The following is a 60,239-nucleotide window of genomic DNA, read 5'->3' as shown; positions in this document are numbered from 1 at the left end:
CTCTCTCTCTCTCTGTCTCACACACTAAATATTTATTACACAGCACTTTGGAATGCTTGATTCTGATTGATCAATGGTGACTTTCCGAGGTCTGTTATTCCGAAGTAACAACTAATAACACACTGATTACAAATAACTTCATTCATAATTAATAACATGTGAGACTATATTTACAAATGATTAAACCAAATGAAGAGTTTGGTTCCAAAACGCAATAAATCCACTTTGGCTAATTTGGGTAAAAATGTGTTTTCTATAACAAGAAAGTGACAAGATGAAAGCCACAATTTTCTGTTACTTTCCCATAGCATCTTTAGGTTATAAAAACATAAAAAATTCAAATCCATAATTTTACTTTTGAAGATTTATTATAAAAACTGATTATTTTATCCGTTTTTTTCCCAAAAAAAGCTATATTGAATCAATATATAAATGTGCATTCATCTTTGCCATGTTATATTAATTTAGTTGACTAGTGGTATACACTGATTAAAAAAAATAAACATTCATGCCATTAATCAAAACACTTACTTCATCATATTAAGAACACTGTCATTGCTGCTGTCATTCTTGGGACGTTGTCGCTAAACTTTTTTGACAGCGATTAGCTGTAAAATGTTTTGGTCCTGCTCGATTTTCGTTGACTGAGTAAAATAATGGAAAGTTTTTTAAAAGATCCCCTGAGGTCAATGTGTTAGCACGACAGAAGCTTAATGCTTTCAAGCAAGTCTCCCAAGTGCCTCTCGCATAAATTATTTGATTTTGATGGCTTACGTTTCTTCCCCGCCACCCCAGGTTTATCAATGCCATCAAAATTACTATTTTGTTTTTGTTAGTTTGTTGATCACGAAGTACAAAGTAGATGAGGAAAACTAGGATTCTGTGCAAATTTCCACCAGATGTAGCAATCAAGCCAAATATTGAGTTCATACAAAGAAATCAAAACATTTAAGTATACAAGTTGAGTCATAATAAAAGTGAAATGACACAGGGAATAAGTATTGAACACACTTTATTTAATACTTTGTTGAAAGCGCCACCATTGTTGTTTACAATGCGTGGAATGGTGCGCTGTGATTAGTTGAGCGGATTTATTGCATTCTGCAGAGAAGGAGGACTGGCGGTGTCACGGTTTGGGAAAAAATTGAGAAAAGATGACAGAATAACAAGGCGGATATCGGATTTTGCTTAAAATGAAGAAATTAATTTTTAATACTGACCTGATACTATACTGATTTTGGCGGCAACTAATTTTTTGTAAAAATGGCGTTTATTGCGTTTTGGAACCAAACTCTTCAAATGCATGCTCATCTTGTTTGAACGCATTTTGACTTAAAGGCGAAAGGAAGCATTTTTCCTTGTGGAATTTTTACATTTGTTACAAATGAGCTAATAGAATATATCAAATCAATGTTTGTGTTTAATAATTTATTTATTCTGTGATATCATAGGCCGGCTGTACATCATCCTGACATATTTCTCTTGGATGCACTTGACCAATCAGATTAGTGCACTAAATCTAACTGTAAATAATCCCAGTTAATAAATAAATAACGGAAACCTGCTAGCAAAATCTTTTGTGTTAATTATAAATTACAGAACACAATATATATAGCTGTCTCTGTGTATACTCATATATCAACTACCGTGACTTTACTATGACTCTACATCTGGGATTGTTTGGGTGCTGTGAAACATGTCCAGACCCGAATCCTGACTGATATGGAAAGTTGAGCTCATTGAATCTTTTATTGGCTGAACATTTCAGACTCCTCAACTAAACTAACATATCACAAGTTCTTGTTTATCAACATCCAACAAAATGTTTCAATGAAGCATTTCATGGAAGCTGTTTTGAGGAATTGTGATTGTCAATAATATTAAATTCATCAGTCCCTTTATCTCTTCATCTCCACAAGCTTGCCCTCCGGAGATCAACCCAAGACAGGTGTTCGATTATCATGCATAGGTGTCAGCTTCCATTAGATATGTCTGTTAAAACTAAAGCAGAGGAAACCATTTCTTTTATGATTACATGAAAAATAGAAAAGCCCTGCTGTAAATCAAATCTGCTTTCAGATATTTAACCCACACAACACAATTTCAGGTTTCTAACATTCAAAAATGTACAGTTGGTATTGTCTGCTTCAGTTTTGTACAAAGGGCCTCAATGTCAAATTCAATATTATAATAGCTGGGGGGATAAATATTAAAAACATTCAACAATCATTCCTGTTCATTTGGTCTAAAATCAAGATTTGCATCACAGAAATGTGTGATCTCAGACTTTTGGACCCCACTGTCTTGCTGTGTTTCTTGCCAATAAGTATTTATTTATAGCATTGTTACGTTTGACATAAACAAATTCTTCAGCATTTTTTTATCAATATTTTCAATACTCTCTGCTTATGCATAATGTGACAATTAACAGATGTAAGAAAATAATTTAGATGAACTAAATCTGATATAAGATTCAAGGAGTTCAGATGCAAAACCCTGACATGTTTTCTTATAAGTGAACATCAGGCTCGTAAGTTTTGGTTCAGTAATTTCACTTTAATTGCAATAAAAAGGTTATTAGTCAGTAATTGAAATGCTTTATTTTCACAAACTCACTTTAGTCATTGTATTAATATTTAACAAATTTGACTATCTTTCGCTGCAAAACCCTCTAAGTGCATCCAAGCTTTTTAGGCAGAGCCACTTAAAAAAAATCCACTTCTTTGGACAAGGAATAGTAAACTATTGCAAAATCACTTAAAGGATAATTCTGGTATTTAACACTTTGAGTCTGATTTCTGGTTTGTTTTGGATGAACTACAGTGATGGACACTGAAATTTTGACAATGGGTCATGTCTTGACTTTTTGACTCGTTTAGAAGCGTCTCTTGACTGCTTCAGAATGGAAGTCAATGACCATGCACAAACATGTCATTAAAACAACACTTAACGTTCATTTTCAAAACTGTGCTACTCACAGAGTGGTTTGTGGTGTTCGTTGATGATTAAAAACAAATATATTGGCGCAATGTATGATTTCAATCCGTGTTATTTGCTATAGTGGAACTATTTTTTCAGATACCTCACAACCGCGTATATACTTCCGCTCTATATTTGAAGCGTTAGCACACTCCCGACCACTTGATGGCGACAACCACTTTGCCATACAAATAGGTTCGGTGTCTAGTGTATAGACAGTCACAATCGAGCTCAAATTCAAACCTAAGGCTGGTCACGACACTGAGCCATCAAATATGGGAAAAATTTATTTAAACCGAGCGAAAAAACTACAACCACATGTAAACAGACCCCTTTTCCGTTTCCAGCGGCGGAGTGAAATTTCAGTGTCCATCATTGTATTTCATCCAAAACAAACCAGAAATGAGACTCAAAGTGTTAAATACCAGAATTATCCTTTAACCCTAATAAGTCCCTTGGGGTTAATCTTACTCCATGCCACTTTTCTTTAGTTTAAAAACATGGTTCCCTTCATCTCAGTGGAATAAGATTTTGTGACTTTCCAGATTATCTGTCAAGATTCCTATAAAAAACTGGGCTTGATTTGGTCGTTCTAAAGAGGTGTAAAATTCACCAAAAGAGGCCCTTTGGAGGTAAAAATTACCCCAATTGAAATTAATGGAAAATGCAAAAAAAAATCAATGCATCCAGAATAAATCTGAAAATTTTAACATAGAAAGGCTTATGAGGGGCTTATGAGAGGTGGCGTTTCATGGCTTTTGAGCTCATCATTTGCTTTGTTCATCCACTGCTCTGAAGAATGAAGCTGGGTTTAATGCCTTTTGCATGCTCTTTGCTCAACACCCCAGCCAACTAAAACCTAAAATCTGCAACACCTACAATGTAAATTGGCTTAGGCAGTGTTTAGCAGGAATTGTACCTGTGAGTTCAGGAGTTCACAAACTGCTCCAACTGCGCCAACCCTTTTAAAACAACTGTTGTGGGTCATTTAGGATATGTTGCATAATAACAGCTGGTTCACATTTTGTTCTCACTCACAGTTTATGGTCTCAGAACTGGACTGGCTCTGCGACTCCGGATCTTCATCATTAACCTTGACACCAAACTGGCAGAGGTACATAATATCTGAACCCTTTAGGATGACTCATTTCTCATTTTAGGTCTAGGGCACAGATCTGAATTTTGTCCCCTAAGTGCAGCGTGAGGTGTCTGGCTCTCAGGATTTGGTTTTGGGAGGTGCTGGGAAGTGGGAATAGTTGAGGAGGATGTATTAGCCTGTGCTTGGCAGAGTCTTGGGGAGACTGTTGTCTTTCTCTTGGGATACAAGATTTTGCGCTCAATCAGACAAAACGGAGAAATAAAAGTTGAACTAGAGGACATGCAGCTGCAAATATCTTTGCATCAACACTGAGACATAACTGAAGTCCTCATGCTATTAATTAAAGAGCAGCTGGGTGGATCTTTAAGTCTGTTTATGGATGGGGCTCCTCTGAATTGAAGTTTTTATACACAAGAGGGTAAAAGACAAAGTCAATGTTGAACATTTCTTGCATGTCTTTGCATCATATAACTATTTTGTTGCACAAGGCAATCTGGATTGTGTACCTTGTTCATGCTGATGTGATTAATGATATATGTGAGGCATTGAAAAAAAAAGTTTTGTGACTTGGATACAGTTAAGATGTCACATGATGAAGCACATATTTTAGGTTACCTAACACATTTACAGTGTATAAAGAAACTCCTCACTTCAGCTGTGAAATACTGGAAGATCCTAATTCCCAAAGTTTCTTTTTGTAAGTGTATCGATTACATTCTCTCCATCCTTTATGTTGTGAATAAAACACAGAGCTGCGGTCAAATATGTTCTGATTAGATTAAGACAGAGATGAGTGTTTGGTTTTGTTGCTGATACAGACCTGCTGTCAATAACAGTTCTTTTATAGTACAGTTGCTGTGTTTTTGTAATCTCAGATAGATTCCTGCTGTCATAGACAGAAATTATGTTTTTCCCTAATGTTATTTTTGGCCAGATACTAAATGTTTGAGACTGTACACTTTCTTCTGGTATGCTGACATGTATTCACAGTTATGATGAGCCTGGTCTTGCTGGTGCTAATGCCCCAAAGGTGTGATGCTTGCTGTACAGCAATGGAATCCACATCAGAGATAAACATAGGAATAAAAATTCATGTCAGGACAGTGATCTGTTAGACTTAATGAAATATCGAATGTGACTTTTTTTAGAAATCTTTGCATAATGAAGATATTTGTAGCATCAAAGTTTGATTCACATTTATTTCAATTTTTGACACGACCTTACACAGTCAATATTAAAGGGGACATATAATGAAAATCTGACTTTTTCCATGTTTAAGTGCTATAATTGGGTCCCCATTGCTTCTATCAACTAGCTTAGTTTTGGTTAACCATTCTCTGCAAGCATGTGAAAAATATATCTTATTTAAATTTTTCCCTTGTAATGTCAGAAGGGGATCTTATTATAATAATACCGCCCCTTTATCTGCACTATCCAACCACTGCACTGCCATTTAGTGCAGAGATAAACTCATTTGCATTTAAAAGGACACACCCAAAAACTACACATTTTTGCTAACACTTACAAAGTGTCAATTTTAACATGTTATAATAAATTATCTATATGATAATTTGAGCTAGAACTTCACATACGTACTCTGGAGACACCAAAGATTTATTTGACATCTTAAAAAAGTCTTGTTAAATGTACCCTTTAAATATATCAAGGTTATATTTTTGGAGAATGTTCTTCATATAGAATGATTTATTAGTGAGTAATCACGAAAAAGACTTTAGCTGTTTTCTTCCCGGCAGAGTTACATTTTGGGGTGAAATATTTTATTGAATGGTGCTGTTTTTCACTTGATTCTCATTGTTTAAGAGCCTCTATGTTTTTATGCTTCGTAATCTCATGAGAATACGTGTGCATTTTTACGTAAAGTGTGGTTGTACCACAAGTACATTTGCTTACAATGCAAAAAATGACTTTCTAACTTAGTATTTTTGTCTTGCTTTCAGTAGAAATATTTAAAAATTCTTAAATCAAGATGTGCTTTCTCAATGAACAAAATTGCCTAAGAAAATAAGTCTAGTTTTTTAGACCAAAAAAATACACTCACCTAAAGGATTATTAGGAACACCTGTTCAATTTCTCATTAATGCAATGGTGTAATGGTGTGGTGGATGTTTTCTTGGCACACGTTAGGCACCTTAGTGCCATTTGGGTATCGTTTAAATGTCATGGCCTACTTGAGCGTTGTTTCTGACCATGTCCATCCCTTTATGACCACCATGTACCCATCCTCTAATGGCTACTTCTAGCAGGATAATGCACCATGTCACAAAGCTCGAATCATTTTAAATTGGTTTCTTGAACATGACAATGAGTTCACTGTACTAAAATGCCCCCCACAGTCACAAGATCTCAACCCAATAGAGCATCTTTGGGATCTGGTGGAACGGGAGCTTCGTGCCCTGGATGTGCATCCCACAAATCTCCATCAACTGCAAGATGCTATCCTATCAATATGGGCCAACATTTCTAAATAATTCTTTCAGCACCTTGTTGAATCAATGCAACATAGAATTAAGGCAGTTCTAAAGGCGAAAGGGGGTCAAACACAGTATTAGTATGGTGTTCCTAATAATCCTTTAGGTGAGTGTACAATAAAAGTTGTGCTTGAAACAAGCAAAAATATATGCCAATGGGGTGAGAAAATTTTGCTTGAATTAAGTGTTTTTTTTTTCTAACCCCAATTGCTTGTTTTAAGCACAAATTCACTTAAATTGTATATTTTTTGTCTAAAAACTAGACTTATTATTTTCTTAGGTCATGAAAAAGCATCTTGAATTAAGACTTTTTAGATATTTCCACTGAAAACATCTCCTATGCAAAAGTAATTACACCAAAACACAACATAAATTCACAAAAGATGTAAATTGTATTAATTCACTGTAATCCACATCTTTTAAATTCATACGCTTGTGAGGAACAGATCCAAATTCTTTTTTTTTAAGCGATCTTGATCCCAGTTCTCATCAGTGACCGTTAACATTAAATATCACGTTTGTTATGAATTTAAATATTGTTCCTCAAGAAGCTTTACAAAACATTGCTTTATGGCACGGATATCAAACGCTCATCGGCTTTTGCATGCTATAATAATCAACTTTTACAAGGTGTTAGGACTTAAACGTGTGTTGGCAGTGTGTGAAAGCAAAAACCCTACAATGAAAAAAATCCACCCTTTCCTTCTTTATTAATACCCAATAAACCAAAGCAGGATCATTAGACATGCTGTTTTGATTCTCTTGTTAATGTGACATCACACTGATAAAGCCCCACCCACGCCCACTGACTGACTGCTTAAATTGACCCAAAAGCTTTTCTAAATGTGTAGCATGTTATTGATGCGGCTAAACATACTATTGTCTCAGACTGTATTCACAGGAATCAGATATATTTTTAACCAAAAGCGCTCACTGTCTGTTGGTAAGGGAGTGAGGGCACTAGCTCATTTGCATACAGACATGAAAACAGTTTTTGCTCCCACCCAAATAGTAGTATTTTTGACATGCTATGATAAATAATCTTTGGGGTATTTTGAGCTGAAACATCACAGGCACACCTGAAACTTATATTACATCTTGTAAAAATGGGCATATGTGTCCTTTAATAACCTACTAAATACTAAATATTACTGCAATTTTTTAAAAAAGATATTTAGTTGTTTTTAGTTTATTGTAGCGTATGAGAGTATCTATAGAGTATCTTAAGTACAGTTTATTTTTATGTGTGTATTGCAGTTTGACATGCAGTGGTCTCAAAGTAGCTTCCCAAACACTAGAGATTAATAAAACATAATCTTCAAAATGCAATCTGTGATACAAGAATATAATTAATGACCTATTTTTAATCATCAGTTTTGTGACCCAGTCTGGTTGTTATTTATTCACTATAACTTATGGTAGTTTGGTTGAGATTCGCTGGAGGTTATAAGATGATTTAGTGCTCAGTGTCCTGCACTCTCGTGGTCTTTAAAGTCTGTCCTCCTCAAGTGAAGGAGATATAATGCAGTAATAAGAGTACTCTGCCAAAACCTCAGTGAATTCCAGATCAAGGAAAGAATTCAGCAGGAAGAGAAGCCATATTTTCCTCTCTTTTTCTACTCAACATTTTTTCCCTCTCTCTCTCCCAAAATAAAAAAACATGGAAAATATCCTGTCCGTTCCATGATTCTCTTTTTTCCCCCTATATCACAGTTTGGGCAAAAATGAGTGATTCAAATGCTTCAGACTGGAGGAAAACATCACAGTAGTAAATTGTTTCGTGCTTATCTCTGCTAGCCAGTAAAAGTGAATTGAATTAAGTATAAACGCTTACGTATAACGTTTTTTAATCTGTTTGAAAAGCACTGTCATTACAACCGTACGGAAATGCTTTGTTTTGATATAATTTGTCAAAGGGGAAATGTCTCTTTATCAGAAACATAATGCAGACCGCTGTTTGTTTGGCTTGTGAAATATGTCTGATAATTAGTTTAAGCTGTGCTGAAGGAGAACTATAGATGTGCAGATGACTGACATGCACCGGGAGACTCAAATGTCTGTGTTGGATCAGAAATCACATTTTGAAACACAAAAGACGAAGGGCTCTTTGTACTGGGCTCGCTAATGTCTGAGCTCATATTTCTATTCAGTTTATCATTCTGAATCATTCCGGCAGCTTAGGAAATAATAAGGAATACATTCTGGTATTTACAAAAATTGTGGTCAATTACTCGGTACTTTCGAATTTCAGGCAGACTTCTCTAATCATAAACAGGGGTTTATTGTTAATATAGACCCATTTTCTGCATTAGAATGGGCATTAGTCATTCTAGGCCAATTCAATTGTGGAGTCTGGAATCTGCATGCGTTTGCTTGCTATTGTCATTCTTATCAGACCCAAACACAACTGTTTGCAATTCGGTTTAGTTTTGTCTTAAGAATGTGGGGGAAATGAAATTCAGCATTATATAAGCAACCGCCTCGACACAAATTTAATAAAGTGAGTAGCCATGTTTATCTTCCAAAGATAGAGTCATCCTGGCAACCCAACGTCTAAAGCTCACCTGTGCTTACAAAGCGAATACGCATGGGAGAGCCAAAGAAACTCTGAGGGGTTCACAGCCGTAAATATTTGGGATTGTTTATAGTGAGGCTTACAGCAGACTCTTCACTGTTTTTTCACTTGTGTGTGTTTCTGCTGTGATTTATTTATCTGTCATAACTGGACACAAGTTGAGACAGCTTTTCTTTCTTCCTTATTGTGACCATTGGAGTGTTGTATATTAAACGCAATAAACTCAATTAAATACTTTATATATAAGTAACCCTGGATCACAAAACTAGTCGCTAAAAAAATTCCGTAGAAATTGCAGCTGGGTTGCCGGTAACTTACCGTAGATTTAAATTTATGTTTTTTACTGGCAACATTTTGTTCAAAGTTAAATGAGCATTAAACATTTATAAGTCTTTGTCTTTACAGAGTAAAACTAAAAAAAACAGCATCAAGCAAAACATTCTGGGAAACAAAATCTGAAGCAAAAAACAAAAAAAGGTTGATGATGATTTCTGGTTCCCAGAATGCTTTGACTGAGGCTGTTTTTGTATAGTTTTATTCTGTAAAGATAAAGACTTGTTAATATTTAAAATTTATTCAACTTTGAACAAACTCTTGCCAGTAAATAACATAAATTTAAATCTACGGTAAATTACTGGCAACCCAGCTGCAATAACATTGAAATTTCTACTGAATTTTTTACAGTTTATATTTGTAGCAAAAGCCAAAAATACATTGTATGGATGGATCAAAATTATTGATATTTCTTTTATGCCAAAAATCATTAGGATAACCTTAAGCAAAAATACCACGGTTTCACTGTGTTGCGGTATTGCCATTGCAACACTAAAATGTGCTATTTTTAAATGTCTGCATATACAAACAACAATTTTTCAACTGGACACAATACATTTTATTTTTAAGCAACATACAACATGTATGCCAGGCAAAAATAATGCCTTAAATTATAAAATTCTTTAAAAAAAATACAAATTATACAATTAAAATTTATTAATATTAATAATATTAAATGTAAACATCAAATCAATTACATTACTTAATTACTTAACTTAATTTTGTGTAAACACAGCTTATACCTTGAAAACGGTATCACATAAAATTTGAGTGGTTTTGAAACCTTGACTCTTTAAAATCTCGGTATACCTTGAAACCGGTAACCGGCACATGCCTAGTCCTATCCAAACCATAAATCAATAGTAAGTTTAATTATTTAGTATTTCACAATTGACCCTTATGACTGGTTTTGTGGTCAGGGGTCACATATTATCATCAGATCATTTTGAAGGTATATGTGATAAAGTGAGAAATCATTTATAATAGAGACCTGGGATGTTTGATAATTTTGTGAGGTTTGAACATGTATTTTCACATACTTAATACGTTTTTATACAGGTGTTTTTTAGTTATTTTACAAAGATAAACTGTATTTTAAAATTTTAAAATATTACTGTATAAATACAGAGCAATTTAATAAAATAACTAATAAAAGTATATTTACAGGGATTGACCTGAAAAGTTGTATTTCATGTATTTTCACATAATTTATCTGTTTGTCTACAGTTTTATAACAATTATTTACAGTTATATTCTGTAATTTAATGAAGTAGGACTGTAAAAGATTCTCTGTATTTTTACGGTTTTTGTATGTAATTTTGAAAAACATTTTTTACCGTAATTTGACGGAATTTCTCTGGCGACTTTGCTGCCAGAGATTTACCGTTTTTTTTTACGGATTTTTTTTACAGTGCACCTTTTAAAAAAATACAAATGTAAGTAACATAATTTTGCATTTTATTACTCTACTGTCTGTCACCTATTTATTATATTTTATATTTAAGTTGTGGAAAATAAGGGAGATATAATGTACATTTTGCATGAATGATTGATCTCTTAAGATGCTCTGGGCATTGAAATCTGTGACCTCAAGAAGTAACCAAGTGCAAGACTATTATCCCAAATCTGTGCATTAATCTGCCATCATTATAAATTCTGTTTGCTCAGCTGTTCTGGCAGCCCTTTCCCCCGATCCTCCCCGAAACCTCATTGTTCTGACATAAAACCTCTCAGTGTTGCAATGCAGCATTAATGTTCAAGCTCAAGATGACTTGAAAACACCAAGCCTCAGTTCAATGGCTGACGTGGAGCTCTTTCAAATGGCCATTACTTTCAGTATGGTGGTCAGGCATGCAGATGAGTGTTGGACTGTGTCTGTGGTAACATCTGCAGCGCAGTCACATTATATTCTCACAACAGCAGCTGTGTCTGTCTGCTAGTCCTGACAGTACACGCAGACCATTGCTCTGACCCTGCAACATGGCCAACTCATCTACTTAACTCCCTTCAGATGCAAATCCAGCTTGATTTTCATCTGGAGTGATTTCTTGTACATAGGAGTATAGAGCTAGCAAACGTGTAGGTGATGGGAATAATTCCCATGGGATATAGGGATTGATAAAATGTACACTCCAAATTTAAAGAATTATTGTAATCAAACTTTGATGCTTCTAATCTTATAATTAGATTATGACAATTTAGTTTCACCGACAGGGTCACACAAAAACACATTTGTTGTTTTCTGTTTTCTTTAAGAAACCTTTTAAATGTTTTTCACTCTTGAGCGTGGTAAGACAAGCAAAGACAACCAAGATGATCATGAGTTTAATAAATTGTGTACTAAATTTATTTTTCTTTATATAAAACATACATGGTGTAAGGCAGATTCTCCATGCCTTCTAAAATCATGTGATCACTTAATGAGAAGCAGACCAAAATGTCTGTATCAAGTGACCAAATGTGACATGGCAAGTATAAATATGCTCAACTGTAAATGAGACGTAAGACCTTTAGCAGAACCTTACGCAACAAATTAAAATGTGGTTTGTTCATTACACAGAGCCACCATTTACATTTGGTAGAGGAAATAAAATCATGTGGGCCTGGAATGACTTGGGATGAACGAATGATGACAAAATTGGTATTTTTAGCTAACCCAGTCCTTTAGCCACTTAAAATGTGTTTTTGTTTCTACAGCTACTGTAATGGGAAAAATACAAATTTATGTAGGATGGCATAAAACATTTTCTACAGCAGGTTAGTGAGTAAAACAGTTGGCTTCCCAACTCACAATAATTTTTTCCAACTTGGTAATTTTGTAAATATCCAGCCTGTGAGCACAGTAAATGTGGTTTTGTTAATCTTCCCTTGCTTTTGTCTCTAACTGAACAAATTGAAACACATCATTCCTATTTTTCCTTTGTAATATAAAAGGCTGGACTTCATTGCAAGACATATGAGCTAAGATGGTCATTATCTTAAATAGTCATCTTGAACTGCAACTGCACACATATTAGTCTCTCTGAGGAGCAAAACTAAATTCAAAGCAAATTTTGTTTTCTTTTATCTTGAAAACTGAGCTCTGAATAGTAGCTTATTATTACAGTGTTCTATAAGGAACAGCATAACACTTTATTTCAACTAACCAGAGCAACCCGGTACTTGGAGCCAGTTTCTTGGTCCGGTTTTACTGCGATAAGAATATTTGCTCTGCGTTCCTCAACGTGTTTTGGCAAACTGTGTTTTTTATTTAAATTTTTTCGCTCAGTCCTCCGTGCTGCCAAGTTTATAATGATCTCATACTGTGAGGGAAACAGCTGTATTTAGACCTTACTGTAGCTCCTGGGGTGTACAGACAGGCGAGAAAAGGAAGGAGAATAAATAATGAGATAAAAGAAAGTTTATGTAATGAAAAAGCGGTGACATAATAGTGATTGATGTTAAGGTGGACAGTTGTATAGGAGCTAAGTGAAGCTGTAGCCTATAACAGTATTTAGTCTACAACTGTAGACGAAACAGAAATGACCAGAAGTGCATTTGGTGCAATAAGGTCAAAATAATAATGTTAAAACAGCAAAAATGTACATTTGGTAAAGGTTTATATTAGTTTTGGTCTCATATAACTCTAAAAAATACTGGGTTATTTCTACCATTGGACCCTAAAGGGAAAAACCCAGCCATTGGCTTAAAGGGACACTTTACCCATTTGCATTAAGCTTTGTATAGTTCAAACCCAGTCATGTTTTTGAATGGTTGTGCATTATTCCCTCGGTCTCCCCTGAGACAGGAGAAATATGGATTACAGTGTTGCACTTCCTTCTTTCATTATTGAAAGAAGGAAATAATCCTATATCTTTGTGGAAGGGGTGAGACTACAAACACTCCTTTTCTCGGTCAAATAGGCACCAAAATCGAAATTTATGTTACATTTCGACTACAAATATGATCGACTTTTAATAAAGATTAATTTGTCCACGGGTGAAATGCTCCTTTAAAGGTATAGCGGAAGATTTTCACGAATTTTTTAAAAAATGTACATGCGCACCACTTAAATGACTGGTTAAAACCGTAGCCCACCAAACATATACACCTGAAAGTGCGAATGCGCAGAAAGTGAACCTAGGGGCGAGCACGTACGACGGCCTTACGTAAACATATCATCAGAATGATTGACAACTGGGATGACCAATAGTCTTAATGATCCACCCGGAAAAAGAAAATCTCTCGCTATACCTTTAAAGTAACCCAGAAAATGTTTGTGTTTGACTCAATACTGAGCTGAAAATAACCCAGTATTTTTGTGTAGTGTAGCTAATGGAGGTACTATGTTCTTGCATGTTTCATGCAAAACATTTGAGCCTTTTACTAATTCTAATATAAACACTATACTGCACACTCAAAATTCATATACACACTAAAAAATGTGGGGTTAATTTCCAACCCAGTGCCGGGTCAAAAAGGGACGAACCCAACCCATTGGGTTGTAATTTAAAGGAACAGTATGTAAGAAATGTATATCAATTAATCATAAAAGGGCCCTGATATGTCACTAGACATTAAGAAATCATTTTCATGTCAAATACTTATATCACTGACAACAGTTGTCTGGCCAGGATATTGTCATTTCAAAAGTGGAGTTGCAGCCCTCAACTGATGTTTATGTTGTCATTTTGTGTATTGGCCACCAGTTGTGAGATTGCAGTACCAGTTTTAGCCACAAGTTTTGTGATTGCAATACCAGTTTTGGCCACAATCCTACATACTGTTCCTTTAAAGCAGTGCTTCTCAAATAGTGGGGCGGGACCCCCAGGGGGGGCTGGAAGCGACACCAGGGGGGGCGTGCGAGACCCTGGGGAAAATACTTTTTCAGGAAGTGATTTTTTTTGCACCGTCACTTAAAGACATTACACCCCAATCACGCTGATAAGCCGCTTGTGTTTTTTATTTTTATTTATTGGTTATATTTAATGTAATTTTTCAGTATCAAATGGTCAAAAAATATTATACTTTAAATAAGAATTGATTTTTTTATTTCAGGCAAATTGATGCATTTTAAGTCTTTTCTGTTACAGACTAAACAACTATGTTAATAAAGTTATTCTTTCTTTTTTGTGTTTTCTTTTTGTGTTTTCTCAATGTTAATAAGGATACAATGTTTTGCAGATGTGTAATTTTATAGACAAATTATACTATTTACAGTTGCGGCGGAGAGTTGGGGGGGGGCGAAATGTTTACCTCTTCCTGGGGGGGGGGGGGGGGGGGCGTGACAGAAAATAATTGAGAAGCACTGCTTTAAAGCAACACTAAAGAGTTTTTGCTCTTTGCTCCCCCTACAGGTTAGAAGTGGAATTGTCCATAACCACTGTCGTAAATAATTTAGCCTACTGCAGCAAAGCTGGCTCTGATTGGATTGTAGGTCTGCTATAAAGCAAATTTTTGTAGTTTTCACTCGAACAGGACCGCGACCCGACGGTTGGAAACTTCTTTAGTGGAGTTTTGGCCAATAGAGGGCTGCAAAGTGAATGTGAAAGTGTCGTTCACCCAGTTTCGAACGTTATTTTAAGGTAAAAAAAAACTCTTTGGTGTTGCTTTAACCTATGCTGGGTTCAATCAAATATAAACATTTTGTGGGCTAATTTAATAATTTTAATTTAATAATTTTAATTGTTTCTCTTTGACCCAATGCTGGTTTAAAAATTACCCCACATTTTTAGAGTACATTTTGGCAAATAAACGCTTTGTGAATGCTGTGGAAATCAATCAAGCACAATAGCCATTGTTATGAAAAGCTTTTACACTGTTGTGGGTCCAAATCACCGAGTCGAACCGGGGGCCAATTAATGGATTAAAGATTACACAGGGACAGCTCTGATCTTGTTAACAATGCTTATTTGCTTGGTTGGCTAATGTACGCTGAGCCTGACTGTAATGTGATTTAGGGGCTTGGAGAGAGCTGAACTTCTGTGCTGTGCGCTGCAATGGATTTTATGTATGAACCACACCTGTGTATGTAAGACAAAGTTCATACATGCATTCACGGTTCATTTAGAAAAAAGGAGTGCATTGAATAGGTCTGGGTCTTTATGGGAAGAAAGCATGACCCACTAAAAGAGTATGTTATTGAATACTCTTCAAGCTATTGTGTCTTCTCAGCTTACAGTCAAGGACAAAAAGTCTGCTATCATCTGTCATGCCGTACACATTATCTGCTAACGCTGGGTCACTTATTATAGGTGGAAATGTCAGTTTTGCTCTGCCTCGCTTTGACTCAAGCGTTTCAATGGAAATTTAACATGCTAGTCCAGCACCAACTCACCCGTGCCACAATATCCTCCTGCATCTGTTTGAATCGAAGCATTGTATCGTAACAGCAGCATACTGTATATGTGTGAAAAACATGCACATTTTTAAGTATCTGGACAGATGTTGGCTGCTGTAGTGTTTTTCGTAGGTGAAACTGTTTTAGTTCTTCTCCAAAAACAAGAGTCTCAAAGTCTCTCCAATGGCAAATTTTCTAGTGTTGATGTAAAAAGAGGCTCCAAAGAAGAGAAGACAGGAATCGGTTGTTCTGAAAACAGACACCCTTGTGAATAAAGACAAGGCCAAAGAGTCACAGGACCTGAGCTGGAGCAGGAGGTGATAAAAGATCTGCTCTAGAGGAATGGGCACTTTCAAGGCCCTTCTCATGGTGAAGCCCCGACCATAAGGCATGAAGCCAGGACAGGTCAAGAACAAGAGTCGTACTGTACAGAGATCTGGGGATTGTCCAAAGTAGCAGATTCCTGTCGAGTGAATGATCTTTTTATGATGAATTTAGACCGTCCTGACTCCCTTATCACTAACTGTGAAGGAGGAACATTGCAATTATCATTGACTTGTGAGTTAGAAACAATATCCACTCTAGTCTCTGGTGGCTTGCGATGTTAAATAAGATATATGTCTGAAACCGTCTGAAAGAAAGGAGGCCAGAAACTGACAATGAGTTCAGCATGTCTTTGCCAACACACATCAACAGAATCTCGCTTACCCACCGTGACACCGCATGTAGTAAATTATACTATCACTGGACTGCGGACATTTACACTCCTACAAGACAAAATATATCATATTAAAATGAGGGGTCGGTTCACATCCCTATAGGGATTTATGGGAATTGATTTGCATTCAGTTATTTTGGAAATGAAGCAGTTGTACTAAACCAATTGATGAATATAAACTCTTTGTCAGGCACTTTGCGCATTTTGTTCGCGTGATTTGCAAAAGTGATTTGATAGGCTTGTTATTTTATACTAACAACAAGCAACAGAAAATCGTTTTGAATTAACAAAAAATCACATTCGTAAGCTGTACACATGTGTATATCAAAATGTATTGTTTTATGTAAATCCTTCGAGTGAGAGACGAAAGGAAAGTGTGAAAGTGTTCTGGGCAGGTTTGGGCAAGTGGTTTGAGCGTCTGAGAAAGATCAAGGTCAGAAGGTCATATTCAAGCCCACACTATAGTTCAAGATGCCGTCACAATTGCAACACACCCAAGTATGTCTGGAATGTGTCCTGCCATAAGACCAACCTAGAAACAATCGGTCATCTTAACCCATTACAAGTACGTTCAGTCACGCCTAAAGGTAGATTTGCAGAGTCTAAATATTGCACAGGTAAAGACAAATAGGTTTACAAGCTAAAAACGGGTTAGCAAAACATGTATACAAGTGTTTTACTTATTTAAGTGCCATAATACGTCTAGTGTAATTTAACTGTATTGGAAAGGAATCTATATCCTCGGGACGTGTTTGCATTGACGCGCGCCACTTTTTTGACAGTTTAAAAGCATCTGCATAGCATTAAGTGTGTGCCAGGACATGCCCAAAGAAAAGCTGTTGGCAAACTGATTTGTCTGTTGAAGTTGGAAGAAAGAAGGCAGTACTGTACTGATGCCAGACTGTACATATATAGAGTTGCCTGTGGATACACCATCCACTAATCGTGCAGCACTAGGACCACGCGGAAAGGAGCAACGTTTCCCTTCGCCTTTTTGTCATTGGCGACCCTCAGTTTGCACTAAAGGAGTCATCGTTCAGCTGAGAGTAAAGGATGCTGTCTCATGTTGTGATATAGTTGAAGGAGAGTTTAAATTAACGCCTATTGGCTTATAAGAATTGTGTCGACTTTTTGAGGTGGACCTGTCACGCGCTCTTCACCAAAGACCTTCGCGGACGAGATGGGAGATACTGGGATGCCCGGCGAAGGAGAGGAAACTGTGATTTGTATTTAAAGAAACCTTCTTCATTTTTAACACATCTTTAAGTTAAGTATACCACACTGATTTATTCGGTTTGTAGATGTAGTTTGGCGTTTTGATTACGGGAACGCGTGCGTAACTGTGGCGCACGTGTCAATCACATTTATTAGGATAATGTTTATCATAATGTCGATTTTAACGCTTTCATACATTATAAGGCAAAAATACTGAAACTATGTATGAATACCATTCTTAAAGGAATACTATCCCCTAGTTGCCATTTGCGCAAGTGCTGTTGGTTTTGTATAGTCGCAATGGTTTAAGTGAGGGAAAGTAAACATGGTTTGTTTTCCCTGTGTTAAACAACTACGAAAGGCGTGAGTAGGGTTGGTTGGACATCCATTCATGATGTTAAAGACAAATGCAGAAGACAAAACCTGTGCTGGGGGTTTGCAGGATTGGTTTCAATAGGCTGCGCGCAGGGAATTCCCCAGGTGTTACGCATGGATGTCCAGATGATAACAGCAGTCTATTACTTGCACTACTGGAGGTAACTTACCTGTGAATTAATTAAATAAAAAAATAGGATAGTTTTTATTAAAGACTTTTCCTGCCATCTCCAAAGCACATAACTGAAATCTTTAATAGACATACTGTATATAAACTTTACAAGTTAAATAACTTGTAGATTGTTAGTATCAGTTATTCATTTTTGTCTGTCAGTGGTCGTCCTGAACACGCACAGCACGTATAGCAGGTACACAGCAGATGCACACTATACAAAAAATGTTTATTACAAAGCTAATCAAGGATGTGTTTTTTATTGTGTTGACAATATGTTAAACTAACCAACTAAACCACACTGGTTACTTATGCAGTATTTGTTATTAAACTTGTCTCATGTAAACCCTTTGTAAATGGACCAAATTTGGATTAAATTCAAGACCTATTAAAATAACTGAGTCATTGACTGAAAATGCACTACAGCTCAAACGTTATGGGTTACTTATTGTTCAAAAATATATTTTTTTTCTAATTTTAAAATATTAGTAAACTCATCAAAACTATGGAGTGATATAATTTGGGAATTAGAGGATTCAAAGAGCATTCGAAATAAATCAAACGGTGTTATTTTATCATCTTTAAAATAGGCCCCCTTTTCTGAGATTTGTAAAGATGTAACCTTGGCATTTTATCAAGTAGCTTCTAGAGATCTCACCATGAAAAAATATTAAAGTTCTGAGCTCTTATTGGCTACTTCATTTTAAGTCATGCGGGGCGTTGCTAGACATAAAGCTCTACTGGGGCACAAGCCAAGCCCCCCATTTTTCGCTGACTTTTTTTGAAAGCCTGCTGTGTGCAAGAAGTGTGTCCTTTGCCCAACCCACTATTCTACAGTGCAACAGTACTGCGAAAGATACATATGCATTTAAAAATATTTAAGTATCATCTTCATCATACCTATTATAAGTAACATGTTTGGATGCATAAATGGCATAAAATGTTTGGAAATAATGACAGCAGAGAAATATTTTCTTCATTATACAATGATAACAATGATTCATAACTTATTTTTACAATAATATTTTACAATATTTTAAGAAACCAGTCATTTAATGACTGTTATACTACAATAATCTCAGTCATATGATATATAGTTACTGCTAACTGTTTATGTAGTGTCCTAGTTCAATAACAGTAAACTAAATATACATTTCTTAATATTATTAGTAAACTAAATATTAATTTCATATTTGAAAATACAGAACAGTATAACACAAACATGTGTTGATTTTTTAAGCAACAATGCAATTTTATAGACTTGACAAAAGGTTTTCCTGATTGAGACCTGACTGGGTGAGAATGTAAGTTAGTTTGTCTTACCTCACTTAAACTCATAATCAATCTCTCCTTTCTGCTTCCCTTTTCCTGCTTTGCACAAAACATTTGTGAACATGATGTCCATCTACAGAAGCCAAGTGATCGAGTCAAAATAAGATTATGATTATTATTTAGAAACTTACTCATTTGCTAACTCAATCGCGTAGCGTCACCTGGACTTTTGAATGCGGTTGTGCGAGGATGAACGCAAAGACGCATGGACATGGATTTGTGCGTATATGCGTCAGTGCGACTGCTGCATTGCTTTTACAAGCGTAAATTGTGTAACTAAATTGCATATAGATCAGTTTTTGCCGCTATTGTCTTTGTAAAGGAATACACTAAATGATACAGTTTAAACTTGAGATTTACATCGGGGCACAAAAGATTTACACTGGGGCATGAAAATTTGTTAAAAAAAATTATTTGTGTTCATCAGAACATTGAAATGTATACAGGTTGTATAAGAGTAAGTAAATGATGACAGAATTTTCATTTTTGGGTGAACTGTCCCTTTAAGATCACGAGGAACATTTCTGTTAGATGACTGTAAACATTTGAACTGTGGTGTATTTACGTAAAGTACAAGCCAGTTTAATTTCATATTTACATGTTTTTTGTTTTAAGGTAGTGCACATCTCAGCCATGGTGCCTAATCGGAGATTGGGTCTGGCCCATCCTTGTTGCAATAGCCTGCTTTTCTTACTTCTGCTGCCCAGCTCAGTTTCAGTAAGAGAACCTCCTCACCATCCTCACGCCCATCTTCCCTCGGTGATACCTCACGCCACCCTACCGCTGTCGCCCTCCCACTTCAGCGCCAAAGCTCAGCTGGATCTCACAACTCACTGCAATGAGAGCTGCTACCATAAAAGAGAAGACACAGATAAAGAGCAACTAACCGAGCAACTAGCCTTCGAAACGCTTTATGCGGACGGCTCCCGTACCTTAACCACTGTTGACTTGGCTGAAAGTGAAAATGACAGCCCTGTTAGCGCTGAACTTCCTTTTGGGCCACCCAAAGTTACAGGCCCACGACGTAAGCGGCTAAAACGGCAGATCTATGGTTCCGATGGACGCTTTAATATTCGCGGTGACCACTTCCTGCTGGACTATCCGTTCTCCACGGCCGTTCGCATCTCGACCGGTTGCACCGGAGTTCTGGTTTCTCGGCAGCACGTCCTAACTGCGGCCCACTGCGTGCATGATGGGAAGGATTATGTTAAAGGAGCAAGAAAACTAAGGGTGGGCTTTTTGATCCCTCCTTTCTTAAACAGCACGAGGTCAGGTCAGGCTCCTGCGAAGAAACCTTTGGTGCGCTGGGTAAGAGTGAAACGGACCCGGGTGCCTAAAGGTTGGATTCAAGGCCCACCAGAGGTCAGCATGGATTTTGACTATGCGCTTCTAGAGTTGCGTTGGCCTCACAAGCGGCCTTTCATGCGATTGGCTGTGGCACCCTCCTCAGACGATTTGGCTGGTAAACGCATCCACTTCTCCGGATTTGATAGCGACCGGCCCGGAGAGCTTGTATACCGCTTTTGTCCAGTGGAGGATGAGTCCAACGATCTAATCTACCAGCACTGTGACGCTCGACCGGGTGCAAGTGGATCTGGCGTTTACGGTCGCTTGTGGGATAACACTTTAGATCGGTGGGAGCGCAAAGTCATCGGCGTCTTCTCCGGACACCAGTGGCTGGAAATCAATGGCGAGAATCGGGACTACAATGTGGCTGTTCGCTTTACGCCACTTAAGTTTGCCCAGATCTGCTACTGGGTTCATGGAAATAAGGTTGATTGTAGTCAGGACTGAATGATTCAGATGAGGATAGAAAGACTGAGAACGGTACATGAATGGACAAAATATGACGTACCTGATTTTTGTAACCTGCACTTTATGGTCAATCTTTGTATTGGGTGTGGCTACTGAATTTGATTCGAGTGCATTGCTTGTAGATCACTACCCACAGGTTTTTATTTCACATGGGCTGAGCTGGAACTATTTAACCACTATCTTTGTACTTTTCATCAGTATGCTGCCAATGATACACACAGTTTTAAACTCCAGGCCAACAAACAGTAGATTTATCTCAACAGCCTTGCTTTGCTTTAGTTACACATTACTGCCTCTTACTGTTTGCACTTTTAAAGCTTAGATCTAGTATGGAGCTAGGTTACATAAATCTGGGATACTTACCATCTCATCTCATCATGACTAATCCTTTGGTCTTTGTTTTTGTTAACACAAGAGTAACATACAAAAGAGTCAAAAGGGGATAAGCTTCCTTCCTGTCTTCTCCTGAACATCTGTTTGGTCTCTTGAATATATATTATGTTTAAGGCATGGATGCAAAATAACATTAGATGATCGACTTCAATACAAACAATGTCATCGGTAATCGATCCATGACTATATTTCAGTCTTTGACAGTAGCAAAATCAACTCCAAGACATCACAAATGTAAAATTACGATATCTACTGGGAAATCTCCACCCCTTTTCTTTCTTTTGACTGCACGTTTACTAAGAAAAAGGTTGTGGGGTAAATGTTAAATATATTTCTATTTTAAAGAAGCTTTTATTTTAATAAACTAAACGTGTCTGTTGTTTTAGTGTTTTTTTTAGAGATCACCTGAAGCAGATATGGAGTAATATAGTTGCAGGAATTATGGCATAGTATATTATAGTAAATATCCTTTATATACTGATATACCCAGGTAAAATAAATAATACTTGGATGTATTAAAAATATACTTCAATCATTTTAGTACTTTTTACCCGGGCAGGGCTTATCCTAGTCCCAGACTACAATGCATGTTTGAGCTGCCTTATTTGAAGCCATCTTGCCCTGACATATCTTAAAGGTGCAATGTGTAATTTTTAGAAGGATCTCTTGACAGAAATGCAAAATAATATAAAAACTATATTATCAGTGGTGTATAAAGACCTTTTTATAATGAACAGTTATGTTTTTATTATCTTAGAATGAAACGTTTTTCTCTACATACACAGAGGGTCCCCTTATGTGGAAGTCGCCATTTTGTGCCGCCATATTTCTACAGAAACCCTTAATGGACAAACTTTTTTTTACTAAGTTGTCTACGTCAATTACATGTTTTTCCGGTGGCGGCTACCGTAGCTTCTCACAGTGCTATTCAAAAGTGAGGGGTGAGCAGTGGACTGAGCCATTGGTTGTGATTCACAACCTCACCACTAGATGCTGCTAAAATTTACACACTGCACCTTTAACATATATCAGTGCTTTTGTTTTATCTCAAGATGCACACTAGTAGTGATTTTTGTAAGTTAAGTTTGTAAAAACAGCTAAAACGTCCTAGTTTAACTAGGGCCTAGTCCTGTCTTAATCTAAACCCTGTGGGGAAACCGCCCTCTTGAGTTTATCTAAAGTACTTTTAGCGTCTTTTGTAAGTAAGTACAAAATTAGGACATTTAATAAGTGTACTAAAAGTGTATTTTAGTGCAGTTTTTCACCTGGGGGCTGTGATTTAAAATTTGACACCGCAAAGATCTCTGATACCAGTTTGCGGTAAGTGCAACTTCACTAAAGTGTATTTTAAAATAAGGTAAAAATCCTAGTTATACACATTTACAACCATCAACTACTTCTAAAACCACACAACCAATTTAATATTGAGCTTCCCTGGTGCTTATTGTACACTAGTCAACATTTAAAGTAGTACATTTACTACAAAGATGTCCCAACTTAGTTTGTTGTTGTCAGCTGCAACAGCTATTGACTCCTTTAAACGTATGGGGGTCTGCTAAATTACAATCTGTCAAATAAAGTAGTAAATACTAAACAGGTTGCCAAATGTCCAAAGACAACTTGTTCCTCGGGTTTTATGCATGAATCTCTACTGCCATCAGCTGGTCGTCAACAGACAGTACAGCTTTCATTGACTATTACACAACATGGCCGTTTCTTACCTTTCATCAGTGCTTGACACACGACCCACGTCAAAGAAATGTACAATTTATACCTCTTGTATAATATTAATATAACTATGCGCTACAAAATATTTCACTAGTCCAGTTACTCAGTCTACTCTGACTTTAACCTAAGCACATTTTGACAAGCGTTCACCATCATCATCGACTGAAACCAAACGCTGCATCCACCACACTACAATGTTCATGACGTGTCTAACGTGACGACATTTGAAGTCGTAAACTTTGATACAAACATTTCGCTTACTCATTGTGTGTGTTGTTCCTAGTGGACGCCGATATATTTAAGGAAAGAGGTGCTTTCTTGTAAAATAGCATTTTTATCACTGTTTATGTTCAGTAATTTCAATTTGAAAAGGTTATCAGTCCTTAATTAAAATGCCTTATTTTTACAAATGTGATTTAATTGGTATTTAAATCTGTCTTTTGCTGCAAAAAAATCTCCACTTCAGTCACTCTTCACTCTCCTTTCTGAATAAAGGTAAAAGGCTCAACAAACATTTGGTTTGGATTTATATAAAATGAATATTGCGAACAATCAAAGGGATAGTTCAGCCAAACATGAAAATTCTGTCCATTTTCTCTCTCACACATGTTGTTACAAACCTGTATACATTTCTTTATTCTGATGAACATGAATGAAGATGTTTTAAGGATGTTTGTAACCATCATGAGCCCCATTCACTTCCATAGTAGGAAAAATGAATACTATGGAAGTGAATGTGGCTCATGAACAGTTTGGTTCCAAACATTCATCAAAATATATTTCTTTGTGTTCATCAGAACAAAGAAATGTATACAGGTTTGTAACACTATGAAAGTGAGTAAATTACAATTTTCATTTTTGGGTGAACTATGTCTTGAATCAGGGTTCCCGCACCTTTGTTAACTTCAAATTCAAGGACCTTTCAAGGACTTTCCTGGTCCAATACCCTCAAATTCAAGGACTAAATGTGGGGACACATTTCAAGTGAGAGCAAGGTTACATTGTGTTACCTTTAAAGATACATTGTTATAGTTCCCTTTTGAGGACACCTCCAGGGCTAAGTGCGTCTGAATGTGTACATCAAATTCAACCAATGGTGAGGCTTATGACAAATACAGAGTGACGTGTTAGCAAGGAAGTATATCGCTATCTGAAATATTGCCAAAGATGGCGTTACAGGGACGCAGGAAGTATGGCAAGGGAGACGCAGCGTCTCGTTCCCTTTTCAGGAAACAAGTGTTACATACGTAACCAAAGACATTTTCATGTGTCAAACACAACTATGCAAAAAAGCATTTTGGTACGAATCAACTTTCGCATACAGAAGATGCATTTAAAGCAGATAGTTAGCACGTGCGCTTAAAAAGTCTTGAATTTTTATGATATCATCCTACACTACATAGGGAATATGGATTTTTTCCCAGAAAACTTCTTGCATAAAATAGATTCAAGCACTTTCATGGCCTGTACCCATGCATGTATATTTTTCAAAAACTTCCCAGGGCCATGAATTTTTTCCCCCCAGGTTCACAAACTTTCAAGTACCCGTGAGAACCCTGCTTAAAGGAGTATCCCACTTTAAAGATGGGGCCATTTACTTACCATAGTAGGAAAAACATTACTATGGTAAGTCAATGGACTCCATCTTTAAAGTGGACTACTCCTTTAAATGCATTTAACCATGCCGTACCCTTACAACAGCAGCAAATGCAGAGTATCCACACAATTTTGAGAAATTAAAATATTTAAAGCATCAGTATACATGTGGATCAGAAACAAAAAGGCCAATTTTGATCTAAAGCCAAACACACAAAAAACGAATCACACAGTAAACACGGCAGAGTTGTTTAGTGCTTTTTTATTAGAGATAAGGAGACGATACAAAACATCCACTGACCAATATCCATCAAAGCTCTGTACACAGGCTGCACAAATATATCGCTCCCCATCTAACCTCATCCATGACTCACTCAATCCAATTCATCCACAGACTGCTTACCCTCTAGGTCCCAGATTTTACAGGTTTCAAGGAATGTTTTTTATTTTGACACCAGTGCCATGGTTTTGAATTACATTTGGTAATATATTAACTGGATGGAATTTAATTAAAACAACTTGTGATCTCAAAATAAAACAGGGGGGGTAACTGCCTTCCAAGAATGGTCCAATACATTGTGATTTTTGAAGTCAATTGTTTTGTACTACACCTAGACTCAACGACAGACACATACTTAGAAAAGTCAACTGTAAGTTTGGCAAAAAAAAAAAACTGTAATTGCAGAACAAACAGTATGTTGCAGGAACAAATAGCTGAATTGTAACGAAAGCCGTCTTACTCCTTTCTTTCAACAATCTAATGGAATTCATACAGAACGAAAACCTGTCCATACACATTTACAGTTATATTACTTTATGTTTTTTAATAATCATCCTTCACTTATGTCTTAAGATCTTTATTCACTTTTGTTCATTTTACGTGTGAACTGGAATGACAGCCTACATATCCTTCAGTATGCATGGAGTTTGGATACTGTCACTTTTGCCCAACCCTCCCCACCCACGTTAACCCACCCTGTGGCCCCACAACAGTCGTGCTGACCCATCTGCCCCACCCATGTCGGAATGAACAGCTAACCCCTGAAATGTGTAGCCCTCAATCGCACAGAGGCACCCCCTCGAGAGAAACCACTGACGAGCCGCCAAGCTTTTCGGCAAGGGTCTTTCGGTCCTTGATATCTTCCAAACCGTTCACTTGCCACTCGTGCTTGATGCCTACGAAAAACAAACAAAAATGTTACAACTAAACCTTCCCTGCAATTAGATAAGGCAAAAAAAACATTGATGAACAACATTACCTGTGAACTTCTTCTTGATGGCATCCTTGGAACTGGCGTAGATCATCTTGCTTTTTAGTGGGGCATTTTCTGGGGCCCAGAACAACATAAGAAAGGACAAGTCAATGCAGTACTATACTTTTCTAGCAGTACAAACTGAAGTGAACAAACTAATCAATAATTTACCAGAAAATAAAAACCAGGTCTTCCTTCTTGGTCTCTTTAGTCTCATATGTGGCATCATACAGAGCATAGCGGCAGTCATTTGGAGGAAGCATTTTGACAAACTTGAGGTAGGGATCTCCTTCATCACCCTGCAGGATCTCGTTGCCCTCCTCCATGACGATCTTCTTTTTGTCGTCGCTCAGGCAGAAGAGAACAGCCTTCTTCCTATTCCTCTTCTCCTCCTCGCAGGCATTAGCCTTGCGGACCTTCATCTCATTGAAGATCGTCAACACACTCTCTTCCACTGTAACTCCGGAGGCCTGCAAGTGCAAAATTGCAAACAAAATAAGGGTCACGTGGACTAATAGTGGTTCCTTTTGAAAATAGGAAAGTGAGTGAATATGAATAGGGTTCTGCAACAAATTCTTTTCTGTTCTTGTTACAACGACTGCCATTTTGACAAAAGTAGACTGAACTCAAAACTAGAGAGACGGGGGGTTTTGCAATGTAAGAGCTACCGGCAATAAGCCACCAGAAACCATGACACAGGAGAAACAGGCCTATATCTTTTAAGTATAGAAGACAGGGAATCGAAACTGAATAGAATTGAAGAATTGAAACTATTATGGACGGGAAATGATTATTACAGGGACTGTTTTTTTAATAACAAAAGCAGTAGCCAAATAGGGCCTAAAATGCTCACCAAACTTGAATAAAATTGGCACTGTGTCAATCGCAAGTTGGCTGGTGACATTTTAAAAATTCTAGGCACAGCCCTAACGGATGTTGTCGACTTCATGCAATGCTGCACAAAACCATCAGTGATTACTACATCAAGGCATAAGGAAAACAAGTCGAGAATTGTGCTTATGAATCGCTCTCGTGGTACTTCAATGTCATAATTTGGTTGCTCTGTGCAGCTCCACAGGAAGTTGAACTCCACCAAAACGGAAAATGACGCACCAACGTTACAAACTCACTGCAGGGCTTGGGGTTTGAATTGATAAATTATGAAAGACTGGCTTGTATGTAAATACAGACACATGAGGATGAAATGAACCGTATGAATAGGTGTAAAAAAAGATTAACGAAAAGGCCTATCAACATAGCTAGCATAATTTTACAACTACCAATAAATATTTTACAGCATTTATTACTCGTTAGATGATATAAATGTTAGTTAATCATTGTCTGTTCAAATTAGTTTATGGGCATCAACTAATGTTTGAATATCAAAATTAAGATTAATATAATCTGTAAAAAAGCATTATTTATCAGTTCATGTTAACTAACGTAGCTAACTAATGCTAACACAATAGCTTATTGCATAATGTTACTTAATATATGTTTAGGTAGTGCAGCAGATTAACTCATGGTCAGTAAAAAATATTTATAAATCAAGTCACCTGCCACAGGTGTGGCAAAAAGTAACCAAAGACAAGATAAGCTGGACAAGGCACAATATTTCCTTTTCAAAGCACCTCATACAAATTGAAGGAAAGTTGGACACTTCCTCATTAGGCCTGTGATGAAATCTGCTTTACTGAGGGAACGCTGTACATTTACATAGACTGAAGAGGTATAACAATATTCACTGAACGTAAGCAGATAACAAAAGCTAGCTTCTCCACATAAAACAGGTCAAGTCGAAGACCATTTGAGCCATAGACAGTATATAATTAGTAAAAGGCAGGCATCTACTACACCGATCCAGTTACTTTCGATCATGGGCAAGGGACACAATGATTCTTTTGTGAATATCAAACAGTCTGTCACAACAGCACCAGAAGTCTATTCAGGTCCTCTGATTATCATTATAATACACAGACTTCACATTTCTCTATGGAAAATTACCCTAGTGTCAATACACAGTATATATTATAACATGCAATGTAAAACAAAGAATTCCACTCTAAAAGAAAGAAAAGTTACATTTACATTTTTCTACATTAAATAATAAAGAGCATTTTGTAAAGACAACCTTCATAGCTTTAAAGGGACAGTACACCCAAAAATGAAAAATCTGTCATCATTTACTCTCCTTCATGCTCTTCTAAACCTGTAAAAGTTTCTTTATTGTGTTGAAGACACAAGATGATATTTTGATAAATGACAACAACCACACAGTTGATGGTACCCATTGACTTCCATAGTATGTGTTTTTCTAAAGTGAAATGATGACAAATCAACTTTTGATGCACAGGCACGTTCCCAATTAATTAGATACTGCCCATCCAGCTCCCAAATGATCAGAGAATATTATCAAGACACACGTAAGCTATAAGTGGACACAAAATGCAGCATCATACCCGCATAACTACTACAGGTTGTAAGAGGTGAAAAGAATCACCGACACACAAAAATGTAAGCGTGTATGTATGCGATGAAGGGTGGAAACAGGTATACTTCTGGTGTGAATGACATTCCAGACGGGAACAGGAATACGTCAGACCACTCTTTACATAACATGGACAAATATGGAGAAAATGGGCCCAAGAGGAAGGATTTTTACTTGTGCATTGAGCTAATAAACATTGCGACAGATTTTTAAAATCTAAATTCAAGTCCACTATAGGTAGCTAAATTTAAAAACAGCCATTTATTCAAATAACTGCAAATTCTGACGTCTGTAAGTATGTTAACACATGTGTTAATCCACAATCTCATGTCATAAAAATACCAAAGGACGAAATAAAGTCCAAAGTGTAAATACAAAGGCACTAACACAACGAGTGAATCATCCACGTTCACAGTGAACAGACGAGTGAAACCAGACAGACGCACAAAAGTATAGGGATACCGGAAATGAAACTTCTTAGCCCTCGGATGTGGTTTTTAAAAAGCTGTTAAAAAACCGTGCCTCACACAAAAGATGTTAACTACACTTGTTGCTTATGACGCTCCATTTTGTTCTCGCCTACTGACGATTAAAATCCTGAGACTGTTCATACCGGAACCGGCATTTCCTTCAGCCTACATGCATGTGGTATGACCGAGCTGAACAGCATTTTTCTCCTACAACTTGTCTACAGACATACGTTTGTAAAAATAGCAGGGTCCAAGATAAAAAACAAAACAGCAGAGCCCAGTCTCTTCTACGCAACATCTACATGCGCTAACTTACCTGCAATAACAAAGGCACGAGAAAAGTCGTGCGTATATACACACACCCAAAAAAACTGTATTGATCAAAATGGTCATAATACCAACACTATGAATGTATCAATTTAAAAAGTACGTTAAGAAAACAACGTTAAAACGCACTACGTGACGATTCGTTAGCTAGGTCTAACCAGGAAGAGTCGGCTCGTGCACACACTGCCTGACACGCAAATGCTTAGATAACGGTTTTAAAAAGGTTCCTCCTTTCATTGCGCTTTTAATTAAAACGTCACTTCTGAAATCGAGGGCCAAACGATACATATCAATCTAATAAATGTTTTTAGCGAATTTCCAAATTTTTAAATAACCAAGGCCATCTGTGCATCAAGAATTAGGGTGGGGCCACGATTGCAGTGTCCATGCATGTGTCCTGCCGAACCGCGAAGTTAATACGTTTTCACTGAATTAAGAAATTAATATCGAATCCTTTGGTATTAAGAGGGCACGGTATTTTTTACACGTGCCCGCAGCCTCACTATTGCGGCAGATGTGAGCGATGCTATTTTCATGATGCCGCGAATCAGACAAAGGGCAGAGACGGACAAGCAATTCATCCGGACGCAAAAACATCGTTTAATACACACACACGGCCAGCGGTCAAAATTTTGTTCCCGTCTTTCTTCATTCTCAATCCGATTTAGTAGATTTATGAAGCGATGGGGCCTGCGGTCAGTATGTGACCACAGCACAGAAAGGCCCTTCCTGGGCCTGAGATCACGGAAATAAAGGGGCTGAGCGGCGAAATGGCGCCAGTTGTTTTAGGGCTAAATCTCGATGCATCCGTAAAACTTTAAGCGACGCACACAGATCAAATAATCAAGAATAATTTCGAGAACAATTACATCCATTAAAAAGTACGCCACATTATCCCTGGCATCCGAGCAATTTTTCATTTATTGCAACGACCCGTTCCACTTGGGTCTGCAGGTTTGGTCAACAGAGCCGCCCTTTACATTCAAGAAAGACGTCAGTCGACTACCGGCGATTTTATCATATTTATTCACATAAAAACGAAAAAAAAACTCACAGTCTCGTCACAAAAATGTAACACATGTTGAAATTATGGGCAAATTCTGTAAATATTTAATTATAGACATACCATGGTTGTATCTCTGTGCTAGTCGGCGTCTGGATAGGAATTGAATGAGCTGTGATGCAGTCCTCCGGTCTCGCACACTTGATACAACGCACGGACGCGCCCTTTTTGCGCGTGGCCGTGAGACGGATGGGAGCGAGCGCCTTATGTCACGCGCTTGTTGGGGTGTTATGGGAAATGGAGTTTTGAAATCTACATAACGGTGCACCTAATATAGTAACATAAATTTAATGATGGCATATACAGTGTACAAGGTGATGGTCCCTAAAATGCCCTTTTAGCGAGTAATTTCAGGTTGCACTTACGTCAAAAGACTTTATAGTATATATTTTTCATTACATTTACAGGCACAATATTGTTTTTAATAAACATTTCTAAGAATTTAACAGTATACTTTTCATATTTTATACTTATTATAAAAATAAAACGTATGTTTACAAACACACATATTTTAAAAATCGAGTGACTACTTCAATGCCATGTGCGAATAAATAGGTTGAGGAAATTATTGTAGGGTAACATTAAAATGATAAATCTTTGTAATAACAAACCTGTTCATAATTTTATTAAAAATATATCACCCCGGGTGCAATATTAGTGATTCTCAAGGCACGCTGCTCTCCATACTCTCTAACCCTTTTGTGTGGTCTCTGCCCCTTTTTAAGGTTCGCTTAACTCGCTTCCAAATATGGAAGCAAATGGTGACATTCGTGAGCGCGCATCAGGCGAAGCCGCGCACATCAGGCGGTTCGCGACTCCGATCGCCATATAAGGAAACAAGGACATTTCAATTCAAAAGGAGAAATTCGTACATCACGCGCTAGAGGGAGTGTTGCTCAGCAGTGAGGAATGAAACAACAAAAGAGGAAAAAACTCCCGCTGACCAAATGGTATACAATACAGTCTTTATTTTCAACCTGAAGGCATTTAACTTCATTCAATATATATATGTAGTTTTTTGTGATAGAAGGCCACAATATGGCCATGAAAGCGAACGGGCCTCAAATACACAGACAAACATCATATATAAATGCTGACATCTAGTGTGCAAACGTTGACATTTTAAAACATGACAAACTGTTTATTTATCTGTATCCACTAAGACCCAACAGTTGCATGCTTAAAGCTTTAATTTTCTGAATATATAAATTGTATATAACAATAAAATTACATATAAAGGTAACAAGTTTTCCTCGTAGGTCAGTTTTGGCAAAGTCCATTGAATTGAAAATGTGAACAGACCACAGTACACATTCAAAGCCTCAAACTGAGACGCCGGTGTTGTGGAATGCAACAAAAAACAAAGACGCATTACAAACATGCCTTTGTGGCTAAAATATGCATTTTTCATGGTAAATTCTTTCTTTAAAGACTGGGTGTAGACTGTCAGTTACTCAACATACACCTTGGTAGTACCATGGTACTTTTTGTAACCATTATATTTTTCCATTTTTTATTTTTTTGACATGGCACAAAACAACTGCGAACTTTTAGATGTACCATGTTTTTTTTTAGGAAGTACTTTGGTGTATCACGTAAAAACCCTGGTATTACCCATCATATGCCACTAATGTAACCAAAGTACCACCACAGAGCTTTTTTTGAAAGGGAAGTTCACCATTATATTACACATTTGGAGTATATTAAATAATAACAAATAAAATGGAATGTTACTGTGACCATTAAAGACCACTACTAAAGCTGACTGCAAGACTACTTTAAATACAAAAAAATCAGGTGTTTACCAAAATGAAAAGGAAATATCAAACAATGGACAAACCTTTCAGGATAAGAAGACAGAGTACAATGGGTTTTCCACTGTTAAAACAGTTTGCTTTGGCTTTTCTATCAATACGTTCATAAATGTTCAGCACTAAAGGATTTTTGGATTGAATAGTATGAATGAAATCAAAGTGCAAAGACTTTATAAATTATTTACAAGATTTATCAAAGATAACATAGGAAGATATCGATGGAATGCATAGAAGGCCACAGTTTGGTATAATAAAGGTTTTGCATGGGTCACATAAGACATAGTGTAGTTACATTTTTAATACTAAACATTTTCCAAGCACAAGCTTTTATGAAGTAATGGTATATGTACAAATGTATCCCAGGCTAAAGAAAACAAACAGATAACATGTCTATAGAGTGCAAACCAGTGACCCTGACCTGCTAATGATGTTTGTAACACTACAAACGTCTTTGGCAGTACTGGAATGAACTGTAAACGTATCACTGCATTTTGTGGAAAGCCCTTGTGCTAAAATATCTGTCCCTGAAAAACTACCTGCTGGTTTGTGAATTTTGGTCGTATTTTTATTGATATTTAAAAATCTGGTTCTAAATATGTTGTCAAAATAGGTCATCATGCATTAAAAGTAGATATGTAAGCGCTTTGGTTGGAGATGTGCATTATTTTTATCTTATTGGTCACGTCTGTGCAGTTTACATCTCTGGCATTTTCGGGTTTGCCTGAGAAGCTAACTTGTTTTCTTCTGTTGTGCAGCCACCTGACCCTGGCCTCTCGTCTTGTTCAATATATCTGTGGCCTGTAAACAGTAATAAAAGTATTTGTTAATAAATGCATTTTTTATTTTTAATGTCACGTGAGGTTTTTGTATTTTACCTGTTCCAGCAACATCCCAGCAGCCTGGTCTATGGCTGTGCCTACTCCTCTGTATTGGCCAGAGTAACGAATAAAGGCCCAGGTCACCATAGCAATCATGGCCAGACCGATTACACAGTCACATACAAAGGAAATCATTCCCAGACCGATGAAGAGCAAGAGTGTTGACAGCATATACAGAAGGCAAATCAAGACAAAAAGCACCGCAGGTGTCCGGAATGCACTGAAGATATTCTTGGACTGAAAATGAATCAAGAATTAGTGAAAAATAAATTAATTACTTAACATTTTTAAGTGACAAAACATCTTATTCCACATCTCTATGGTTTTGGCTTCCTATGTCACAATTTTGTAACCAATCATATTAACAGAGTTGAATAAGTGGATAAGTAGTTTGAGCCATAGATATTATGAATACTGCATAGATGCACTGCTGCTTCTACTTCTGTGATGCTGGCACATGCTGTTCACACATGCAGTCTGAATGCTCTAACCTGTCAACATCAGCACAAAAAAAATAGTGCTGCAAATGCGCAGTTCACGTATGCATTGTGTAAAATGATTGGCAATTAGGTGTCTGAAATGTAGACATATTTATATATACCTATAGATGGTCTCACCCGACGCACAAGAGTTGTCGCAGTTACGCACCTGAACCGAATCCAGTCTGTATTTATTTATCGACCTGGCTAGTGGCTAAACTGATCTCTGAAACAAATACCTTGTCGTATAAATTCTGAGGTGGTGTAAAAGAGTGGAGGTGGGGACTAGTTTGCATATACTAAATGAGGCAAGTGTCCTACCTTCAAATTTTTTTTACATATGCTATTATTATGATGCTTAAAGATGAGGGTAAACTGATAAAATGATCGACTACTGAGGGACGTTTTGGTTTTAAAATGATGCTTACCTCATTGTGCTTACTGAAAGACACCCAAAGCTCCGCCAGCTCTGCTTCCAGCTGTTCCTGATAACGTTTACAGAAATCTCGTCCACCCATCTTCTTAGTGCTATTGAAGTTACGAAGGGCTTCTTGCAGGAAGAAACGGTGCTTTTCCTCCAATGAGTCAGGGGACACATAAGGTAGATCACCACCACAGACCTAAGTGAATTGAGTTTGAAAATGTTAATAATGACAATAAAATAAACATTTCAGAATAACATGCATTACGTAAACACATGTTAAGAAGATACACACCGTAAACATATGCTTTGCAGTCACACAAAAGGTATGTACACTTGGTAACCTCAAGTTTTTGGTTACATCTTATTTTGTCAATCCGACTGAATTTAATACTATTGAAGGTTACAACAGTTTACATGCACCCTAAAAATTCAGAGTTCCCACACCTTAGTTAACTTTAAATTCAAGGACCTTTCAAGGACTTTCCAGGTCCAATACCCTCAAATTTAAGGACTAAATGTGGGGACACATTTCAAGTGAGAGCAAGGTTACATTGTGCTACCTTTAAAGATACATTGTTACAGTTCCCTTTTGAGGGAACTCGCGCTGCGTCACTGGGGTGACACTTTGGAGACGCATCCAGGGTTAAGTGCGTCTGAATGTGTATATCAGATTCAACCAATGGTGAGGCTTAACGACAAAGACAGGGTGACGCGGGAACCAGGAGGTATATCGCTATCTGAAATATTGGTAAAGACGGCGTTACAGGGACGCAGGAAGTATGGCAAGGGAGACGCAGTGTCTCATTCCCTTCTTAGGGAACAACAGTTACATACGTAACCTGAGACGTTTTCATGTGTCAAACACAACTATGCAAAAAAGCATTTTGGTGTGAATGAACATTCGCATACAGAAGATATAAGAATTTAAAGCAAACAGTTTAGAAAGTAGGCCTAAAAAGTCTAGAATTTTTATGATATTATCCTACACTACACAGGGAATAATACGTTTTTTTTTTCCAGAAAACTTTCAGCACTTTCAATGACCTGTCTCTATGTATGTATGTTTTCAAAAACTTCCCAGGGCCTTGAATTTTTTCCCCCCAGATTCAAAAACTTTCAAGGACCCGTGGGAACCCTGAACATTGTAACCTGGTTAAAATGTTTGTTATTACATTCTACATAATCTGAAGCGAACGTCTGCGCAAGCGCACAGCCAGGGTTGCCAGATTCGCATATCAAAACCATCCCCATGGACATTCAAAACTAGCCAAAAGCATCCCATTGACTAATCACAGTCAAAATACCAATAACTAATAAAGAAAATCCTTTCATCTTTAACCCGCAGGAAAAAACAACCCACTGAGACAGTTTAAACAGTAGCCCAAAACTGAACTCCAAAAAAAGCAGAAGACTTTGCAATGCCATCCAGCGTATCTCTTATCGAGTTCACGCTTTATCTCTGGATAAATGTTGGATAAAAGAGTAAGAGAAAGTTTTATTTATATAATATAGACAATGAAAACATAATTTTCAAAAGGCACAACGCTATTTTATTGCTTTATGTAGCCTAATGTTATGAAAGTACACATGAATGGCGCTGAATGTACAGTGCGTGACCCCATTACCTTAATAACGCGTTGCCATTGCATGTGTCTATGATGACAATTTTGCGAGACGTAAATAAGAGATACATATGAGACGTGAACTTAAGCACAAAGTGTTCTGTGCATGTGCACAAGGTATTTTTGCATTCGATTGAGAAAATACTACGATTTACGCATTTACATGCATACTTTTCTCCGCATGATCACAGATCGAAGTACACCAACTCTTTCAATACGATCAATATTTGTATCGATTAAGGTGTTCCCATGAATTTTCAATATGATTGGGCCATCAATATTATTACAAACAGATTATTTGGTTGCATGTAAACGTACCTATTGTAATTTTATACTTAAGCACTAAGTAGTATAAATTAAAAGCATGTGCTTAATATATGGTTAGGATTAGGGTTGGGTTAAGGGTTAGCTGCATATAATTATGCATAATTTACTGCTATTACTACAGTAATTACATGTGCAACAAAGACACTGTAAAACAAAGTGTTAAGCAAGTTTTTATTGATCAGTTGACGCAGCCATTTAAGACCATTTAATCAAAATTATTAATCAGACTACAGCCTGATTTAAACATCTGTGCCGTACCTAGCCTGTACCCTCCATGCCGCAGGCTAAGTGCCAGTTTATTTATACTTCTGCGTCGTTGTCCGCATGTTAATTGGTGTAACCCACAGTATCAAGGCTAAAGCCAAAGAAGAAGCAGCTTGTTGTATATTGTTGGAGAAGCATCAGCAGTGATGACAACACATAGACAACGACTTTTGTTAAAGCCCAAGCTGTTAAATATGGCTCCTCAATAGCACTTGCGGTCCGTGACATTTATGCATTTTTTGTGGAGGTGCATGTTAGGGTACGCCTACACTCGATGTAGTATAAATTGGGGTTCAGAGTAACACTGTAGTGTACAGAAAACATCCATTAACCTGTTTTTATACTCTCTGTATGTGTATTGAATGTTCAACACAATTCTGAACACCATACCAACCTTCTCCATGTTCTTGTAGTACTGGTCTTTAGCTGTTGCGACAGCCGCAAGGTTATTGGCCTCTGCTGTAGCCTGAATGAGTAAAATGTAACATTTTGAGAGAACTTTACAAATAACTGTCAAATGTTAAATATATCGTATAATAAGGTTTACCTCTAACATAGATTTGGGGTGTGGAAGGTCCTCTCCCTGATATATCTTGATATATGCCTGACAGATTAGAAAAACAAAAATGTTGTTGCTAAAAATCTTGCTAACAAACATGAGACCAACGTTGAAAGACCAGGTATGTGCTCACCTTAAAAAATTCCAGCAGGCCTCTGCAGGTCACCTGATTTCCATTGATCTCCTTCACAGCCAGTTCATTAGGCTCCAGCAGATGTGTAATAAGAGCTCGCAACTCATCCTTAAACTCTGGAGCCACATCTAAAAGTCAAAAATGAAGAGATATGCATTCAGAAAGCTAAATACAAGTAAACACAACAAATGAAATGCACTGCTAATGGAGATAAGGGCATGAAGTAGAACATGTGTCAGGATATGGATATGTTTTTTGTGTGTATGTACTGTAATGCAAGTAATTCTGTCTACTCACAACACATTACAAAAAAAAAACTTCTTCAAAAGCCCCTATAGATCACTACAAAAATGCTGACGTGACAAATCACAAAAATTTAAATGTGGCCCCTATTTGTGCAAAATGTTTTGAGATTCAAATCACTGTGCTTTACTATGCCCAACCTCTGCTGTCACGCCCAACTTTAGGCCGAACGGAGAATGGTGTAGAGCGTGAATATTAAAACATAAATGCTGACGAATACCACACAGTTGTCCTTTGAAAGCAGGGCTTGTTGCCACCTTTAGGCCAGGGTGTGGTAGGAGAAAACAGGATATGGAGGTGAAACAGGAATGAATGTGCTCTCTCACTGTCTGGATCTCCGCATGCTGAGACGGTTTCACCTGAACATCACCACACAAACACACAGGTGTAAATTTACTACACACTTAACAGAAACACCACAAGAAACTAAAGTCATGCTCAATCACATACTTGCAGACGTTTGTCAAGGAAATTACTTCCTCCTTTGAACCCGTATTTGTATTCGTATGGGAAACTCCAATCTCTGACCAGGAACATAAGTGACTGTTGGGATAGAAATTAATCTCCTTACTTATTTCTTAGATACAGTTTGTCTACTGATACAACTTAATACTGAAGTATTATAGCCTTTTATATCCAATAAGGATGTTTGGATATGGCAAGACATGATAGCCACAAAGTTTTATAGGACCAACCTGCTAGGCATCGTCGTCGACGAAGTAACCTACAATTAACTAGAAATGGTAAGTGGCATTTATAAATATCATATTGTCATTATGTCTGTACTGTGGTTGTCACAGTGCCACTAAGTTTGTTGCTTTTTAATACAATATACAGCTACCGGTTTAGTTGCATAGCTTTCAGCTGTTTGCACACATACTTGATCAAAGTTGTTTACGTTTGAATTTATGTCGCTCTACATACGTCATGTGGTATAATTGAAACGATTGGCTATGAGCTATGTACAGACGCATTTGATAAACATTCGTAGCGCCCAATATACGGCTCTTGACATTTGTAAACCACGCCTCAAGTACGAGAAAATGACCGTATGGTTCCCAGACCACATCTCTATGAGACTGGTCTGGTGTTAGCCAGGCTAGAAGTATTATGTATTATATAAAAGTTACAATGTAAAGATAATAAGAGTCTGTAAATATTCTAATTAAAAACATTTATAATAAGTGTAAATGATAATAAAAAAAAATTGTATTTACATACTTTTCTGAAAATGCCTCAATGTTAACACAAAGTTTTAGACGGGTATTGTATTCTTTGAATAAACTTTGTGCCATGTAAATACTATGATATATTAATGGCAATTATTAGATAGCACTAACCATGCTATTAAATCTTATACCACAGCTCTTTTATAGTATCACAACTGAGCTTTAAGGGCCTGAAGATATAAAATAATTTGCACAATTGCCAAGTTAAAACCGCAAAGTATAAAATACAAATAAGGGCACGTGTCACTACAGATAAAAACAGATGTCAACTTGTTTAAGCGATGTCATTAGTGCCTTTCACACATACAGTCTTTACTGGTAAATTACTGGTAAATTGCAGTTAACAGATCATGTGTAGACAGAATCCTTCTAGATAAATCAGTGCTACTCAATTACCCAGTAAGAGAGGTCGTAAGATTGCCAGTAGTTTATCACAGTGGAGGAGGGGCGGGACATTACCACAGCAGCCAATCGGCTCGCAGCTGAAGTATCACAGCTAACAAAGCGCTCAGCTGAAGAAAGCTGGCACTCAGCTGAAAAACAGCTGGCATTCAGCGTCCTCAAGGCGTTTTCAGCCGCGTTTAAAAGTTTTGGTGTGTCCAGCCCCTTACCACGCCAACAAACAACACAATATGGACCGTGGATATGAAGTCATAACACGCAATTGTTAACAAATACAACACTAACTGTGTGAATGATATCTTACTGGTAAAAAGACAGAACGTCACTGCATGTGTGAACAGCACATTTTTGCATTAACTGGTAAAGTCATTCTGGTAATTTACAGAAATTTCTGTGTAAATGACGCTATTATCAACAAGGTTCGTTCATACCTGAAAAGGCTTGAGAAAGATTTCATCCATTGCCAGTCGGCCATACTCTGTAAACAGCTATAGACAAAAAAAAAATGACACATTGTCATACACAGTTATAGAACAATTAAATGCAAAATATAAATCTATAATATAGGTACACGGTAGGTACTTTAAAATGAAGAAGACATTTCATTACACGGCTTATTGGAATGTTTGAGTCTGATTGTCCAGTCACAACATTTGCAGGTTTGTTATTCCCATAATAACTGCTTAAAACGAACACACACGGTACTGCTGCAAATTATTTTGACAGGTACAGTTTAATTTTACACAAAGATTAAATATAAATATGTATATTAATAACATATGACATTATATTTACAAACAATTAAACCAAATCTGAACGTCTTATCCTAAAAACCAAAAATAAATAGGCTTTCCTTGCAAAATGTCTGCATTAACAAAAAATATTTTGAAGCAATATTTAATGTTCCTTGCCTTACTTATGAGGTAAATAGCCATGTAACAAGTGGGATAATGTACAGGTATGTACTTAAATCATGTATATTCAAATGAAATGATTTTTAGGAAAGGTGTTGGTTTAAAAATATTTTGCGACATTAAGTGACATTTTTACATTTCTCTGTAAAGATTAAATAAAAGAAAATAATTTGACTTAATTTAGCTTTATCCAATTTAATTACAATTACTTTAGATGTCATTTCACTAAATACTGTGTATGGACTCAATTAATAGATGGGTGTAATAGATCAATTATATATAATTGAATACTGGATTTAACATCAAAATTTGAAGTCTATGGTTAAAATGCATGTTTTTTATGTATCCTTCTTACTTTAAATACTTTGGTGAATATTGGCAACACTCTAGTGTAGTTTCCAATTGTCACTATTAACTTGTTGGTTAGCAGCATTAATATTACTGAGATATTGCCTGTGTATTAGTACTTAAAAATCACATATTAATGCTTCTGCAAAACCTTATTCTACATCCTTGATCCTTTGATTTAATTTAATTTTCAAAAAATGTTTTATTCTCAACAGTTCAAGTCTGTACTATCGGGTTGCTTTAAAACATTTGATGAAACTGAAATTTAAGATAAAAGACAAAATATCTTTGCAGTTACATATTATCAAAGTCACTGTCACGTATGTAAGGGATAATGTAGAGGCAGCCGGTAGTTATTGGGAAATAAGCCCTGACAATGTGATCAGGACCCGACGCGAAGCGGAGGGTCTTGTATCACACTGAAGGGGCTTATTTCCCAATAACTACCGGCTGCCTCTACATTATCCCGCTTATTACACGGCTACTTGCCACATAAGAAAAAAAACTGGACATGAATATGAATTTTAAACATTTTATTGGCATATTTGTTTTAAATTAACATTTTTATCCTTCCGCGAAACTTTGCACAGATGCATAAAATGATCGTAATACCTTATTAAGATCCGCTGCTTCATACTTGTCTGTCTCTAGCCAGTCTTTGAGCAGTTTTAATCCCCATTCTGTATTTTTGTGTGTGATGGCTTCGTAGCTGTCATGCTCTATTTTGTCAAGTTCAGTCTCAGTAAACTGTCTGTGTCTTGTCGTGGTTGTCCAGTGTTTGTCACAAGATGGCGCCAAACAGACAGTAATCTTTATTGATCTTTATTGGCGCGGAGCGATTTTACTCGTGCAAGTAGTCCGGCTATGCGTTATTAATTTGGAGCGGTTATTATTTGAAAAGAACTAACCTGCAAATGTCTCAACTGACCAATCAGAATCAAGCATTCCAGAGAGCCGTGTAATAAATTTACTTAAACAAGTGTAACACAAAAATCTATCTTGTTGTGTTGTGTTACTTTAAACCCACATGTGTGTTACTTCCGTCTCAGCTGACAGGGTCAAAAGTAACAATGTGCTACTTATGTTCAAAGTGAAATTATACTGAAGTCATTTTACATTTGTTCAAAATTCCACCTGGTAATGATAGAGCACACTGCTCTCCCCTAATTAAATACTTTTCGGAGAGAATAATTTGTAGAGTAATCTAATTACATGATTGAAGATGTAATTAGTAACTAGTAATTAATTATTTTTTTGAGTAACTTATCCAACACTGCCAGCAAGTAGTAAACAAACAGATAAGGTGCCTTTGCTTTCATTTACATTCTGCTGGCTGTTAGAATCAAACCGTAACCTGAAGCTCACCAAGCCCAACTCTCTAACCATTAGGCCCAACTGCCCCACCGAATATGAAAAGTAGACTGCCACCATTAGGGTGATTCACATATACAAATATTGTGGCTATATAAAGACTTCCCACAATCCACATCACTAAATGCCTTTCATTAGTAAAAGCAAGTTTCAGGTATGGGATTCTGTGGGAAAGTATTTCTGTAGTGCTAAAATGCACAAAGGAAAGTCGACCTATAAAGTGTTTCATCGATTGTTGTGATTAAACAAACCTGAAGTTGTTGTAGATCATCTTCCTGAATATTCTGTGATAGGTTATAAATCTACAAAAAAAGCATAATGTTAAGAGAGGGTGGGTGAAGGAAACTGTGTTGCACTATTTCCATGGTATCCCTGCATCAATAATAAAAAATACATTAAAACAAACTTAAAAATTAAATAAGTAAACGTATTATGTTATTTCCAGCCGATCTGGTAGGCAAATGGAAAAAGAAATCTGGACAGAGCTGGTCATGGTGCTGAGGGCAAAAATAGTGGCACAATCTTTTACAGTCGATTGAGAATCAAATGCTCCTTGTGTGTCCATTAAAACCACTGCAACCTCACAAGAAAAAAATGCTTTATTTCAAAAAGTAACCACAAACATGATTCAAGTATCAGAGTGTCTTAATGGTTTCTTTATGCACGTTATGCAACAAGCCAGAATTACCCACGACAAAACCTTGGCAGGAAATGATGTCATCCCATCACATAGTGGTTACCATAAATCTGACATACAAGGGCTTGCATATTGCTAACTAGACAAAAACCTCAGATTAACAATTCAGTTCATAATGCAACTGTCATTTGTAGAACCAATGAATACTTTTTATTCAGTTCCTATTTACACATCAGGAGCTCAGATGCAAAAGCAGCTAAAAGCCACCTCTGTCAAAATTGAGAAAATGATTTTAACCCAATGCTCTCAGCAGGTATTATAAATGAATCAAATACTTTTGCTTCAATTCTGCTTCATCCCGGCCTTAGGCCATTCAGAAATACAGAATTTATTAAGAGTGATGAAAATGCTCATTTACAAGAAAACATGTCGGCACTAAGAGGGTTTTGACAATATTTTAATGGCTACAAAGTGCAGTTAATTCTAAGTGTCTAAATACTATAGCACGCTGTTTCTGCTAATTTCATGTTAATCTTGAGTAGCTATAGAGTAGAGTAGTATTACATCCATCATATTTCCAAAAAGGCTTCGTTTTATCAGATTTATAAAAGACAGATCTGTGATAGCAATTAAAAAAAAAAAAAAACACAACCGCCTTGGGGTGTGCTGTGGGAGGAGCGAGTCACGAGCAAACACACACATAAACCCACTATCTCTGGAAAACGTATGATTCACTACATGTTCGTTAAACAACACATTAAACAACACGAACGCAAAACTCTGCTGCTACCCTGCCTCGTAAGATGTACCGTATTTTCCGGACTATAAGTCACTCCGGAGTATAATTCGCATCAGTCAAAAAATGCATCATGAAGAGGAAAAAACATATATAAGTCGCACTGGACTATAAGTCACATTTATTTAGAAAATTATTATTCTTTTGGGGGACATTTTGTTTGTTAAGTCTTTCTCCGATGTCTTTAAGTTAATGTTTCAGTTAACAGTTTTTTTCAGGGGTAGGCTACAGGAGCAACATATAGCGCCCTCTCATGGCTGTAGACAGTAATGTTTTCCTTTGGTTCATGTTAGTCAGTATGAATTAATTTTGACATATAAGTCGCACCTGACTATAAGTCGCAGGACCAACCAAAATATGAAAAAAGTGCGCCTTATAGTCCAGAAAATACGGTACCCATGTTCGAGAAAAACTTTCCGAAACTTGTACGAACCCTGGCAAAGTGCATTCGGCACAGAAATACTCTCAAACATCCAACTGCTTTTTTGACACTTTGCCTATGTTTAGCATGAGGAACATCCCCCTGCCCTTTAAGGCCATTATATCTGGAAAATTAGTGATTTTTTTTGGTATCCAGTGGTTCTTACCTCACTTCCATCTTTTTTCTCCACAACAAAGACTTCACTCCATAGCTGGATGCCAGTGGTCTCTGGTTCTGAGCCTCCTCTCCATGAGAATCCTGTCAGGGGCTCATTCTCCTGTCCAAGCCAGTCCTCACCAGGCTGATGGGGACAAAATAACAAAAGTTGTACAATTTTACCGCACTGCTTTTACTGACTAGCTAGCCTCCAAAAAAGAAACTTAAAGGCAGAGTGATTTCTAAAAAAACGCTTTGGAAAGGGAGTCGGGTCGACTACCAAAACACACTTGTAGCCAATAAGCAGTAAAGTGTGTGTTAGAGGTCTTCATGGGTCCACTTAGATCCAAAAATCCGGCGTCCAACCCGAGCCTAAAAGTTCGGGTCTAAAGGTTTCACATGCGCCTCGGACACGGGTTGGGTACAACAATAGTGGCATCGGGTCTCAGGTAATTTAAAATGAGTGTGTTTTTGCTGAACAGACCCGAGAAGACCCGATCTCTCTCGCGTGTGTGCGTCAACTTCTCATCTGTTTGCCAACCGCGCTTGCGACATTGTGCGGTCGTTGAGACTAGTGCTGCACAATTAATCGCATCGCAATCCCAATCGCGATGTCAGCCTGTGCGATTATATGAAAGCAAAATGTTGCAATTGTATTAAATAAATAAATGTGTGGACTTGTTAACACAAACTTTCTGATAACAGTTTGATGATTTTCCTTGCTGTTTAAAAAAAATAAAGAAAAACGAACAAAAAAGGCAGTGCACGTGTGGCATGCACGTGTATGGTGTGCGTCGTCACTTATACCAGAGCGAAGATGGATGCAGAGGAGGTTGACAGTGATCTGGTAGCTAAAAACAACCTCTACGTCTGTTGTATGGCGGTATTTTGAATTTAGGATTACTGACACTGAGCAGTTGCTACATCACGTGGCAATACGAAAACATTTCTAGTTTTACAAATACACATTTTAGCTAAACTGTGTGTGGATTTTCCTTAAAACCCATCAAGTTGACTCATGATACCATTTAGTATAATCCAATCGCACATCGCAATATTAGCATCAATAACCGCAAATTACCCAAATCGTGCAGCCCTAGTTGAGACAGATGTCAGTCAATTTTAAATGTACATTTTAGCAGTTACCTTGGTGTCGTCGTCAGATAACAAAGTAAAACAAATGGAGCAGCTCGCCAAATTGGTTGCGAGGTCACCTGAGTTTCTTTCTGTCTGAGTGACAGCTGCGTATGGGCCTGCAGAATGCACACACGTCAGTGCCGTTTTCATTCGAGTCCAGTCTGGTTAAAAAAAATTGCCACTAGTTTGGGTCGGACTTGGGTCTAATTTTCTCGGGTTTGTCTCGGGTTGGGTCTTTCTTTTAAAAAAAATTATTTCTGCACGTCGGGTTTGGATATAAAGTGATTTGGGTCATTTCGTTGGACCTGAGAAGACCTCTAGTGTGTGTCTACTAAACGACATTTTTGGTTGGGTTGCCTATGTGTGGGGCGTGTCTATCAAAAGAAGGTCTAGATTCAACTGGGTTAGGGGCGTGATTCTTTAGGTGATTTCAAATGTCAACATTGGCTTTCAGAGATCATGGACCCTGCCTTTAATAAAACTGTACATGCCAGAATGCATTCCTTCTTTATGCTTGGCGCCAGACATACAAAAACACTTGTTTATAATCATAATATTTGATAGAAAAAATGCAATGCACAACGTACTCTCAATATAACAATTGAGAGTATGTTATATTGAGTCTTGTCTAAGTAGGCTATATATGCCTACTAAGACAAGACGTCAGACTGAGAAAATAGTCTGTTTGATGACATACACTTGACCTCTATTTTGCTTTCCTGTGTTATGCTGGGAGTTCCTCTTGATTCTAAATATGTTAGTTTCTGCTGTCTCATTCTCAATAGTAATATTTCTTGGATTTGATTTGTGACGGCCCAATAAAATACAATGATATGCCGTTTGAATCCTTTTTATTTATTATTTGACTGTTTTCGCGCTGAAATAGACTATTGGTGCTCACCGACAATTGAAAAATCCAGGCATGTATTTAAAAAGGATCACGGCATAACCTGAACGTGCTGTCGGAAGCGCTGAAAGTAATTCTCCATTCCTGATTTTACTGTTGTTTGCACGATTGCGCGGCAGCGTTTTTAAATTATCTTTATTTTAGGCAGTTTATATGGCCGTTATATGATCATTAATGGGTGGGGATTAATTCTGTCACCACCGGGGATAAAAATAATCCATTAGGAGGCAGGGATATAAAGACCAGAGGGGGATAACCCCCCCATCTTCCCCCCAACAAATTGCATTCTGTAGGTAGATGTACAGTGTTTAACAATACAGCAATAAAAGAAAAAGAGAATAAAACATCCTAACAGGGCAAATTAAGCTTTCGTGTAGTGCCAATCATCATATAATCACTCTAACCTTCTTATACATGTATCGGAGCATGAAATCCAAGAGAAAACTTTTGCCTTTTCGGAAGGCACCGGCAACAGACACCACCACCACATTCTTATCGCGGACTTCAGGTGCCAAGAGAATTCGACTGAGTGCCTTTGTATCTAGTTCAAAGGAATGGTCCTCTTTGTTGACTGTCACGATTTGGACTGGCCCAGGTTCAGTCCCCATTTTATGTGTTAAACTGCAGGCTAGCTGTGGATGACAATAACAATGGCTAAGTTTTGTTAGCAGCAAAAAACAGGTCACACATTCAAGTTCAAGCAAATTAAAACATTTCTGGGAGGCATTATTGAGACACTACTGGCCCTGTTGGTCAGCAGGGCCGGGTCTGTTTGCAAATTGCAATGTGGCAAACCGGCTAAAAGGTTCTAGCTTGAATGTTGCTCATTGTTTCAATCAATCTGAGTCTGTTTTCATCTGCGAGAAAATGACTACAATCAACACACTCTTAAAAATCATCTTAAAAAAATGTGACCTTGTGTGTGAAATCCAGGTTAAAGATTAGGAGCATCCATGTTGGAATTTTATCACACTGATTTTAACCTTTGACATGATCTTATGACTTTCACAGACAGGGTTTGAGGAAAGTTGCTGTGGATGCAACAGATAAGATCTATACAGCGGAACTGTTTGTGCACAAGCATGTGTACAGGTGAAACAATACACCATGAGTAAAAAAGCAGAGGTGGAACCTATTAAAATAGTTGCGGAAGAGAAAAGATGTGCTGAAAAATGTCAGGGAATCCTTTCACAGTCAAATAATATATGTATGCATCATTTTACTTTCATAATTTGCTTTACATTACATGTTAGAAATGCTTCTGTAAAAATATGACACGTGATCATCTGAACATACCACAAACTGTCTGTGTGATCTACAGTGGCTTCACAACATTCATAAGCAAGTTTCTTTAGCGTGTTACTAAGACCAACTCCCCAACTATTTTTAGGTAAACAAAGAAAAATAATTATGAATGCAACGTAAATCTAAACCACTTATGCGGGCCGGGCATCCCTTCTATTCCTTTTACAGAATGGCTGACTTCCAAACCGCTTATGTAACTTTTTTCAAACGTGAAGCATAAGTTGTTGAGTTGTTAAAAGCTTAAAAGATGCATGGATATGATTTGTACATCAACATCAAACATGCTGCTAATATTAGACTAGCTAACGTTAGTTTAAGTTACTGTCGCCTCGCCCAAACATTAATTTTTCAATCAAACCGTTCGGAAACACAACGATACATCAAAAACAATCGTGAGTTTTTTAAAATACGTCATATTTTGCAGATTTGTTTTAAAAATATGCAATTAAAACAAATACCTTATCCGTCTGTTTTCAGTACTGACTTGCCACGGCTTCTGTTTCAGATGATGTGTGGTTTTTAGTTTCAATAAACACAACTTCGTGCGAATAAGAACTTCCCACCGAAATGAATGCTGGGAAATGTAGTATTTTGCGTAAAGAATTACCACGCTGTTTAACTGTCAGAAGGCAACAGAAGAACTACAATATCCAAGAGTGACCCACAGATCACTTTTACAAACGGGTCTGTTGAACGTGTTCACGGTCCTGTCAGAGTGCAAGGTTACAGATTTGTCATGAATGCGGAATACATTAATCAGTCTGTTGCGAAACTGCTTCGCGCACATTTTGCTATATAAATTGGAAGTAGCCTTTCGATATTATGTCAGTTCATTTACACATAAAAAAAGTAAATTACTGACAGTAATTTTTTCAGTAGAATAGTTTTAGTCGTATATTCTACTGTAGGGAGTGTCTGCTTTACCACAGTGAGTCATAGTGCTGGAAAGAAGACCAAGAGCAAGCCATTAACTCTCATAATGGAACAGCAGCTTTTTTAAACCACCAGCTTTTTTTAATGTTCTAAACCAGGGATCCAGGGCCCACTGGGGGCCCACAGACTTTCAAAGGGACTTTAAGATTATGAAAAAATAAATTTAGTCAAAACAACAACAACAAAAAACAAGATTTTTATATAACAAATATACATTTTTAATTAATTCAGGATTTGCATTGCCTTAGAATATTGTTGTGGACAATGGGGACCTTGAAATTATAAAGGTTGATGTTCAGTGGTTTAAAGTAAAATACATTTTGTTATAGCAGCACATCTTGCAGATCATTATAAAATCTTTGTTTAGTGATCCTGTATGTTAAAAGAATAATAATTGTGTATTTGCCTGTTGGCAGTTGTTAATTTTTATCCAAATAATTTATTAGTTATGGTAAATGCAATGCAGTTTTGATGCATTGAAATGCCCTTTTTACCACCACTTTTCTAACAAGACCTTTTCTCCCAATAATAGAGGAGACCACTGAAAGTCAACATTATTAATTAGGAAATATAACTAGTTTTAACAAACATGCCTTACTAAAAATTAGTGCTGGGCAAAGATTAATCGTGATTAATTGCACACAAAATAAAAGTGATTTTTGCATAATATACAGTATGTGTGTATTAACTGTCCCCACAAAGACAGGAATACCAGTAAATTTGTGACCTTGTGGGGACATTTTGAGGTCCCCATGAGGAAACAAGCTTATAAAAGAAAACAGAATAATGTTTATTGAAATAAAGGTAGCAGAAAGTTTTCTGTAATGGTTGGGGTTAGGGTTTGGGTTAGGGGAAGGGAATAGAATATACAGTTTGTAAGGTATAAAATGCATTACGTCTATGGAATGTCCCCACAAAACATGGAAACCAGAATGTGTGTGTGTGTGTGTGTGTGTGTGTGTGTGTGTGTGTGTGTGTGTGTGTGTGTGTGTGTGCATAATAATTACACACAGCACACACTGCATGCAAAAAATCACTTGCGATATTTTTAGTAGTACTTACCTACTAAAAATATTACTGGCCTGCATTTTGAGGCAAAACAAAGGCCATTGATGTATTTTAAGATAAGTCAGTGAAGTTGTTTTCAGTTTGGACAGCTCTTACATTTATTTTAGTTTAGGACTAGTCTGATTCCTGTCCAGGAAACGATACCATGTGACATTTAGGGATGAAGTATATACAATCTTAGTAATCTTGATATATTTAACCAACAAAGTAGGTACAAGGCAAGCTTTCAGATGTATTTTTGATAAGCATTTATTTCTTGAAATGGTTTTAAAAGGGTTTAAAATTGCTAAAGACTAGCCTTAAGCCTTGCCTGTGGAACCGGGGGGCAAGTGTTTTAAAACCGGTATAAAGGTCCATTTACAATCGACAATTATTGAGTTAGTATTGTTAATGTACATTTAAAAAGTGCACATAAAATCTGCAATAATACCATGTATTTGACAACTTTCCTGATTTTATATTATTTCATTTTCTTGTTTCCATACAGTTTATGTTTCTGCAGTTTAAGATAAAATGTATTTTCTGCTGAAATTCATTTTATCATTTAAAATATTAAATAAAGAAAACATTTAAAAATTCAGTACTTTATTGCTTAACTATTTTTAGTTGAAAGAAGTAGGGTCACAGTGAAATTTACTGTCAATCTGTTTAACAAACTAAAATTAAAACCAAAAACAAAACACAATAATAAAGTAAAATATAACATGCATTATGATATATAGAAAACTAGTACTGCTTTAGCATGACAATGCACAACAAGAAATAAAAGTTAGCTATTATTTTTTTCCATATACCCAAATTACAGCTGGCAGTGTGTCTCAATAATACTTGGAAATGTTGAATATTGTACTGTAAAAAAATGTTCTCTTAAAAAAGCACATCAGAACTTCACCCCTTTAATTTAAATACAGAATACAGTAAAGCTTTAAAGGGGACATTTCACAAGACTTTTTTAAGTCTTTGGTGTCCCCAGAGTACATATGGGAAGTTCTAGCTCAAAATGCAAATTAGTTGGTCTCTGCACCAAATGGCAGTGCCGTGGTTGGATAGTGCAGATAAAGGGGCGGTGTTTTTATAAGATGATTCCCTTCTGACATCACAGGGGGAGCCAAATTTCAATGACCTATTTTCACATGCTTGTTGAGAATGGTTTACCAAAATTAAGGTACTGTTTTCTAGGTTATAGCACTTAAACAAGGATAAGTCTGATTTTCATGGTATGTCCCCTTTAAAGATCAAATTGGTAACATAATGAACAATGGCATGGAAGTGCATTCATTTTTTCTTATCAGACATGACATAAAAACAATAAATATGTTTGTTCTTTTTGACAAATATTTTGTCATTTTGCAGATGGTTTTTACCACTGTTAAAAATATACACAAAGAGCAAGAATAAGCCCACATGATTTCTCACAGTGCTGTCAGACCCCTACACGTCTTTTTTAAATCACTACATTATTTGGGTTTGCTTGTGTTGCACATTTCATGACAGTAAATAAAAATACAGGCAGTTATAAAGTGACAATAGTACATCAAGCCAAGGTTTTTTAAGAGCTTCCACAGTGGGCCCTTTCCCCATTAACCTTCCTTGCTTGTACATACCACACATTTATTAGTGTCAGTGGTTGCCTCCTGCAAGATCAAGCAGTGACCCCGCAGCCTCCTGTGCCTCCGCATCAAGCTGCAGTATCTCAACCGTCTCCAGGTCCAACTCAGTTTCTCCTGGAAGAACCAAGTACTGATACTGCTGGTATTGATAATAGTGTAACTCAATGTAACCACTGTCTCCCAACGGATCTTTCTCTGAATCCTCGCCTGAAACTTCTGTGAGGTCTACAGACTCCATTGGGACCAACTCTTCATGATCTGGTGTCAAAGAGCAGGATGGGTTTGAAGAGAGAGATTCGAGATCTGAGGACAAGTTGGACAAATGTTTAATGTGATAGCATATAGAACCAAGTTCTACAAGAAACACAAATGGGAAAATATTCACAAGCACTTAAAAATAAAGGTGCTTATAAAGGTCTTCACAGCGATGCCATAGAAGAACCATTTGGTCAAAAGTTCTTTAATTTACTTATTACCTTTGTATAATCTAAAAAATATTTTTTTCCGCCACAAATAAGGGTCTTTGAATGTTATAGGATCTTTATGGAACCATTTAGCACCTTCATTTTTATGAGCACACTATAGCTAACCTTATGAACCTCACTAAACTATTTATCTAATTTTCATAAACATTTGTTATTGTATTATAATCTAATTGGTAATAAACAGTGAAAGATCTAAGCAATAAAACCAAGTAAACCATTCATTAATGACCCTGCAGTAAAACAGCCAGGCAGGCATAAAGAGCCGGTCATCACGTCATCACATGACTATAGGTTGCTTGGGTAATGTCCGGCTGTTACCAAGACAACGGCTCACAAACATACCAGCATTCCAAAAAAAAAGAATGAAGCCTAGTAAAAGCCCAAGAGAAGGTAGTACCAGAATATATGTACTGTTATTAAACTCATAAGTGTTTGATATTTTTATTGTTTGTGTTTAGTATACTTTCATCATAATTAAATCTAAAAGAAGTGTGGCTGACCTGATATTTCCAATGTGTCACTAATGCAGCTCTGCCCATTATTAGATGCCTCCAATCTGTTCAAAATGCAAGTAAGATACGCTCATACACTAAAATAAAGCAGTCATTTGTCCCTATACATTAAATACAATAAATAGCACCATGCATATATGTATTATTAACTCACAAAACAGAATTGTTTAACAAGTTGCTGTTGGTACGATGGCAGTAGTGCGTTTTTCTAAGAACCTCCAGAAGAGCCGGACGATACTGTGGACAGACACGCCACAGTGAGCCCTTTCCAACAGACTGTAACACACACAAAAAATCGTATTAAATAAGGCTATAAAGTTAACTCGTCAATGCTACACACACAGTACAAGAACAGGCGATCGGCGTACTTGACTCTTATCACGATGTATTCGTTGGAAACTCTTGCTCAAGGACAGATTGTGTCGAACTGAGTTCCTCCAACCACTTGAAGCTTCTCTGTAGTAGGGGAAGTTGTTGACAATCCATTCATAAATATCTTTCACAGGGAGTCGTTTCTCTGGCGAGTCTTCGATTGCCATGAAGATGAGACTGCTGAAAGAGTAAGGTGGCTTTGCGGGACAGGAAGGAAGGGACTGGGTGGAAAAGTTGTGCAATGGCTGGGGCAGATTGGTAACTCTGGGCATGGGCTGCAGGGGCAAAAGGTTCCCTCTTTGATGTAGCCAGCTAAGGCAGGTCAGGTCATCCTGGTCAGATTTTGTGGTGGGATTAAGGCAGTGTGACCCTCCAGATATCTGAGGGGTTGATGAAGACTGGAGATAAGATGGTGGGAAAGAATGGGTAGGGGTGGTTGGGGAGAGAGGGAGTGAAGCATGGAGGACAGCAGCAGGGTGTGGAAGAGAGAGGGATAGAGATAGATTTTCTGAATGATTTCTAGGGGAATGCAAAGGAGAATGGGGTGGCAGTGCGTGTGTGTTTTCCTCCATGTGTCTTCTATCAGGGTACAGATCCACACATTCACCTGATGAACTGTAGAAATACACAAGCGGATATTAATGAACACACATGTAAGGATGTCTTATTAAATATATAGCTATATATTTATTCTTATTCATTTCTGTAATGTCTGAAAGTTATAATAGTATAAATTGTACTTTTTTTACAATACAACGCAGCTTGACAAAGAAAAGCACTTTACAAAACTATAAAATAAACACTTAAAGGTATATTAAAACAAGTGAAGGTGAAAATGGAGAACCCTGGTTCCCACAGAAGTCACATTCCTTTCCAAATGTAACAAGAATACTGAGAGAACGTCTTAGTAAATGATTAAGCAAGCTAACCAACCAAGTCCTAATGTACCAAATCAGCCAGTATACTAAACAAACACGGGAATATGGCAGAATTAATGCGCAATATGAAATATTAAAAAGTATGCATAACAAAAATGCGCAAACATTTCACCACCTAACACAAACAGAGAAAGCCAAGCCACATGGTCCATACACCTGAGAAAATGGCGTAAGAATATTAAGTTACATTTAGAATAATTGCCCACGCATTCATGCTCGCGTGAACCTTTCATGTCAAGACAAAAGAAGTAAAGAAGAACGAAAAACTTACCCAGACTGTAAAGTATGAATTTACAACAATTAACCTCCAACTCCAAGCTCGTAGAAAGTGAAAGTTTCGCAAATAATGTTGAAATATTTAAAAAGAAACACTAGCACACTATCACGCTCCTGTCTGCGTTGTGTCCCTTCACACGTTTCCTTGGCAACCAGAAGGACGCTTTGCAGCCGGCTCGCCTTAAAGAGACATTTAGACACGGGCGGTGAGGCAAAACGCGTTCGGTTTAATCGTAATAAAATCTTAATATTTACTATATACTTTATGTTCGTATAACTCGTGTGTCTTTCAGCATAATGTTTATATAACTTGACTGCAAATTTTATGCACTTGTATACAACTAATTTATGTATATTCTGTAGAAAACCTAGCAGGTAACATTAAAAAGCAACTAAACAAATAACGCTAACAGTTCACAAAGTCACAAAGGTATATTACAACACATGTACAGAAATGAGATTAACAGTGTTATAAAATAATAAACCAGCACAGAAACAAATATTAAAATTTTAAATTATGGAATTTATTTGGCTATAAAGAAAACACTGTTGTTCATGCACAGAATACCAAAAATGAAGGACACTTGAGTTGACTGTGTTTCCCAATTACACATCAAACAAAAATCACAACGCAGGGCAGATAAATTAGCATTTCTCTCAAAAAGGAGTCACTAAAGCAGCACGGTGAAATCACAAGAGCTGTCGAACAAGGCTTCTTCCCAATATCCTCCAAGTGAAGATGGCAAAACACAAACTGGTGAAAGTATTTCCAACATTTAAATTTGATTTGCAAATGACTGTGCAGAATGAGACAATGTAAAAAGATATAGCTGTCCATGCCACACACAATTTCATGTTTAAGTCACTTTGTTTCTGCATCAGTGCTGAAATACTGAGGGCTGCAGCCATCCCAGTTCAGCATTGCTTCATCTTTGAAAGTTCATTTCCTTTGTTTATAAATACACTGTAGGTCACCTGACCAAATGAGAGGTGAGCCAGTAAATGATGATTGGCTGAAAGACAGCAGAGGCCACAGTAATGTACATGCCAAAGCGGGGCTTCACACTCGCTCCTGCACCCATGGAGTTCGCTGAGACTGAAGAGAGGATCTTCATTTTTAGAGAACGCACCTAGGAGAAAAAAAAAAGAATTATTTTAAAAAGTCAATGCATAAAAAAAAATTTATATTTTAAAAATGTATATGGCGTAAATGTGTGTTTTGTAAACAATGACAAAATCAAGTTGTCTGTATTCATCCATTTAATTCTTAAATTATACTGAAAACAAAAACATTAAATAAAAAGTGAAAGTCACGAACTTCTACCAATACTCACAATAAAAAACATTAGGGCGCAGGAAGACCAACCAAAGCCAACATAATAGCCGTCACTACCAAACAGCAATCCACACAACAGCGTGAAAATCATCCTAAACACAAACAGAAAACATGCCGCATGAAAACACAGGACCTGATTACGAACACAGCTCTTACAGACAGTACATACCCCACATATTTGTATCCACTGTAAGCAATAAGGTCAAATGTTGAGAGGTCTGTGTGAACTGTGAGCAGGTAAAGACTAAGCAACAAAGCAAGAACCTCAATAACGATCCAAACCAGAGCTGTGCTTGCACACAACCCTAAAACTTCTGGACTGAACCTGTGAAGAGAAATAAAACAAAGATTATTAGTGCTTTTCCATTGCATGGTACGACTCTGGTACAGCTCAGCTTGTTTTACTTTGGCAGTGACACAATTGTAAACACACCACTAAAAAATAGGAAGGGAAAGATTTCCGATTCGCTCGGTGCATCAGCATAAAAAGTTAACAATGCTTTGCAGGGTTTAAAAACTGTGCATCGGATACAAATTAGCATTTGCATCGCGATCCGATGCATCGTTAAAAACAGATTTATTTATGTATAATTATTAGTAGATGAGCTATACTTTTATTATTAATAACCAATATTTTAAGATTGCTTTGTCCTCTCTAAACTGTTGCTACAGTACATCCTGCTGACTTATCACCTGCTGGCGTATAACAACACTACGGAAACCGGTGTGTCATGAAAATCCATGGGCATCGGAAGCAAAAAAATGTGGGTGGGTCCAAAACATTTACTGGTAGTAGATGCCATTTTCTTGTATTCTTTAAATTACAACATCGCTTTTATGGCCTAAAAGCTTTGTTTATCTTGTTGTGTCTGGAAGTACAGTTGGCAAAAGCATTGAAAACAGGAAATGGAGTTTTTTTTATTATATGAAGAGTTTCGTTGCAAAACGAGATAACCACCGGTTTTTTAATTGTTCAGACTTCAGAAATCTCATTTTTTGGTTGTACATTCCAATTAATTTGATTGCAACTGCAGTTGGTTAATTTTGATTTAAATCTTCATAACTTAAAAAATACAGCTAAGTAGCACCATAAAACAAATAATAACATGATAACATAATAATAAACATCTTTTGACAAAAATGTAAAAGAATTGATTTATCTCGTTTTGCAACCAAACACTTCATTTGGACTCTAAATGAGGGCTGGGCAAAAAAAATATTTTTTGATTAATCGTTTTTTTACGTGGTCGATTCAAAATCGATTCTCAGGCCATGAATCGATTTTTTTCGATATGTATTTCCGCAAACATTGAACGTAAGATTAACGTTAATCTAATTACTAGTCTTTTTCACTCGACTGTTTTGACATTTTATAGCATAAATTTTTCATCTTGCATCAAAATTGTATTGTATTTAACATAATTGTATGCATTTGAAAATTAGAGATGGGTTCTGTTTTAATGTACCCAAGTGTACCTAAAATACAAGAGTTTAATATACAGGTTTGTGGCTCTTAATTTCTTTTTATTGATTACCCTTGTAAACTTATGTTCACAGTTTTTTTTTTAAATAAATATAGTATTTGTATTAAATCTATATTCATTAAGTTGAATCGAGTATAAAAATCTATCTGAGAATCGAATCGATTTGATAGCTTGCGAATCGAAATCGATTCGATCTGGAACATCTGAAGCGATACCCAGCCCTATAAATGAGTCAAGTGGAATGGATTTGAGGAAGCAGCAGCGGGAAAGTCAAGGCTGTAACTAAAATGCAGAGTTTAATTTATTAGGGCATTTCTCAAGTGGAATGGATTTGACTGACTGCGCTTTGACAAGTGAACAGACAAAAATGCTAAATTAGAGAAAAAGTGAGTGGGTTCAATATCATTACACTGTAAAACACTCTTTTTTTTGTTTAATCAACTTTACAATCAGATTTATTTCAACATACTATTACTTGTTATAAATACAGATGAGTTGTAATAACTTATAAAATACAGTTTTCTTATCTCTTGTCAAGATAAATAATAATGAGTTAAACTGACTTGTAAATTTGAGTTGATTCAACAATTTTTTTTTTTTAAGGCAGCAAAGAATTTTTTGTGTAGTCTTAAAAAGTAGCTTTATAGTAGTTCCGACCCTCATGTACAAATCCAATGTGAAATCGGACCGCAGTGCATTGTAATGAGGTGAATCTCATCGTATTGGTAACTGCTTTATATGTATCTTTAATGGATTGCATCAGTATGAATGTTTTTCACTGCTAAAAAGGGAGTGTGGAACTCGTACAACAAAGCACAAATGACGACATCACTTGGTTTGCTGGAAGGCGCGTGAGGATAAGCTAATCTTGAATTAAGCAATGACACTGGTAGTGATGATTCTCTCTAACCAATCAGTGATCTGCAGTGTTTACAAGTCACATTTGTGACCCTGAGGTCATATAAAAAGGTGAATAAGGTTTCCGTTGATGTGTGGTTTGTAAGGATAGGACAATATTTGGCCGAGATACAACTATTTGAAAATCTGGAATCTGAGGGTGCAAAGAATCTAAATATTGAGAAAATCAGCATTAAAGTTGCCCAAATGAAGTCCTTAGCAACACGTTATGAATAATAAATAAAGTTTTGATATATTAAGGGTAGGAAATTTACAAAATATCTTCATGGAACATGATTTTTACATAATATTTTAATTATTGGCATAGAAAAAAAACAATAATTTTGACACAAACAATGTATTTTTGGCTTTTGCTACAAATATACCAGTGCTACTTAAGACATTTTGGTATTGGTATAGATTTGATGTACTTAAAAAAGTACCAGGTACTAGGTACAGTACACAGTGGACAGGACAACCCTCAAAGGTTAGCCGTACCGAGCCATACCATGCAGTGGAAAAACGCCATGTTATATGGTGTCATACAGAACTCTAATAAATGACAACAATAACTTCTTAAAAGTATCATTTTAAATAATCAAATGCCTATGGCAAGCATTTTTATATCTATCTTTTATATCTGTACAAATTCTGCATAATGACCAAGATCTTCAGCTGATATCAGTTACAACCTATGAAATAACAGTCACATACCGTTTCTGAATTCCTAAAGCCATTCCAGCCAGTAAAATGTAGGTGATAAAAGCCATTGCTAGATGAAAACAAAGTAACATATTGTTGAGGATATCAAAACTCGTGTGCATCAACAAATCTATAGATTTCTTAATTCAACGAAATGTTAAATCACAGAGAAATTGTTGTTTTTATCAGCAGAGATGGAGAATGTGTCAGATTGTTCAAAATTAAATGATACCTACTGGGTATGTAGAGATCTGGAGCATTGACATCATGACGTGGAGTGAGAGGAGTGTCTCTATGGTAACGTACTTCCCAGTCCTGATGATTATCATAATTAGTATCATTTTTATTAGCATCAAGTACTTGCTAAGACAATTCCTTTCACTACTGCAACTATCTGAACACTTACATTACTGTAACCACACTGAACTGAACTTTTATGTATTTTATCACATCAATTTCAGATTTATTGTTATGCAAAGGGAAACACTGTACTTGCTAAAATTGGCAGAAAGCATTCAAAACCCTTATTTATATCATATGTATGATTCAAAAATGATTATATACATGATGTGTGTATGGGAACATGAGAAGCAACAGTTTCTTCATAACATATTTGGTATCAACTGCAAAGAAATACTTCAACTTGTTCACCGACATGAATCGGCTAATCTGTAGAGAAGATTACAGGGAAGACAAAACCACAACTCAATAGTTGGACAAAAGAAACGTATGGCCTGGTTTCACAGACAAGGCTTAGCTAAAGCCTTAATTAAATGAAGATGTTTAAGCATCTTTTTTATAAAAACAAAAATATGTTACTGGTGTATATCTTAAGAGATCTGTCAGTGCAAGTTATTTTCTGTTTAGACAGCTCAAATGTGATTAAGACTAGCCTTAAGCGTTGTCTGTGAAACTAGGGGGAAATTATGTACCTGTCTGCACTATTTATGTATCTCTTTAACAAGCATCACATCTCACCTCTTTGTTGACAATATCCTTGCCTTGGTTGGCAAGCGTTGAGCCATACATCATTGCAGCATTGGCCATCGGATCAGCAAAGACATTGCTCACTCCTGGATCTTGACCACCTGGTCCAACAGCCATATTATAACCCGATTCGTAGTAGTTTTGGTTGTTTATGGGTGGAGGTCCAGAACTGGTGTCATCAAAAAGAAGTGGGCCCCCCGTAGGTGGAGATGCTCTGGTTCTGGGTTTAGCTGCAGATATTTAAAGAACTGAGTTTAAAAAGGAAACTATGACATATAATGAAACCATTACTTACAAAATATGCTTGGCTATTTATGTTACAAATAATACTAGGATCAGAACACTTTCTTTCGTTTTAGGCTTGCTTTAGTTAGTATGTGATGTGGCTAACTCCAGTAGTGTGAACAAGCAGCTAAACGTGGCAGAGCAAGTATTTTATACATGACGTCATCAAATGCTTAATATATCAGTTGTTCTTCTAATTTATCTGCCAAATATTATCTGATGCTTTTAAAGCACAACATGGTGTCCACGCATGTCAGATAACACAACAATATCATGTCGAGTTGTTTCATACGTAACATTACCTCCCCGGTATCCATGTTGTTGAAAATCCATCTTCTCTCCTACTTTGAATACAATAAAATAATTCGATTAGCTTCACCACAGAATAAATTTGCAATTCAATCTAGTAAGTCTCGCCACTTAAATGTTGCCTCTGATGTCAGCATCAGACTAATAATAAACTTGCTATGTGGCTACTCTAAAAGATGACTGACAAAACGCGTCACTTTATTCTTGAACGTAGTGCAGGAGTCATTAATAATACATTCACTCCACAGAAGATGCACGCGATCGGTAGTCATTTAAAATATAATGTTAAAATATTGTTTTTAAAGTAAATTCGAGCGCTAGCTTGTACTCACAAGTACACCTTCTCCCTTACGCCCGCCTCACTCGCTTTTCATTGGCTGATGTGAAATGTGCCTGCGTGGCAAAGAATCAGAACATCACAATTTCATTGGTTAAAAACAGCATTACGCGAACGGAAGCTCAACATTTTGATTGGCTGCAGAAGGAGACAATCAAAAAGGTGACGCGTATTTATTTACCGAGGCAACCTCTAGTAAATACGAAAACAAGTTTTTCCCATAAATTCATTTAACTCGTGTACTTTTTTTAAACAACGCCGAAAACAACTGAGCACCTTTTATAAATAATTATTTAAAATAGACAAATAACACAATAATAATAATAATTTAAGGAAGACAATTAGTATTTCAACAAGATACAATGTATTTGTTGTAGTAGTTTACAGGTAAAATATAAATTTTAGAAGTATTTATGAGAGATTATGCACTAGTTTAGGACATACATTTTTGTATTTTTCTTGAAGAAATACTTTTTTTAACTACAGTTAATTGATAAAAATTAAATACTGTAGTTATAGTTTATATATTTGCTATTATAAGGT

At 36.7% G+C, this 60,239-nt stretch overlaps 5 protein-coding genes across 12 annotated transcripts; 1 reads left to right on the top strand and 4 right to left on the bottom strand.

Moving 5' to 3' along the window:
- Positions 1-4,022: 4,022 nt before the first annotated feature.
- On the top strand, positions 4,023-22,193 carry prss23 (serine protease 23). Of its 5 annotated transcripts, XM_055178377.2 has the most exons (3): positions 4,023-4,093; positions 12,173-12,236; positions 20,222-22,193. In XM_055178377.2, the coding sequence occupies exon 3, from the start codon at positions 20,240-20,242 to the stop codon at positions 21,398-21,400; it is 1,161 nt and encodes a 386-aa protein (XP_055034352.2). In that variant the 5' UTR covers positions 4,023-4,093; positions 12,173-12,236; positions 20,222-20,239; the 3' UTR covers positions 21,401-22,193. The 5 variants fall into 5 exon arrangements, with proteins under 5 accessions (XP_055034352.2, XP_055034349.2, XP_055034353.2 ...); XM_055178374.2 differs by lacking the exons at positions 4,023-4,093; positions 12,173-12,236 and adding an exon at positions 12,027-12,116; XM_055178378.2 differs by lacking the exon at positions 4,023-4,093 and having other exon boundaries at positions 12,042-12,232.
- A 3,188-nt stretch (positions 22,194-25,381) lies between these two features.
- On the bottom strand, positions 25,382-30,962 carry cfl1 (cofilin 1). Its single transcript, XM_073854191.1, has 4 exons — positions 30,803-30,962; positions 26,568-26,861; positions 26,398-26,479; positions 25,382-26,314 (listed from the first exon to the last, which is right to left on the bottom strand). Exons 1-4 carry the CDS (start codon positions 30,803-30,805, stop codon positions 26,196-26,198), a joined length of 498 nt encoding a protein of 165 aa, XP_073710292.1. The 5' UTR covers positions 30,806-30,962; the 3' UTR covers positions 25,382-26,195.
- Positions 30,963-32,274: 1,312 nt separating this feature from the next.
- atl3 (atlastin 3) lies at positions 32,275-47,776 on the bottom strand. 2 transcript variants are annotated; one of them, XM_073854188.1, is made up of 14 exons: positions 47,624-47,776; positions 46,265-46,492; positions 43,827-43,961; positions 42,284-42,386; positions 42,058-42,110; positions 39,605-39,661; positions 37,993-38,085; positions 37,763-37,901; positions 37,240-37,367; positions 37,095-37,151; positions 36,942-37,013; positions 34,339-34,530; positions 33,429-33,668; positions 32,275-33,351 (listed from the first exon to the last, which is right to left on the bottom strand). In XM_073854188.1, the coding sequence occupies exons 2-14, from the start codon at positions 46,466-46,468 to the stop codon at positions 33,283-33,285; spliced, it is 1,542 nt and encodes a 513-aa protein (XP_073710289.1). In that variant the 5' UTR covers positions 46,469-46,492; positions 47,624-47,776; the 3' UTR covers positions 32,275-33,282. The 2 variants fall into 2 exon arrangements, with proteins under 2 accessions (XP_073710289.1, XP_073710291.1); XM_073854190.1 differs by lacking the exon at positions 47,624-47,776 and adding an exon at positions 47,157-47,179.
- A 1,958-nt stretch (positions 47,777-49,734) lies between these two features.
- Positions 49,735-53,724, bottom strand: LOC129422952 (forkhead box protein N3). 2 transcript variants are annotated; one of them, XM_055179100.2, is made up of 5 exons: positions 53,355-53,724; positions 52,142-52,760; positions 51,928-52,049; positions 51,762-51,817; positions 49,735-51,079 (listed from the first exon to the last, which is right to left on the bottom strand). In XM_055179100.2, exons 2-5 carry the CDS (start codon positions 52,715-52,717, stop codon positions 50,787-50,789), a joined length of 1,047 nt encoding a protein of 348 aa, XP_055035075.2. In that variant the 5' UTR covers positions 52,718-52,760; positions 53,355-53,724; the 3' UTR covers positions 49,735-50,786. The 2 variants fall into 2 exon arrangements, with proteins under 2 accessions (XP_055035075.2, XP_055035076.2); XM_055179101.2 differs by lacking the exon at positions 49,735-51,079 and adding an exon at positions 51,286-51,630.
- Positions 53,725-53,861: 137 nt separating this feature from the next.
- yif1a (Yip1 interacting factor homolog A (S. cerevisiae)) lies at positions 53,862-59,803 on the bottom strand. Of its 2 annotated transcripts, none has more exons than XM_055179023.2 (9): positions 59,692-59,803; positions 59,353-59,394; positions 58,757-58,995; positions 58,343-58,447; positions 58,015-58,093; positions 57,791-57,848; positions 54,865-55,020; positions 54,694-54,787; positions 53,862-54,489 (listed from the first exon to the last, which is right to left on the bottom strand). In XM_055179023.2, exons 2-9 carry the CDS (start codon positions 59,381-59,383, stop codon positions 54,331-54,333), a joined length of 921 nt encoding a protein of 306 aa, XP_055034998.2. In that variant the 5' UTR covers positions 59,384-59,394; positions 59,692-59,803; the 3' UTR covers positions 53,862-54,330. The 2 variants fall into 2 exon arrangements, with proteins under 2 accessions (XP_055034998.2, XP_055034997.2); XM_055179022.2 differs by having other exon boundaries at positions 59,353-59,391; positions 59,692-59,799.
- Positions 59,804-60,239: the final 436 nt, after the last annotated feature.

The sequence above is a fragment of the Misgurnus anguillicaudatus genome, chromosome 16 (genome assembly GCF_027580225.2).
Source record: "Misgurnus anguillicaudatus chromosome 16, ASM2758022v2, whole genome shotgun sequence".
In the NCBI taxonomy this organism is placed as follows: Eukaryota; Metazoa; Chordata; class Actinopteri; order Cypriniformes; family Cobitidae; genus Misgurnus; species Misgurnus anguillicaudatus.
The sequence above is the reverse complement of the archived record's forward strand: the minus strand, read 5'-3'. Positions and strand labels throughout refer to the sequence as shown.

Bases quoted from the DNA above. Each gene is read 5' to 3' on its own strand.
- cfl1 (XM_073854191.1), bottom strand. The intron at 26,480-26,567 runs TTCTGGTAAATT...TTTCTTATGTTG, and splicing joins AGGAAGACCTGGTTTTTATT to TTCTGGGCCCCAGAAAATGC. The intron at 26,315-26,397 runs GTAATGTTGTTC...TGTTTTTCGTAG, and splicing joins CATCAAGAAGAAGTTCACAG to GCATCAAGCACGAGTGGCAA.
- prss23 (XM_055178375.2), top strand. From the start codon at position 18,135: ATGCAGAAGACAAAACCTGTGCTGGGGGTTTGCAGGATTGGTTTCAAT. The intron at 18,264-20,221 runs GTAACTTACCTG...TTTTGTTTTAAG, and splicing joins TATTACTTGCACTACTGGAG to GTAGTGCACATCTCAGCCAT.
- yif1a (XM_055179023.2), bottom strand. From the start codon at position 59,383: ATGGATTTTCAACAACATGGATACCGGGGAG. The intron at 57,849-58,014 runs GTAGGTATCATT...GTTTTCATCTAG, and splicing joins TCCAGATCTCTACATACCCA to CAATGGCTTTTATCACCTAC. The intron at 55,021-57,790 runs GTATGTGACTGT...TTCTCTTCACAG, and splicing joins GCTTTAGGAATTCAGAAACG to GTTCAGTCCAGAAGTTTTAG.
- LOC129422952 (XM_055179100.2), bottom strand. From the start codon at position 52,717: ATGGAGGAAAACACACACGCACTGCCACCCCATTCTCCTTTGCATTCC. The intron at 52,050-52,141 runs GTACGCCGATCG...TGTGTGTTACAG, and splicing joins TACATCGTGATAAGAGTCAA to TCTGTTGGAAAGGGCTCACT. The intron at 51,080-51,761 runs GTCAGCCACACT...ACTTGTCCTCAG, and splicing joins TGACACATTGGAAATATCAG to ATCTCGAATCTCTCTCTTCA.
- atl3 (XM_073854188.1), bottom strand. From the start codon at position 46,468: ATGGGGACTGAACCTGGGCCAGTCCAAATCGTGACAGTCAACAAAGAG. The intron at 37,902-37,992 runs GTATGTGATTGA...GGTGATGTTCAG, and splicing joins TCCTTGACAAACGTCTGCAA to GTGAAACCGTCTCAGCATGC. The intron at 33,669-34,338 runs GTAAGCATCATT...ATTCATTTTCAG, and splicing joins CTTTCAGTAAGCACAATGAG to TCCAAGAATATCTTCAGTGC.